The following is a 60,948-nucleotide window of genomic DNA, read 5'->3' on the forward strand; positions in this document are numbered from 1 at the left end:
GGAAAACATCAATATACAGTAGTCTGGGGGTAGTAATGTGGGGTGGTAATTAAATTGTGAATCCTTAGTGGCGGGGGCATGCAGGCGCACGCCATTACTGACGTTACCCTCGGCTTGCTGTTCAGAGTCTGGCTGGTGGTGTATAATCACGCAGATCTGAGGTCTGAATAAAAGATGACCTTGAAACGATAAGGTCGTTCTTTTCAGATGATTTTTTCTGAAAAATCTAGTCTTATAATGGTGCAAATACAGTAATCACACAACTGATAGCTGTTTCCGTGCTTGATTAAGTTATGGTTATCTTTTCAGCTATGACAATTACCTTTAATTGATTAATATTGGGAGCATGTTTTTCGTTAAACAGTCTCATGTTAACATGTATAATAATATCTTTTTATTTTTCTTTCAGCAATGCTGTGCTGGATGGGTATGTCCAGCAGTTCCTCTACACGTTCAGATATTTCAGCTCCCAAGATGATCTCCTGCAATTTTTCATCGATGCAATCAATAGCACTTTTCCCAGGTAACGAGCAAGCGGGCAAACAGCGCTGCCTTCGGACAAGTTATCCGTACAAAGTCCAAAAAAAAATTTACCATGCCAAGAAACATTAAATGAACTCATTGGAATTGCCTGGTTACCTGCATTAATTGTTCAGAAAATGTCTCCATTTCACCTACAAAACCTGATTGGACTCCAAGTTTACTAACTCCTGACTCCAATTAGCTTTTGTTGAAGTGGTTAGCCTAGGGCAGGGGTGTCCAACCTGTTGCCCTCTAGCTGCTGCAGGACTCCATTTCCCATAATCCTCAGCCTGACCCTTAGCTGAAAGAGCGTTATGGGAGATGTAGTTCTGCAGCAGCTGGAGGGCCACAGGTTGAACACCCCTGGCCTAGGGGGTTCACATACTTTTTCCAACCCACACTGAGAGTTTGATGTATTCAATATGGACAAGAACAATACAGTAATTGTGTGATTAGTTAAAGCAGGTTGTGTTTGTTCTTTATTGTACAATCAGACTAGTCAAATTTATACATAAATACTGATAATTGGTTTGGGTTTTTACTTCACCGTTTCCAATAATAATTTTTTTTTTTTTTTACTTCTAGGGAGAATACAAATTCCTCGCCTCTGGATGAGAAAGTCTATCATCGCTCCCTCGTTCTCCTACAGATGTGGCTTGAGGATTGTTACATAGACTTCCTTGTAAACCCCGATCTTCTAGACAAATTGGAAGAATTAAGCAATTCCCAGGTATTACGGTTTAATTTGAAACCATGGATTCATTATAAATTGTCCTAAATAAATCATTTCAGCTGGCTCCGATGGCACAGTGTCTCCGATGAGCTAATTAAAGACAAATTAATTTATGGTTTGTTATGAGACCTTTTAACGAAAAACCTCATTTAGATTGCGTCAGATTTCTGGCAGCAATGGATCTTTTGGGCCAAGTTCAGAATTTCGATCACAAAAACATAATTATTCAAAATGGAATTCTGAAGCTGGTCTTGATACATGATTGCCCTTATTGTATATTAATATAAAGCTCTAATGTGTAGCGTGCCATCATCATCGTCATCTATATCTAAATGTTTCAGGTAACTGGTCCTCTGCTGGAGTCAAGAATGTAGTTGGTGTCTTTTTCTGATTATTTGTCATTTTTGGCTTCTCTCACAAGCAGTGTAGTAATCATTAAGGATGTTTGAACATCTACATACTTAAATAAGGTTATTCTTATGTTATTTTGCCCCAAAAATGTATGCTTCCACCTTTCTCTGCGAATACCCCACATCTATAAGTTTCTGATATTGTTTTTCCCCCCAAGTTCTTTTAGTGTAGCAGTAGATGTAGCACTGGGTAATTCCTTACATCAATCTGCTTTCAGATTCTTCCAAAAGATGAGCGTGGAGACCACCTGTTATCGCTCCTGCAAGAAGTGTCCAGTAGGAAGTATACGATTTCTTCTCCAAGTGCCAGCGACAAGAAGGACGATACCAAATCTTTACACTCACTGTGCACAAGACTATCGGAAGACAACGTTTCCAGAAAGGTTTGGGGGTCTTTTTAATGTGCACATCTTGTAGACAAATAAGGCACCACTATTCACAGCTTATAAGAAAAGGGTTAATCACAAACACCTTGTGATAAATGGCTACAACCTGAACACAGCTGCATATTGCATACTTTTATGAATTAATTTTCATTATTAACCATCTGAGATATTAGTAGGAGATATTTTACCATGCTAAAGGGGTGTTAAATGGGTAGTTTTATGGTCCTATAGAGCCCCAGAAATTAATAATTCATAATAAGATACTTTAAGCACTTTATTAACTGTAAAAAAAAAAAATGAATAAACACTGGAGCTTCAGAGCTGCGCGCTTTAAAGTGCATATCATGGCTGTCCCTTTAGTGAAGCTATAGGATTTTGTGTTTGTTTAGCTTTCAAAATAGGCTGCAACAGGTTGAACTGTTCACCAAATTATCTTGTCATGATTATCTTTCACCACTAGGTGGAGCTGTTCCAGTGGACTAGACATAGTCCTGTAATCTGGCCAGCGCGCTCCATGCAGCAAGCTCTCCCCTGCCACATAGCGCATGCAAAACAGGACAAGAATATCATTATTATTATCTTTTATTTATAGAGCGCCAACAATTTAAGCAGCGCTTCTTACAATACATATATTCAAGGGGTATGACAAGACTAGAATTGACAGGCTAAGACAAACCAAACTAGGTGAAGAGGGGCCCTGCTTGCAATTTACAATCTTGAAGATATAGTGGGAGTGGAAATCTATATGCCATACAAAAAGTGCCTTGTTGCCCCAGACTGTAAGGACCATATGATCTATTAGGGGTCTGTTGTTGTAAACAGTTTTTTGAGTTGATAAGTCTGCTGTCAAAATATCATGCATGGTATTCTGGGCCCTTTAACTTCACAGAGCAAAGAGTTAAGAACGTGCATCTTAATTTAACATTTATATTTTTACAGAGTTTTAACTGGAAGCTGTCCAGAGTAAATGGGCCCAACGCCTTTCACCAGAAGGACAAGCAGTACAATATCTCCTTGGCTTTGCCTCGTCCGTGCTACCCTAATTTTGCTGAGGATTTCTCGCTGTCTTATATTAAAGGAGATGAGAGTGGGACGTATTCTATACTGGAGTGCAGCGTTCAGCACATTTCATCCCAGCTGACATTACTGCAGGAGGTGAGCGCGCTTTACTGGCGATATGTTGTTAGGGAGGGAGATGGCCACTCCTCGGTCCATTCATGGCAAAGTTGAAAAAATAATTGTGCTGGGGGGGGTGCGAGAATCCCTTATTCACAAGGCCCTTTTGTTTTATATTCCACTTAAATATTCAGGTAAAGTGTTCAGAATTTCTTACCCTGTTGTAATGGTTTGCATTCAGTCTATAGTGTCAAAGTTATTAATTTGTACCGTGTTTGCTCGATTTTAAGAGACCCTGATTATAAAACTACCCTACTACTACTAGTAAATATTAATTCACACGTAAACTCATTTTTCATATTTAATAAAAAATATGATTGAGAAAAATGCATTGTTTCTATTTCCTTTTATTTGGCAACCTGCCCCCAGTTATGCACATCTCTCCCATGGCTTGCTACTCCACCTCCCTGATATGCCTTATTCCCCCTATATGCACCCCCCAATTTACCGATGCATCCCTAGACTTGTCCCCCGTGCTTCAGACTCCCTGGTGTCAAGTGGGGGCAACTGGTGGATGTCTGTGTGATGCGCGCAGACAACCTCCGCTGCTACCCGGGACTTCTGTCGGGGCTTCTATGACTGAGTACCGGAAGGTCTCGTCATGCCGGCGCTCCATCATAGAAGCCCCAGCGGAAGTGTTTAATTTCCGCCACCAGAGGGAGACAAATGCTACAGATCAGCACAATCGACCCCAATTAATTAAGTTAGTCCCTTACACTGCCTCTAATGCCCCACCTCACAAAAAAATAACTATAGTTTTTTAGTTTCTTATCTTGGCCAAGGCATATTCCAAAATGATCTTTAACCAGAATGACTGCGCTTGGACAATATGTAACAATAAAAGTATTTTTGTGGGCATATGGAGTCAAGTTGATCAGTACTCCTCCTCCAAAATCTCCTCCTTCTAGACCATTTCACTTCATTAAATGCCGTTTTGACTTTGAAACCGTTGAATTATCCCCATCAATATCCTAAATGTTTGTGTTTCTTTCTAGGAGATGTTCCAGAAGTGCCATCCTGTCCACTTCCTTAATTCAAGAGCTCTGGGGGTTAAGGATAAATCAGCTAATGTATCAAAGTAAGTCGGCATTATGACCGTTAATCAAAGCTGGTGTAAGAAAAGACTATGGCGCCCCCGATACAAGAAAGAAATCCTGAATAAAGCAACAATCGCATCATAAGAATAAAGATAGCAATGTTTACTGCGCTTAAGACTATATACCATAAGCTAAAATAAGATGTAAAAACAAATTATCAATGCGTTATTTACCAAAATATTACATATATCTTTGCTCCTGTGTTACCTGGATCTGGTTTGTTTTGCTTTTGTATAGTTTTTTGGTAGTACCGCAGCCATTGCTGTTTTGGAGCCAGTACATCAAACCGGTCCAAAAATAATGTAATAAGACAAAGGTAAAAAAAATTCTCAAAGCGAAACCTGCACGGACCACTCATGGGGTTGGGACCCCTCCGTCGCTGTAGAGTATCATTGCTAACAGTGTTATTCTATTAAACAGCTTGATAGCTAACGGTGTTTCTTCCTGGGAGGTTTGGCTGCAAGATTTACTGCTCCGTCCTCTGAGACAGACAAGTGGCCTCCCGTGGTGGCCTAATTTGGGGCAATTACAGGAGTCTGACAGTGAGGTGGGGGTCCGGCCACGGGCCTGCTGCCCCAGCCTGTGATTGACCTGGACAGCTGTCTCAGACCATTGATCCAAAGAGGAACGGCTGAGGCTGTGTTTCGTGTAGCCTGATCGTGTTTGTTATATCACATTTATTTATTCGGTGCTTATTGTTACATAGGGGAGAGTGGAAATAAATAATATAATTGGAATTGAAAGTAACATTCACACACGTTGAGATGTATTGGTACGGAATGAGACGATGGCTGGGAGCTTCGGCGGTTGATGGGAATGACAAGGACTGCATGGCGAGGATGATGTGATTGTAGCGAAGGCGATGTGAATAAGCCAGTGCCCTGGTGGTCTTTAAAGTTGGGGACGACGGCTACTTGCAGTGTGTATGGATGGGGCTGCTTCATGTCTTCCGTTGGCTGATCCGAAAATGAGTCCATTGAAGACGGGGAGGTTTTGGGTTTGGGGGTAGCTGCTGGTTGCCGTACTGTAACTTTGCTGAGAAGTTTGTCAATTGGCTTCCAAGTTCACCGACATCTTCCTCAGATGCCTCTGACTATACCTAAGCTTTTGGACCCTGATGCAGATCCTAAAATAAGCCTGTCAATGTATTCTGCTTAGTCAATGTGTGTAAATTTGTGTCCAACAGGAATTCTTACGCTGAGACCGCTCCAGCGGACATCGGGAGTCTCTTTCTGCCAAACTGCGCTCAAGACAAGTATCTGTTACAGCTGCTGCGCTTTGCGGATAATGTCAGCTCTTGGGTTGCCGCTGAAATTGTGACGAGTGCAACTCCCAAGGTAGGTATCGAGTATTAACCCATTAAAAAAAACTGAACCCTACGCGCCTCTTCTGTGTTTCTTAGAACCATAGAATTTGCCGGCAGATAAGACCCATGCGGCCCATCTAGATTACCTAGATTACCCCAGCTGTAAAGCAAACCTTAATCAGTCGTTGGTCTTGTCTTATATTTAGGAGCCATTTGTGTATCCCGTGCATGTTTAATACCCTCTCTGTATTAACCTCTACCACTTCTGCTGGGAGGCTGCATTCCTTATCTACCACCCTCTCAGTGAAGCACAACTGCCTTCATTTTTTGTTACATTTTACTGTTTTCTCAAGCTGTTCCTGGTCGTTCCGCACTTTTTCCTGATGTGTTTCTCCTCTTTAGTTGCAGGCAAGCGTACTGACCAAATTTCTCCTGGTTGCGAAACTATGCTACGAGCAGCGAGACTTTGCCACTGCTGTTCAAATATTAGGAGGGCTAGAAAACCTGATTGTGCGCCAGCTTCCCGTGAGTATCAGCCCTTTGTTGATTAGACCGATTTTTGGGTTATAATAAGCACAATTTAAAAATAATAATTTTTTTTAATCGTTTCTAAAGGCCTGGAAAAGTTTACCAAATAAAGTGTGTGAAATCCTAGAAGAACTGAAAGCCGTGGAGGTAAAAACAATTCTCCTGAATTTTGTTTTGTTTTTTTCCTATAAAATCTGCCAAATTACCGCCCTCACCCCCCACGTTGCTTGTCACTTATCATAGAAACTAAGAATTTGATGGCAGATAACCATTTGGCCCATCTAATTTTCATGATGTAGAGACTCAGACTTTAATCAGTCATTGGTCTTATCTTGGATTCAGGGGCCATATTCCTGTCTCATGTGTGTTTAAAGTCCCTCTCTGGCCCTCATTACCCTCTACCAAAACTTTCTTACATTACATTTAAACCTCTGGCCCTCTAGTTTTAGAGTATGACCTCTTTGTATGTATTTAAATGTTTCTATCACATCTTTCCTCCAAGCTATATATTAAGATCCCTTTGTGTTTCCTGATAATTTAATTCACCATTTGAGTCGCCCTCCTCTGAACTCTCTCATATATGTCAGTGATGGGGTCTTCAGAATTAATACCCCAGGTGAAGTCGCACCAGAGACCACCCCTCCCTGCTACTAATGCCTTTCGCTATACAACCCAGCACCCTGCTCGCTTTATTCTGAGGCTTTATCACACTGTCTGCTTACTTTAAAGTCATCAGAAATAATTACTCCTAAGTCCCTCTCTTCCATTGTCGCTGACAGAATAATGCAATGAGATTTTTACATCCCAAGTGCATTATTTTACATTTATCAACGTGAAACTGCAGCTGCCCCACATGAATCCGTGTTGAAATAATGCTGTGCAGTATTAAGGTATGTGGGAATCTTGTGTTGAATTTTCCTTTTTTTTTGATCCCTTAGGTGTTTTTGAAGAGTGACAGCTTGTGTTTAATGAAAGGAGACAGATTCAGAACATTACCCACAATTCCTTCCGCTTACCTGCTGGCCATGCACGTCCAGCAGCTAGAGACCGGCGGGTTCACTATGGCCAATGGAGCCTATAAGTGGAATAAATTAAGGTGAGTTTAAAGGTTTTGGGCCAAGCCTTTAACCAAAAGCCCAAATCTATATATATTAAATTGTGTGTAGTGATCCTGTACAAACTATACCAAGATCCAACCTAATAAAGGTCTAGTCTAGTACTGGAATAACTGCACTTATTGCTGTTTAACAATTATCAAAATTTTAAAAGCAAAGCCAGAGCTTTGTTTTTTACATTTCATTTTGCATTTTTTTTTTAATATATATATATATATATATATATATATATATATATATATATATATATATATATATATATATATATATATATATATATATATATATAATTTAATTTAAACATGTAAAAAGACGAGGAATTACTCATGTGCTCTGAATGGAGAACACACGGCACATGGGCTGGACTTCGAAATGCTTAAACTTGTCATACTGATATCAATAACTGATAACTATTCATTTTTCTCATCTCTTTTTATCAATTGATTTATTTATTTATTTTTTTGTAAAATTGTTTAGAATTAAGCAGTGTATAGTAGAGATCTGTGTAAATTAAAAAAAAAATTGAAGTTTATTTTTTTTCTCTCTCTCTCTTTTAACACAGAAACATCGCAAAGGTTGTAAGCCAGGTCCATGCATTTCAAGAAATCCCCTACTCGTTTGGCCCTGACCCAGAACTTCAGTTTTACCTCCGACAGCGAATTGCGCATTTCAGCGACGCGGATATCTCTGCCCTGGCAGCGGCTAATAATACTAATTTCCATCACATGCCGTCGGAGAAACATTCTCGAAAGATACAAGACACCCTTCGTCGAATGAAGGCAACGTTTCAGTAATTACTAGCGATCTAGAAACCGCACTTTGCCGTAACCTGTTATCCTAAACAACCAAAGACCAGATGAAGTAAGACGAAGCGTTACGTATGCAAGCCAGGATTGTCACGTCTAATAGTATAATAATCAATTGACCCTTTTGACTGTTAATATCCAATGGATAGAGGCTGATGCTGCATTTAGATGGCATGCCTTTATAGTGCATCTACCACAGCCAGTCTTGATGTCCTCCAGTGCCATTTGTTGACCTTTCCACAAGAACGATCTGCAAGTCACAATAAGCAGTATTCACCAAGACGTCTTTGACCAGTAAAGAGACATTTACCTCCATCCCGCAGTTCATTTATTTCATTGGGCAACCAAGAGGGATGTTAAAACCCAAAGAACTGGCTATCTTCCCATAGAGGAGTACTAATGTTTACAAATGAAAGCGATTTAAAATCGTAGTGTCTCCTTTTTGTAACAGCGACCCGCTTTTTGAAGCGGAAGAGGCAGCTGTTATGAGATAACCAGCTCCTGATTAGGTCTGTTCCAGGCCAAAACCTGGACAGGGATCATCAAAGCTGTATTAGCCAAGAATGATTAACTGGATCCGGTATTATTTTAAAGTAAATGACCGGTTATTACGACTACTGATAACTTCAGTATTAAAAAGTATGCCCTGTGTTGTAGAGACACAGGAGACCAGGAGACATGACTACAGGATTAACTGAAAATATATGAAAATATATTATTATTAAATATTTAAAGGCCTGAAGGAAAGGATCTTGAAAAGACTGTTTTAGTCTTACATTTTTTATTTACTTCACTTTTCAGAACATTATGAAAATTTCATATTATTTGAGAACCCGAATAAACCCTAATGTATCGGAGCGCCGTCTTAATCACTTCGAGTATAAAGTGACTGCAGCAACCATCAGGGTAACCAGGATTGCCCAGCATGCCCACTGTTGCTCGGTTTACATACCAGTGTCTCAAGCGGTCTTTGATGATGATGAATAGTAAGCCACATGTTTTAGCTACGGAGTTAGCTAAAACCGCACAGATTTTCTATTTGTCGATGTCCCTGCCGAGCAGGAGCCTTGCTGACAAAGAAGACCTGAGGTTTCAGCTGAACACGCTGGAGATGTTCAGCTGAAACTACAGCTCTATGATGAACTTGGGAAAGTCCGTTCTATCGAGGAACCCTTCCATGTTCAGTTGCTAAGTGTAGGGGCTTTGAGGCTTAGTTTACTTTAAATTGAATACCTAAGTTGATGACTGCTGTAGGTTCAGTCGATGTCCAAGAGTAGCCATCAGACGTTACCGTCTTGATGAGACCCCGTATTCATTTAACGGCAGCCAAATCGCGGCCACAAATTGGGCAGATGTATCTTTTCTGATTGCCTAGCTTGGGTGTATTTTGGAAAACATGGATATTTTGAACATGTTAATGAATCAAAACCATATATCTGATAACCTTCGATGACTGTTATCCAAGGTACCGGCCAAAATGGCTATGGGTGTCTACTCTATGCATATAGTTAGCACCAGAATGGGATGTATAAATGTCACACAAGTTTGAAGTCTTTATGGTGCTAGGATTTTACACCCCAGACTCTAGTATTCATGAAAAGTCACAATTTTGGGTTCCTTGTCACCTAAAATTGCTTCTTTGTATTAACAAATTGAATGCCAAATCTGTACATATCTTAGCAAGTCCAGGGTCTCAAGAGGCTTATGTTGATCCTTTAAAAGCAGTTTATATGTTGATCTAGGTCCCCTTGTATTTGAGATTTCAATTTGTGAACTAAACTGTAAATTTGCACAACAGGAGAGACGGCCAGGCAGATGCAGGGGAATCATGGAGTCCGGTATCTGTTAGACTAAAGTTGGCAATGTAGCAAAACCAGAAATCCATACAGACACACGTGACTTACTCTAATCAGACCTCGTGACCTTTAGCAGCCCTGTAGGCTATAAGTGGTCCATTCTGTCCAAATTTTACCCAAGATTTGCGTTTGGACTGACTGAGGGGGACATTTGGTCGGTGTCTGTAAAAGATACATCTCATTATGGACGGTGTTCAGTAAACTAGGAGTTTGCAGGAAAATCAGACATTTAAACTCCCTAATGACCCCAGTGACGTGCTCCTAACATAGGACTAGAGTTGGTTCTGATGCATGGTTGATGTGAGATTGAGCTACGTCTTATTCTGGACCCACCTCAGCTCCTCGTTTACCCCTCGTTTACATCATAATGTATGGTGAGATTGGCGAGTTGTTCAACTCTCCATCGAACTTCAACTTTAGTGAACTTACCAGCGACCCCTGTATTATACTTTTTGTGTTGATCTTCCACACTTTGAGGTGTCCAAGAGGAATAACTATTGTGGAATCCATGTATTTTTCTTAAATACTATTATATGACAAACCTTTGCACTCGAGATCACTTATCTGATAGGCCATAGGAAATCACATGGTGCTTATAACCTCATATGCAATACAACTTACCGAATTAGTTCCGCTTGTAGCAATATTTTGTACCTACTCGCTTTCCGTTGCCATGTTGGCCGTGCAGATGGATACAGCGCTAACCTGACGAGCTGGTATCATCCATCGCGCTTCTGTATTAATATGAAATAAACTGGACGTCCGACGGTTGCATCTGTTTTAATATTTTTGCAGTCTGAGTGTTTGTCAAAAAAGTCTCCCCCGTTCATTTAAATTGTTTCTGGACAATGTCACGTGTTACGTACAAGTTATGTTTTATATGTGAGCGTTTTGTTGGAGAAATAACGGCTATGTATGACCAAGGCCAATTCTTGCAGCAAATCTGTGTTCTGGGGATGTTTTTGGTTTTATATGGTTGTTTCCTCTTGATATGCGTTTTCTCCTCTTCAATGATCCTCTGTAGGGTTCTGTATTCCCGTGGGGAAGCCTGCTTCATGCCACGTGGCACAATCACCAGGATGATAAGTCGCTGCTCAGGAGACCCTCGTTGGGTGAGATGGATTCATTGATGGATAGTTAGGGTCAGGAGAAGGAACGGTTCCACGACGTTTAAATGTCACTTCCAAGAACTGATTGCTAGAAACTTTATCCATAAAAAACAGCTTTAAGATAATTATGATGCAGCTCTTTCATGGAAAAGTCCTCAGTATCTCTTGAACAGGAATAACCAACGTCTAGCTCTCCGGATCCTCTGCTAGATCGTGTCCTGGCACTCGTTTGATAAGGAAGGCTCCGACTGTAGACATTAAGGTTCTCCCCCAGTATAGGTCCGTTCTTGTTGGTCACCAACACTCCATTTATTCCCGCTCTGTTGTGTTATACGAGTTGAAGCAGTGCGTGTGCCGCTGTACTTCTTTACTGACTAAAAACTGACATTGCCTGTTTATTTTTTTTTTAAATCATTCCTATATATATATAGATCTCTCGTGTATATATATACGAGAGATCTATAACAAAAAAAAAAAAACGAAAACGTTATGCCTGTGGCCCCCAAGACCTCAAATCTCCGGTCGCCTACACCAGCATGGCTCGAGATGTTTCCGAGTTCAGTCCTACTGCTTGATACTGGACGGCAGCATGGAGCAATGCCTGGCTTTCTCTCTGTCAGATCGTCTCCATTTAGATCACGCTGATTTGCACTGTACCTGGTAAGGTGGACATCTTTGCACAGAGACTGTTAAAGGGCACCTTATGAGAAATGCATCCTGCAGGGTTGCATTGATCCCCCCCCCTTTTACAGCTGTGCTGCTCCCCTTACGCCTGGCATCGCAGTTGAATGTCCCATGGCGAGCCCCATACGGAAGGCCATCGTTTACATGGCGATCGTGACTTTGTTCCACTTCTGGCTTATGCTCCTTTTTTGTATCGTTTGTACTTCATGTTCCATCCAATTTGTTGCGTTGTTTTGGAGTCTTTGTGCGATAGTCTGGTGGCGTGGAGCTTGCTAAATCTGTTATACCTGCAATTATGTGTTGCACAAAAAAAAGCCTATTTTGCTTAACCCTAATGGAATGCTTGTTTAATATAAATGCTAAATAAAATGGAATTTGTTATTTTCTGCATATGTGTTTGTAAAATAAACATATAAATAATATATGTAATGCATTTATTTCACAAGATCTGGTACTGTTAATGCACTACATACATGTTACATACATAAGCTACATGCTACGGTTTCTATAAGTTTACATCTGGGTGCAGGAATTTTTTGAAGGGGTTTAGCGAAGTCGCCCCTTCCTGCCCATCTGGCCCTGCTCTATTAACAGGTTAACCTGTCGTATGAACTCAAGTAAAACCAAGTGGCCTCTTTGGTTGAATTATAACCCCCACAATGCCCTACTGGCGAACACGGTGCATCATGGGAGTTGTAGTCCCACAAGAGCCAGGTGATTTACTTGTTGACTACACCTGAAATGATTTCCCTTTTTATTATAAAATATATATTATATAATTATAGGAAAAAGGTAGATTTTCTCAATTTCCATTGATTAATCAGTATTACTTATTTTTTTAAGTCTCTTGGACAGAGCAATATAACGACGATAATAAAATAAAAAGTTTTAAAAACCTGATTTCCTAAGCATCAGGAAAAAAAAAAGTGTCTTAGGCACTGTGAGAACAGTGTATATTTTGTGATTTAACAATTTTGTTTTTTATTTGTTGTTGTATAATATTTTTTTTTTACATTTTATTATTGGTGCAGAAATCAGTTGAGTTGCTGGGGTTAGAGGAAGCCCCAAAATTCTCATTTACAATTTTTTTTTTTTTTTTTTTTTCATACCAGGTAGGAAATGAATTAATAAAAATTATCCTTAAATCTGATGACCAAATAACATATTTTTATCCGGTCAACGTTTATTTTTGTGTATATTGAAAATCCATTTAGGTATATGCATATAATGCCTGGCTAGTTGGATAAAGCCCCCCTGGCTTCCTTGGTCTTCTGCCCCCTTTATTACATCCATCGTCTCCAAGTAATAGCAAATATTAGTGACGCACTCTTGACCTTTGTACAGGAGGAGCTCCCGGATTAAGGGCCCTGCTTTAATTAGGGTTATTGTTAAAGCGGAGCTGTTCAAAGAAAGGTTTAATGGAGACATTATCTTATCCTAATCACCCAAGATTGCTGGTTCTTCTCTCCTAAATATTGACCGGCCTTTGTTTCAAGCAGATATTTTTAACAGATTGTAGTGGGAGATGCACACCCTACGATCAGTGGTATATTCTGCCCTAGGCCACCAGGTCCATAGGGGTATTAGCCCCCCCCCGCCACAAATGCCACTGCTCAATGGGCCAGTTAATAGGGAGATCATTGATTTCCCCAACCGGCCCACTCGTCCTATGGTCCTCCGTTTCTTCCTTCGGAGCGCTGGAGTATGATGTCATATCCCGATGTCCAGGTATAAGAAAAGCAGCAACAAAGAAGTGGCAGGCGGCACCGCAGATAAACACGCCACTGCCTATGGTGCTCTATCATTTTAATTATGAGCGGAGTTATTTTTATTTCTTTATACTGTGCCTGCGATCTACCCAGCACTTTTTACATTCCATACGTTCTAAGGGTCTGACATCACTAGAATTGACGGATTAAGATAAACCCATACATTCGGTTACGAGGGTTCCGGGCTCACAGGCTTACGATCTAGAGTTGTACGTTCTCCTTTCTCCTCTGGCTCTGGAATAGGTAAACACGACGCCGCATGAGACTTTTTTTTTTAATGTGTGGCCGCCGGTTTCTTGCGCTGTACGCAAAGTTCTCTTTCTCTGAAAGTCGGGCTGGACCGAGGTTTCTAACACTTGTTTTGTTATGCGGAATATCTTTAGCGCGACCTTTGTCTTGCAAGATCGCTGTAATTGTGTGGGGAGCTGGTGCTAGTAGAATGTGCAATTATTTCTATGTGTTTGTTTAACTGTTTATCAACCCCCTTTAGCATTTGTTGTGGCTCTGATGTATTACAGTGTCACCAACACCTGGGTAGTAGATTCATTTGTCCCGTGCCCCGGTTCCTCTGCCTCCCATAACATGGTGAAACATAGACTGATGGCAGATAAGAGCCGTTCGGCCCCATCTCGTCTGCCTGTCTTCCCTCATGTAAAGACTCACACCTTAATCAGTCGTTGGTCTCGTCTTAGATTCAGGAGCCGTACGCCGATCCCATTCATTCCTTCACAGTATTAACTGCTACCACTTCTGCTGGCAGATTGTTCCCAATATCTACAAATTAAAAGTTAACATTGGCGTGCAATAAACATTAGTTTGGGTTGAAGTATTTCATCTCACAACATTAACTATTCTTTATGGAGCATCTTCTCTGGTGTTTTTGTATTTGTAATATTTTATATATATACATACATAATTCTATCCACAATCCAACAGAATGAAGAAGAAAATAAAATGAATTACTTGGTTGGTGGTGCCCCCAAAATGCTGCTCAGCATCCTCCTTACCTTCCTAATGTTGGTGGTCTATGGGTTATGCCATTGTAATCCAACACACTGAAGCAAAAGATTCATACTTAAGTAAATAAGGATAGTGGTAAAGATCTCTATTCCCTAGGGTGCATACTGTGGGACAATGGTATGTCCTAGCGAAAATGCCACATGTGGTCACCCCACACTCCCACTCTGGACCCCCAGGTAAAAAATGGCTATGGGGGGGACCCTTGTTATGACACCACTGGTGGTCAAGATCTTCAAGTTATGGTCATGGCCGTTGAGTGCATCCCAAAGGAGGATCATCGTTGGGTACATATATTTGGATAAATATTGATATTTAATGAAAATGTAGGGGCAAAACGTCATTCATACCTGCGACTTTTACATAAATTGATACAAAATATCGAACAGTGATGAAACGTATTATTGATTTATATGGGAAAACAGGAAGATGGAAGATTTTTTTGCTCTCTAATGTATAGACCCCGTGTATTTTTACCTTGTTCTACTCCAATGCAACAATGGTTATTTTTAAATTCATCAATTCATAATTAAATCATTCAAAACAAGAAAAAGGGAGAGAGAAAAATACCTATGTTAATACCTAACACTATTAGAATCACTAATGATGAACTGGTGATAACTACTACACCACAAACAAAACTGGTTTTAGGTCAGCAAAGTCTACACTTCCATTAACCCAACATTGGTTCCAAATGTATTTTATTGGGTAATGTATCTAGATTTTTAATTGTGTTAATTGGTATGACACCTGACCATTCATACATGCTGTTCTTATTCTGATTTCCTCTTAAAATATACATACAACCTTCATGTTTTGGGTTTCAGTAGACACCATGGAGATGTGTCTGCTCCTTTTATGTACTCAAGAGGAGATGCTTTGTCCAGACATCTCCAAGCTGGGAGTGTCCTCTTCAAAGCCACCCTAATTGAATACTAAACACAGATCAGAGATATCGGATTCACATCTCATCAAGATCCTGTTGAGATGTTAAATAACTCATTAACTACAGCAGATTATCCAGAACTGTAAAGCTCTGCTTTGTGTTGAAAGGGAGATGTCTGGAGAACCAAGTGTCAATTAGCAAGTCTATTTGTTTTCCAATGTAGCATGTTATCAAACGATTAGTAAAGAAATCTTTAGCTGAATGATCAATCCCACAGCAACTACACCACCACTTCACTTTTTTGGGGGGGGGAGGGTTGGGGTGCTGACTACACTTTGCAAGAAAACAATATTTTTCATAAAACAAAAAAAGTTAAAATAAAGCATCAAGCTGAATTTTATTTTTAATATATATATATATATATATATATATAACACAAACGTTATAGCAGATATAGCCTGATCTACTATCTTCTACAGGGCTAAATCTCAACGTGTCCTATTTGAGTTAAATATTGTAAAATTAGATCCAAATTTTAAGAAACAATTTGAACAAACTATCTTTTTAGGAAAACAGATAAATATTGTAAAATTCAATTTTAAACGTTCGTGTTATCAAGCATGATGATGACTGCCTTAGCTAAGAAAATCGTAAATGTTGAGGTTGGAAGGGTTAAAAATACATATTCTTAAAAATAATTACAAGTCCTATTTAGATGAACCATAGAATATTTAAATAAAAATTCACCCAGGGATTTGCTGAAAGCTCTGCACCCACCCCATGCGCGTCTCCCATGATGTTTGCACTGGAGAAGACTATAAAGCCACCTTCTGTTGATCTCAGCCCTCCTTTGATTTGCATTTTTTTGGATTATAGGTGCTAAACACTTTGGCAATTCTAATCTAATGTCTTTGATGTAAACGTTTAGAAAAGGAAGTGGTTTTGCCTCACCCTCTGCTCTGGTGAAATCCCTGGCGCCAGTGTCCTGGGGAGAAAGGCTGGTCCATCAAGGAGACATTTGCATTAAGAAGTAAGAAGGAGGTGATAAAAGCTGAATTGCTCTACAGTAAACACCTGTCACAAAGTAACAATGTACTTATTAAATATAATGGTCATCTAGGTGTTTCTGGGAAGACAGGGCAAGGGTGGATCTTCTGCTAGGTCCTGTAGACAACATCAACTGGAGATGCGTTGCATGGAGACATCCAAAGACCAAGTCTGGAGATGATTACTATTATTATGTAAGACTTCAAAAAGACTCCTTAGGAATGTCTGGTGCAAACAGAGGTCCTAATGAAGCCAATAGTTCAAATGCCATTTAAAGGGACACCTTCTGGGCAGGAGGGTCTGTGACGTCCTACTCTCAGGACCTTCTGAGATCCGAGGTTTAGGAGTTATGACATTGAAATGGTTACAGTATTAAAGGGTATCTGGTCTGATATGAGTTGAATTTGAATGAGTTACTATACAACCCAATTTACAGTATACAAAACATAGTGCTGGTAACATCACAATAAGGGATATTTCCATAAATGTGTTCACTATATCCAGCATTACAAAATAGATGTCCATTTGGAGATCCATATGGCTATGGTGTGGGGCACAATAAAGACAAACTGCTAGAGAATTTGGGCTAACAGATACTGTAAGATTCTCATTATAGTTTTGAAAGTCCTCCCAAAAACAATAGGGTATGAAAAAAATCATAAGATAACTAAATCTCACCAATAATATTGTGCTTTCAGCTTCTTTTGTGCGAATTGAAATTTGCATTCCCTTGTATTGTTTTCAAATTGAGTAGAAAGCAAAATAGTGTTTGACAACAACACTGTTCACACTCTTACCTATTAGTTGGAGAAAATAATTTAATGTGAATAAAGCACTTGGTGCAGATGACACTTTAACTTTATGATATATTTCTGTGATGTAATACATAGAATGACGTGAATCATACTGAGCCCTCATGAGTTTTCTGGCTAAAATAAACCTTTAAAACAGCTCTGTTTTATATTTGTGGATTTTTTCGATGAACAATTATATATATTTCTATGTATTATTATATATCATGTCCAGGGGGGCTACATATAATTAGATATAAATGTTTTAAAGGGTTTATTAATCTCCACCTTGCCCTGGGAGGGTTTATTTTCAGATCATTTTTAATTGTCTTTTTATAGATTTATTGTTGTAGCTATAAATCACTGATAAGCATGTATTATTACATCAATATAATTTCATTTTTACAAGGCTAAGACAATGGTAGCTACAATTTAGAAAATCCAATACATTTAAATAACCCATTGCGAGGGCAATGCTTCCCAAAAATACAATTATAGCTCCATTTTCCTGGATCCAGTAACAATAATGAAAAAAAATATTTAAAATAACAATTTTATGAATTCTAAAATAAATAACATTATTTAAAATGATTTGAGCTACACACAGATAAGACCTATATCAACCTATATTTATATATTTCTGCACTATATAGGAGAAATAGGATGGGGTGATAATAATTATTATTATGATACTGTATTGGTGCAGATACAATGTTACATGCTCACGATGTTCTTTGGAGCTAATAGTTTTAGTTTTTTAGACCTGCCATATGTGGGTTTCTGATTTATAGTGATATAGTAAAAATCCAAAGATTTGGGAACAAATTAAAGTATTTTGGGCTTGAATATTTCACTATTTTAGGAGTGTGAGAGTGTGGTTGGTCTGCTGCGATATACCTTATTCACCACTGTGTCCAAGTCATCAATATTCACACATATCTACGTTTTAAAATGTACATTTTTAATTTAATTTATTATATTTATTATACGTTGGGCATATTTTAGTGTTGTATGTTATGTTTGTGGGAAAAAAGACAGGACAAGTTGGATAACCTCAACAGCAGAGGATATGAGGTTCATGTAAATTAGGTGCAACTGGGTAAGCCAACTGAAGCCAGACATAGTGGAGCCATCACCCTGGGAGACTCCCGACCTGTGAATAGAGGGACACAATCCCTTTTCTTTGAGGTAATTGATAACAATTAGATGGCACTAATCTCTGTCTTTGATGTGTGTTTACACTAAGCAGTGCCTTTCTCCCAAGGAGCTGTATAAAAGGCAGACCCTGGCTCCTGCCTCTCATATCCCAAGACCTCCTCATCCTGACAACACCATGACCCCCACAGGAGAAACCCCCAAGACCTTTGCTTCAGTTGCATGGCTTTCACAAAGCAGTCGGATTCCCGACTCCGAAAGGCTGAGCAGGATGGACCCCAGGGTAGCCCAGCTCATCATGGACTCTCCTACCTTGGTAAATTCATGGAGCACAGTACCTTTCCATCAAGGGAATATCCAAATGCATCCTCATCAGGAAAACCCAGGGAATGAGCAGATGGCAAAATACCCAAGAAGTGCCGTTTTAGCCCCATTCCAAAGGAGTAAGCAGCCATCACCAGGTCCACAGAACATCCAGGCACATCAAAGGAGCAACTATATGGAAGTGTCTTATGCTACCGACAATGAAACATCTTCTATGGACAACTATAAATTGTCCATGCCTGTATATGAACCCATCAGCCCTGCCATGGATGATACAAACACCCCAAGATCTGCTCTATCTCCAGCTCTTCCCAGCAAAAGCCAAGAAGATCAGGCAGACACCCAGACTAACTCCAGCGAGGACATGGCTCATTCTGGTATGTGTAGCACTATATCATGTTTTTGTAGATATTTACTGTACTATCTTTATTTATAATATAGTATATTAAATGTGTAAGACAAGTAATGCCCAGTTCAACCCATGAAGTTGACATCCATTAAGTTGAGATTTAATTGAAGATGTTACAATGTTACTTTTTTGGAACGTTAGAACTAAGTTTCTTTTCTTGATACAGCTTGCAGCTCCAATGCTGACTCTGGGTATGAGAGTGAGACCAGTCGCTCCACATCTCCAGACCAAGACAGAGAGTCCATTGATGCCTCAGACGAAGAAGGAAAAGTGGGTCGCAGACTAAGGACAGCTTTTACCTGCGAACAGATCTCTACCCTGGAGAAGACCTTCAAGAAACACAGATACTTGGGCGCATCAGAGAGACGAAAACTGGCAACCAAACTCCAGCTGTCTGAAATTCAAGTAAGTTCTGCTCCTACACAAAATAAACATTATTTTGTAAGATTTAGAAATTGCCGGAATTAAAAAGGTGGGTTTTAATGGCTCGAAATGTGAATCCCACAAGGAACAGGCACTTCTAGATGTAATTGTGAATGGATTGACCAACAGATAAGTAACCAGATTCTTCTTATTTTCTTTCCTCAGATCAAAACCTGGTTTCAGAACCGCAGAATGAAATACAAACGTGAAATTCAAGACTCCAGACCCGATGCATTTCACTCAGCTCACATGTTTGGGGTATACGGATACCCACCTCAACATCAAAGCAATGCTTATCACTATACCCACCCAGTACAGTGTGGACCACAGCCCATGACATACTCCCACCCCACACTGGTGGACAACATGCCTGGCAGCTTGTCCTACTCCCTGCCTTCTCCTACCCTGAACCCAATTAACCCCTTCAAGACCCCATCTCTTCCCATGATGTACCTCCCTCAGCAATCTGTGATGCACACTACTGGATACCATGACGAGAGGCAGTTTGTTAGATACTAAACTCTGAGCATCCAAGAATAATTATTTTTGAGTCTGGACTATACTCAAAAAAAGACTTTCACTGAGAACCTACCAGTTCTTTTGCTGCTATGAAGAAATATATTTTTTTTTGCACTGTTGATTGATGGAGATTGATTTGAATTAATATGTGTGACATATTCCATAGTTTTACTTATTCACATTGAATAGATAAAGATTTTATATTTTGTCTTCTACAGATGGATTAAATTGTCATTTGCCTTGTGCTATTGTGAATATCTTTTTAAAATTTATTTAAAGAAGAATACTTTAAAAAATAAAAGTTGTTTTTTTAATGTTACCATGAGGTTTTGGTGTGTTGAATACAAGTATACATGTATATATATAATATATAAATATATAACACAGCAGTGCTATTATTTCACTGGGTAAAATGTTATGCAATTAAAATGCCAAGAGCCAACCATTATACAGAGAGAAACAGAATAAAATTTTTAATCTTTCAAAAAAAAAAAAAAAAAACATTACAAGTTTATTGTATGGTCACTTACTACATATACATATTTATATATATGGAAATAAATTGTGCTATACTCACAAAAAGACACATTATATGATTATATGACAAAATGGATGCAGCTATATAAACCCAAGAGAAAATTAAGTCAAAATTGATCCTCATCTGAGAAAGGCACCTCTGTGGCTGCATACGCTTACATGACATTATAGGAGTACAGTTTATTGGTGTTTGTAAATCTGATAAAGCCTACCATTCTACACTTGGCGCAATTGGCAAAAAATTCTATTTTGACTATTTTATCGGGATTTGCCTTGATACATTTGGCCCAGATAATTAATTATTGTATTTTTCCAGTACTATATGGCTGTGGTACACTCAATAAACAGTAACTGTTTATTATAAGTATTATTAGTATTATTATACTGCCTCCCTTGTCTAGTTTGCAATTTTGTATTGAGGGCTCTCACCGCTTAGGAGGTACGGCCAGTACCTGTGTATGGGGCCCAGCGAGCAAGGGGGCCAGTATCTGTCATTGGCCCCATTTAATGGCCCTTGTGGCCTGCTACCAATTTCTGGGTCCTGGCAGGTATTGCGGTCTAGTGGCCCCTTTCCAGTCTTTAAGGCCTGGCTGACCCATTGCAAGCTTTAGTGTCTTGGGGCCGGCGGGGAAAGGCGTATGGGAAGTTTCATGGTGTGGGATAGGGCAGCTGTTGGCCAGTCTTTACATATGTACCAGATCTCAAGATTTCTTATGGTGGCCCTGCTTGCAATATCTAAAATGGCATTTGGTCAGTGACTAATAGAGCATGCATGGTAGTGACTATATGGCTACTCTCTTGCTTTACCTGAATCATGGATTCAGGAATTGCAGCTGGTAACTGGCACCATAAAAGCCATTGAAGAGGATGGGCAGTTTTAACATTTTTACTTTTTTCAATAAATGATATATTTTTCATTATTAGTCACAATTGAAAGTGATTTTTTTAATTTCATACAATAAAAAAATGTAGAACATTTACAAGAAGAATAAATGGATGGTGAAAGATGGGTCACGTAAGGTCATATCATAACTCCAGTTTTTACCTTTTTTTTTAGTATCACCTGCTTCAAGATCTAGAAAAAAAAAGTAATATTTCAGAGTTTTCACTGGGACATTTTTAATTAGGTGCAAGTCACATAATGATAGCATGCTGTTCACTGCAAAAAAAATGTAATTATACATTTAAATATTTTATTTACAAAATATATAGATCACAGCATGAATCAATTAACCCCCCTTTGAGACATTCTCTTTTTATTTGTATACAATGTATCCAATGCATGATTGTTGGTGGATACTGGGATGGCCTGCATGGCTTTCATATCACTCCGGCTCCTGTACATTGTCTGTTCTTTCTCTAATTTATTTTTTATCCTTACCTCGGTAAGTGACGTATAAAGCTGTCTGAATGAGTTATTGTATTTTCAGATGGTAATTTTTTTGCCCACAAGACAGATAATGATTTTAATAAAGACAATTCTTGGGCAAAAAACAAAGCAATTTTAATAAAAAAGTATGAAATTCATCTGTGACATAATAAGAAATTATATAAATGGCATTAATAAATATGACCTGAACTAAAAAGTGAACTAAAAGTGAAAATGTATATATGTATATATATATATATATATATATATATATGGACCAAATGGTTCTTATCTCATGTATATATATCTATCTATATATATATATAGATAGATAGATATGTATATATATGTATATATATATATATATATATATATAAATATATATATTTATATATATATATATATATATATATATATATATATATATATATATACATGAGATAAGAACCATTTGGCCCATCTAGCCTGCCTGTTATATCTCATGTAAAGAGACCTTGGTTTCATCTTAGATTCAGGAGCCATATGTCTATCTCATTCATGTTTAAATTCCCTCACTGTATGGGCCTCTATTGCTTCTGCTGGGAGGCCTTTCCATTTTCATAAGTAAGAAAAAAAGCTAGCAGTTTGTTGTTTAAGGTAAGAGCCATTTATATGTATACACAAAGGAGTATATATATATATCTATATCTATATATATATATATATATATATATATATCTATATATAGATATTTATATATAGATATATATATATCTATATATATATCTATATATATATATATATATATAGATATATATATATATATATATATATATATAGATATATATATGGAGTTTGAGTTGGCCCTGTAAAAAGTACACTATATATATATATACACACACACAACTCCCTGTGCCCTCTATGAATCTTTTGATTTAGTTGGCATTCAAATTAGGATAATTTGCATTAGAATTGATGTTAATGATTTTAGTATTTATTTGTATTTATAGGTCATTATTATATTCAGAAATTTACAGCTAAAAAGGAGCAAGGTGGGAATAACAAAAAAGCTGGTTTACTATAAACATAGACAAGTTTTGGTCTATTATACAATATTCTTTTCTCATAAAAGCCCCAATAAGGCAGGTATTGGGGTAACCATGATCTCCAAGGGGCACTGGGCAGTGTATTTATTTTTTAATCTAAGGATGGTTTCATACAACATATAGATTTCTTATCTTAGCTTTCGAAACTATCTAGGTTTCTTCTCCTTCAGAAGAAGAAATCTGTTCTACATGAGTTGCCCAATAAATGTATTCTCTTTACTAAATCCCCAAGCTCTATAATATTCATTTTATGGCAAATGGAATTTCCAAATGTTAATTGCATACAATATTTTTTAGTGGCCCTTTAAATGATCACATATATCCCAATATTATACTCTTAACCCCTCAAATCATATAACATATATAAATCACCTACAAAGGGATATATGAATGCTATAAAATAGAAATGTCTGTAATATAGGATACAAATTAATCAGTAAGAACATCACATGTCCTAAGTATGTGTATATATATATATATATATATATATATATATATATATATATATATATCTATATATATATATATATATATATATATATATATATCTATACATATATATATCTCTCTCTCTATATATATATGTATATATATATTTCTTAGTATATATATATATATATATATATATATATATATACACACATATACATATATATATAGATCTTGTAGCACAGACTGTGATGGCTGGTACTGGAATATTCCCATCAGATTGCAGGAAACCCCTGGCAGACAGAATGGAGCCAGAAAGCCATAAATTTGCAAACCAAAGTGATTCATCCTAATCTGGTGAGATCTCACACATCTTAAACATTAGATCTTAAGGCATCTTTTCCTTTTGATGACCAATTAGATCACAAACAACAAATAAAATAAAAGAAAGCTTTGCATTTGCTGTTGGTTTGTTTGCTGCCAGGTACACAGCATGGGAGAGGAGACAGCCAGGAGATGTGTCCTTACTGGAAAGAATAGTCATGGGGGCTTGGGGTGTGACGAGCAGCAGAGGGGGCAATAAAATTTGGGTGTATCTGTGATGCGTGGCATCTCATCAAATCCCATTCAAAGACTCCGACATTAACAACTGTGAAACAAACACTCCTGCTGCCACTGTCTTAGTGACTAAAGTCCCATAGAGTTTGCATTATTATTATTATTATAATTATTATTATTATTATTAATAATAAATTTACCTTATGATACTAATATAGTATTAAAATGGATGTAGGTTTTATAACTATGTTTTGAATACAATTTAAATTTTACAGGGTGTATATTAGTGTTTTAAAAGCAAAAATACACAGATTATTGGAAGAATTTATCTGCTGCATTATGTTACTAAACAGGATTGTTTAGATTAAAACAAACCCCCCCAATCATCATTTATTGATTATTAGGCAACAAGGAATCAAGGTTATCAATAAGATAACATTAAAAAGATCAGTATTGTACTATGCCTTGGGTCATTGTGACAGCAACAATTGTATCACCATTCGGTTTATTGGATATTCTGCCCAATCTACAGTTTACAGAATCATCCCACAAAAGCTATTTAACAAGAACAAGCAATGGGGCAAAATATCATTGATTAACCCTTCTGCTGCTGGAAAGCGCAGCCTATTATTCACACCTGGGACACAAAGTCACCAATTTACTTAACAGAGGCTACCATTATTTTTTTTTTTGCATTTATTGGGTATTTTATTTATAGCATAATGCTTCTAAAAAGTGTGTGATGTATTAATATTAATTAAATTGTAACCTAACACCATCTACTAAGAAGATTAAGGACTTTGCAAAGAGCATTTAAATAAACCTGTTACCATTTCAAGGAGGTGGCTGAAGAACTACAAACAGCCATCAATTTCCTTATCAGTCATATTAAAAGGAGCCTCCCATTCAGGGCAGATAATTAGGTGCGACTCTAAGTACCCCAGCTAATGCCCCATTCCTTATTGTCTGCTCTTGGAGACAATAAAAGGCCAAACAGGATGAGGTGAGAGTTTCCCATTAAAGGCTCCTTTGATCCCCCTGCCTGTTTTCCAAACCTTTGACAGATAATAATGTGGACCCCATACATCCTTGAGTGGGTTTTTTTTTTCTTTCTTTCAACCAACTTGAACTTTCAATTAGCCATGGAGTTAAAACAGTCTCTGGACTGGGCTGATAAGTTTAAAAACAAACAAACAAAAAAAAAAAAACAATGCTAAAATGTATATTTTATAAATCAATTTTTTTCTTAATAGAATTAATAAAATACAAATATTTAGCATGATTTACATTTTTTAAATACAACATAATGTAATGCTGAACTACTTGTTTGAAGGGAAGTTGCAACATTTCAGGAACTGTTGGCCACACATGAATTAGAATTTTTCATTAGTTATTTATAACCCCAGCAATGTATATGATATAAAAATAGAATATGTATGAATGCAATGCAGTGATTGCTTGCAAGTGTAGTTTATGTATGTTATATATTTTTGTACTAAATTCACTTATATGTATATATTTTTTTAAAAAAACTGTGGCCACCAAGCTACCAAGAAGACTTATAAGCTGTAGCTGCTTGATGTCAGGTGAGATACTCAAGCAGAGATCAAGCTGCACAATCTGTTTTTATGGTATGATTCCACGATTTAAATCTAAAAGAAAAAAAAACCAAATGATAATAAAAAATGAATATATGTTCATGATCTAGGGTGCTCTTGTAAATACATTTATTAAATTTATTTACAATTGCACTCACTTTGTTGATACAGAACAAGAAGGTCCTGTTCTTGGGAGCTTGCAATCTATTCTATGCACAAAGTGTAGATATTTTTTTCTCTTGTTGTCATATATTATTACTTAAAGATGTTATTTGTTTTACAATGTTGGTTTTCTCCAGAATGAGGTTGGCTCAGGGGAACTGAACCCCTCAGGTGCCTGTAGACTGCATCAAAGTCTACAGGCACCACACATCATTAGAGCTTAACTGGTGCATTTACATATTGTATAGGGATGTATCATATAGGTGGGCAATCTGAATGGAGCCAGCCCTACTGTAAATAGTAGCTCATTGAATTAAAGGGCCAGACCCCCCTTTCATTAGTGTTTTCCCATTTCTCCTACGCATTGATTTTATTTCTGTAATTCAAGGTGTTTCTCACCTGTAAGCTCTTGTAAACATAACCAAATATCCCACAATTACTTGCAAAGGATCTCACATCTAGAGATGTTTTCTTTATCATATAATAAGCATTTGCTCAGTGATTTCCATGGGGGTACCAAGGAGTAAAAGGGCAACACAATTCTTAACCCTCTCAGTCCTGGTGTAAATAAATCCTTTACTGTATTTTGTATATATATATTGGAAGACAGTATACAGTTACATTTCCCTGAATATTAGGGGCTAAAATAATATATATATATATATATATATATATATATATATATATATATATATATATATATATACAAAATACAGTAAATAATTTATTTACACCAGGACTGAGAGGGTTAAGAATTGTGTTGCCCTATTGGAAAAAAAGTATACATATATATGTATATATATATGTACTGTGTGTACCACTCAAAGGAACAGCAGCTTAATGTTGTAGCTGTTTATATTTATTCCGCCTGCACTTAAAGGGTTAAAGGGCATTGTCTTGTTTTCTATTTTTGTGACATGAGTGTAGTACAGACTTTGAACCCTTAAAATAGTGTTTATAATGTAAAGGTTATATAGGGATTCTGTACTCATCTCTCAGAAGGACTCTCCCTGAAAACTGTACTGTCACTATTATTAAGAGTATACTATCAGGATGCTACTTACTTAAGCCATGAATGAGTCAAGATATGACTCCAGACAGAGGCATATCTTAGCACCTTGATAAGGATTCAAATCCTGATGGGTAATTTGCTGGCTGACATTGCCCCAGACTCACCCGATCTGCCATTACAGCAGCGGGTGGGGTGCAGCAGTGTGGGGCTGCTGGCTGGATATGCCCCGTCGCATGCTACATGGGCATAAAAACCATAACGTGCGGCTTCTCCCATCCAGCCATCACCTGCAATGATGTCATCAGGTGGCTTTAAAGTGCTGGGACTGCCTCGTCGTCACCAGTCCGGCCCTGCCTTCTAGAAGAACAATAAGCATATCAACAGTTATAATCAGCAAGATGAATCATGATTCCTTCTTGACATGGAGGGGGTTCGTAAGGGAGGCAGGGGGGCAATTGCCCCTTGGGCTGCTCTGATTTTGGGCCACTGCTTGAAGCTTTATTGGGTTTTACTTGCAATCTCAAATATAGCCACTAGGGGGTCTAGATTAAAAGAGCAAGATAAACCTATTCGCTGTCTGAATCTTGTGTTTTGACTATTTCTTGTTAAACTCCTATGGACGATACTGGGTTTGTATACAATGGGCATGCTGCTTCCAAATGTGCTTTAGGCTGCTGGGCCACTTGGATGATTTTACCCCGGGGCTATAGGTTGCCAGTCCTCCCTTCCTTCTTGAATTATAGCCCACCAGCAATAGGGGAAATGTGTTTTTTTTTGTGATGCAAACAATTTAATAAATCCAGGTGTTACGCATCTGTGTGTTGGTGGAAATACTAACAAAAAATGGGTCTATATTAACCTATGTTAATCAAGAGTGTTACGCAGGGATCCCTGAAATATATAACCTAATCCATGTCTAGAAAAAAGCACATGGGAAATCCTTAAATGTTATATATGAGAAGGATTACATGTCAGCCCATAAACTTCTCAACTGGTTTCTAAAACAAATTCAAAGTGAATGCCACTGGATTCAAATGTTAAGAACACAAGCAGGGAATGGCATTAAACATTTGGTTGGAAACTGATCCCATGGGAGGCCGGGGAAAAAATTGTAGTTTTACTAGAGTTATAGTTTGATCACTATCTTATAAACAGCTTATGCTTTGCCAAGGAAAACATATACTTTTTTTCCTCCAGTATAAGTTCATTATAAGCTATTATAAGCTATTTGAAGATGCCCAGTTTAGGCCAAACCATGCATCATATAACAAGATAGAATAGGTACACCATCCACTGAAAAACCAAAATGTTATTTCTCACTATTACCCCCCCCAAATGTAAATAGTTAAAATGATGGAAATTACATTTATCCAGCATATGTGGTCATACATTTATGTAGATCATTACACACACAGCCTGGGTACGTGACCGTATACAAGTTATCTCCTACATAGCTCTGTAGTTTTTGGAGTTCTTCTGCCTCACTTAAGTCCTTCCCTAGCTGTCTCTACTGAACACAGGGAGCATACCAAAGTATGCTACTTGCACATGCTCAGTAGTAACAGTAATAGCAGTAGTAGCAGCAGCCAAACAGACATAAGCTTACATACTAATGCTTCCTGGTTTCAGTAGAGGCGGTGGGATGTATAAAAATCCATCATTGTATAGGCCAAGCAGATTTTTCGTAAATCATTATTTTGGTACAATTAGATGTCCTAGGCCAGGGGTGGCCAACAGGTAGACCAACTCCCATGCTGCTCTTACTAGTTCATAGGCTAGTTAAACATAATTTGAGAGGTAATCTAGCCAAGAATATCTGAAGCCCTGTCTGTCCCTGTCTGTTGCATTACCCAGCCCTGGCATTACCTGTCCATTTCTCACCCCTCTCTATGTGCCACCAATAATCATTTAAATCGGTTTTTATGACATGTAGTAGGATTAGCAGACCCTGCCCTTAACTATAGAGTCACCCAACATAGTTATGAGAAATTATACTATTTTTAAAATCATTGCTGTCCTGCATGGTAGGAAGGTTTTTCAACCTTATGTACTATGTAACTATGGTAACTCCACTCAACATAAAGAACTATCTGGTCACCCTACCACCGAAGCAGCTGCTCATATTTTACTTACAAATGAAACCAAACAAATATAAAGTTCTCAATTAAAAAAAAAATCAAAATACTAATGAAATATATAAATATATATATATATAGATATATACTGGACCCATTTTTATATAATAATGCAATAATACAACGTATACACTTAGAGTAACAGTATAGAATATATTATTCTCTCATTTGACAAACACTGTTAAGGCAATGTAATTATTACAAATGTTATGTTATGTAGACATATGAGGTCTACCAGAAAGTCCTGCAGGAAACCTACAATTCTCAAATATGTCAGTGATGAATATGAAATACCCCAGTCCTCAACTCCCTGACAGATTCTGGTTAAAGTGGAAATCTGCTCACTCCTATTTATTATACTTAATTATTAATTATAATTATTATTATTATTATTATTATTGTGTTCCCAATTATGTCAGTGATAATTATTAATTGCCCCAGAACTCAACTCCATGACAGACCCTGGTTAAAGTGGTTGTTAATTATTTTTTATTATTTATTAAAGTACCGTAATACATATCATAACTACAAACTAAAGTTATTATTTTAAGTACACTGCAATTCTAGAAGTATCAATTTAATATAACATTAAACACTCGAGTATTACTTATGGTTATACAGTATCCATTGAATGAAGCTCTAATCAGAATTTAGCTGCCTTCCAAAACCCAATTCCCACCCCTTGATGATTGCACACAGTGTTTATTCCTTCCTCTTCTTTAAAGTCCTTATTATTGTCCTCTCCTGGGCTACTTTTCCTAGAAGTTACCTGGGATGAAGGCACCCCTCCCCACCAGGTTGCTCATTTGTATCAAAATGGTTAAATGTGTGTGTATGCCCCAGTCTTATCAGTGCCCTCATTAACATCATCAAGATATCACAATAAAATAAGGCAACATTCTGTGAAGTCAGTGCTATACAATCCTGTCTGGTCTGTTTTGGGGCAGGAGTAATGCAATTGATGGAGACATCAGCCTTACAAAATCACAAGGTGACATCAGTAATCCTACAGACTCACTGGAGCCAAGGCAGATACATTTGTCGGAAGTGGAGACCTGGAATGGTTACGTTAATTAGTCATTATCCAACTTTTCTATGTCTCCTTTGATGTCCTTCACACCTGTTGATCCAAAGCCCTATAAAACTCCAGTCTCCAGCTATCTCTGGAGGTTTGAACGTCCTCCACCCCACCCAGCTTGTTCCAGTTAAGGCTTCAAGCATGGTCAGGCAGGGTTTCTCCATTGCTGTACTTCTAGGTAACAACCAGGAGCAGGGCCACCAAAAGAATGATGAAGATGCCTGCCCAACGACACAGACATCTTGTTTTCCACAACTTCAAGTCAACCATCCCCTTCCAGAGAAGACCAAGCGAAAGAGGGAAGACGAGGCTGAGATACCAGCGTTCACTGGTGACTTGCAGTCCTCTTCTGCGGGACAAACTGAGACTTCCATCCAGTATCTCCTCTCTGCCACAGCTGGTGAGCACTTGTACTTATTTTAAGTCTTAATGATTTGCATAATATTGTTAAATAACGTTAATAATGTTAGATCAGTAGTTATACAGACCAATGCCACCAGGGGGCGCATGGGAGTAAACGCCTTTATTGCCCCCAAATGTCGAGTTTGTGGCCTCAGTTTGGGTCTTGGTGGGACTCCGACGAGTTTGGACTGTGGCCATGTTTCCTATCATGCATGGTGTGTTGTGATGGGCTTTTTAGTATGTTAACAGGCACACAACAGGGAAATAAATACTTCCATTGATCTCATTACCAATCTGAAAGGGTTAATGGAGCATAATTTTTCAAGAGGGTTTGAGAAGCCGTTAACAGGATTTGTAGCCCTAGCTTAGCTCAAAAGTCAGTTTGTCAGCGGAATTTGCTGAAAGTGACACAATGTTACAAAGTGTTTTGTTGCAGTAACAATGGGCTTTCTGTGAAATACTGTAGATAAAGTTCTGGTGATGGGGCTACTGGGCTGAAGGCTTCTTATCTTTCAAAAGGTTGCTCTTATGGAATGTTTAGGTAGGGAGATAAATTACAAAGAGGCCCAGCATAGTGCCCTGGGCCTTTCTCTACCCACAGCAGGCTATACACACCTATATTCTCTAGGTGTCTAAGCGTGGGGGTCTTAAATTGGCTTTTGCAGAGTAATTTTAAATGTCAAGTTTCTCTTTGCCAAAAATATTAACGGCAACAGTTTGTTTAGCCTTAGAACAGCCCTTCGTATTTTTTTCATCTGAAACTTTGATGAAACAAAACCTAAAATATGGTGCTATGGCAATAACCAATCAGTGCCTGCTGAAAGTTGAAGACCAGACTTTAAGTAAGAAATCGTTTCTGGAAATGCATAAGATGTTCAATATAACCAAGGGTGTTAGGAACAGCATATTATAAAACTCCTTATTCTACAAATGTCTGACTGGGCAGTTATGGGCCATGAATGAAAGTCTGGAAATTGCTAATAATGTTTTTGATGTTGCTCCTGTTGGCTATCACAGCTCCACAGACGCTTTGGGAGAATGCTGAGGAATCGCTGTCCAATTGCTCGGAAGATGAAAGCGAAGTAGGACGAAATCACCTGGGAAAAGATGGACCTGTTGAGGATAGTCCGAAGACTGAACGCCGGATGAGGACGGCCTTCAGCGTAGAGCAGCTTGACAAACTGGAACGCACCTTCAAGAAACAACGATATCTTGGAGCATGTGAAAGGCGGAAGCTGGCAAGCACGCTGCAGCTGTCTGAAGTCCAGGTAACTGCATTCATATTCTGCTATCAGTATTGTTAGTATTAGTATTGTAGAATACCCCAAGAAATGGGGTCTCCATAATGTCCCCGGATGTATATACTGTCCTGATAACAGGTGGACTATGGACCATAATAAACATTTATGACATTGGCATAATATCCTTTATTAGCCCAAACCCCAATGAAACTTTGGGGTGAGGGCTTGCAAAATTCCTACAGACCACTGGTGGTTTGCATTTTAAGGTCAACTTTGCTACACGTCTATTGAGTCTCTTCTCCAAATTTACATTACAAAAAGTCCTGATGCCAGGGCGTTCACTTTTAATTTAGATGAAACTCCCCAGAAGCATAATATTTTAGCAATTGCTGAAAATACTTGAGTATAACGTGGACAAATTTTGCCTCTACAGATTAAAACCTGGTTTCAAAATCGGAGAATGAAACTAAAGAAGCAGATACAAGATCAGCAGCCGTATGTGATTCCACCGGCTCTATATCCTCCTCTCTTCGCCTACGGCCACAACCTTCCAAGATCTTTCAGCAGCCCTCCGTTCTACCAACCCCAACCGCATCCGTACCAGATGCCAGGACTTCACTATCATCAGAACGCTCCATTCCTTCCTCTGCCCATCACAAACCAGTTGGTGAACAGTAACCCTTACCAGGAGCAATACCACCCGCTAAAGGGTAACTTGTATCTGTAATATTAATGTCTCTTGGAGAGACACCACCCTACTTATTTTATTTGGTGCTTAGTATAAATTATAGAACATTTATCTGTAAATAAATGATTTATATTAAATCATAAGGACATCTTTTACAAACTTTTGTACAGACTTTTAACCCATCTACCTTTTTCCATGGATGCCGTTGAGGTTCCCTTTTTCAGAAGCTAGATCACTTGTAATGACCGGAGGAGATGCCGCTCAGTAATGTATTGTGTGGGTATTGATGTCAGCGACTGTGATACATTGCCTTAGAATCAAAGACCAGTGTGTGAGTTGAGCTTGCCTGGGAGCCTGGGGCAGGTGAACCTCTAGGTGCCCTTTTTGGTTTTAGGTGGTCGCAGGCATACTTGCTACTCGTAGAAACTCCATCCTCCCCAGGCTGGGGCAAAACAAGTGACAGATAATCAAATATTATACAGCAGTCTTCGTGGTCTCTGCATTTGGCCAGGTGAGATCCCAGTGGTGACTCTTATGGAAAATACGGCTTACAGAACGTGTCAATGGCAAGTCCAGAAACGGTAACCTCGTACAGAAACATTTCTAGGTTTATTGCTTCTGAGCATTGCGTTTGGGTTTATTCTATATAGGCAGAGTTTTGAATTCCGCTCCCCAGTGCATTATAAAGGTCTGACGTGGGAAGGGCTGAGCTGGCCCTACATGATGGAAATCGATGAGAATCTGAATGATTTAATTGTTACAGAGGGCCAGCCAAGCTCTTCCTGCATCTGAATCTCAATTGGATTGGAACTTTCTTTACCGAATAAATCTGATTTGCTTGCACAATGTTAATGAGGACACCAAGATTATATTTTAATGTTAAATTCAACCCCCCCCCAGTCTTTAACCACCTATGGTCAAAGTAGCCCCCCCGTAGGCTCAAAATCCTATTGGTTGGGATGAACAAAGCAGCCATTAGGAACTATGAAATTTATTGGAAGAAGGGTGCTTATTTTTACTGTTCTCTAAAGTTTTGACATTGTAGTTGATATTGTATATGCAACAGACACCCTATTAAGTCTTATTTGTGAATGTTTTTTTTTTTTCAATAGCTGGGGGAACACATTTTGAGCTGCACCATGTACTTCCTGTTGTCTCTCCAGCACTTCCCCAGCAGGTGGCTGCTGTGAGGCCCATGAGTATGTGATGCACTGAAATCGTTCCCCCTAGCCTGACCGTTCTTGCACTGTTTAAAATTGCACATTTTAGGATCTAAATGCTTGCATGTGTTCAACTTGTTTAAATGCTGCTTTATCAATGTCTGTCTCATTACGCTGTGTGGATTTAACACATCAGCCATGTGCCCGAGTGAATTTCATCTGATGACATAACCGATACTTTCTAAAGGAAGAGTAGCCTGATGAGATGCCATCGGTCTTGGATTTCTGTATTAAAGCCCATGGTTATGTATAGTGAACATCAGTTCTGTCAGCCTTTGGGGTTTAAGTCACATTCTTGGGACTTCCCAAAACACTGTTTCCGGTTTAGTGATACTGGAAATAAAAGATTTTCTAGAAGAATTTTTTTAAAAAACATTTTTTTAGGAGTATTGTGTTAGTTTCTTTTTAACCCCTTAAGGACAATGGGCGGTCCCTAAACCCATTGAGGACAATGCATTTTGAGCCCGTACATGTACGGGCTTTGTCATTAAGGGGTTAAAATGATTCTAGTATTTGCATAATGTTTTCAGGCAGCTGCATATTAGCCATTTATGAGTTGTTTCTCTGTTAATTGAGCCCAATCTTGAAAACAAACACCCTGGCTCTTTATCACGGTGCCTGTGGTACGCAATAGAATTGCTCAGTCATAATCACCCAGCTGGACACCATGACTCATGAAAGTCTAAAGTTTATCAAATAAATGTATTGGAGGAAATTGATATAAAACAAAGTAATTGATAATGCCGAACTACATTACCGTATACAATGTTTCAGATGTGCAGATCTCCACTACCTATTATCACTTAAATACATTTTATTTTTCTAATTTGATTTTAGCTGATTTGGCTTCTTCTGTCTGTATTCTGTAAATATGTTAAAATGAGCAATATTTGTAAGGCTGCTATTAAATATTCTTCAACCAACTCACTGTCTTGTTGATTGCAGACGTGTTTCTGGAACAAATTCCTGCACTGATAACATGTTTCCGATTCGTAATGCTGCTGTTGGGATCTAAGTGTCGTTTTATACGCTTTTATAGGTTTAAGCCACTGTGGTCTGTTTACTATAAGGAAGCGTGGCAGGAGAGTTGTAGTTTTAGCTAACGTCACTATACTTAATGAAGAGCTTCTGCTGAGCCACTAGCGAAATTTTGCAAGTATCCTTTCCTCACGGAGCTTTTACTCAATAAACACTCTTGACTTCAAAAAGTAAATGATAAAACTACAGGGGCAAATTGTTATCTAGAAGTTTATTCACTAAACCAGTTGAGGTGGGGCCATGGGCAAGCCTAGGGTTAGTGGTGCCTGGGTATTTCTTCCCCCTCCCCAATAATCACGCGCACTCTGAAACGGCTCAAGCACGTCTCATCGATATCAAGGCGTCTGGATGCTGTGTAACCTGGTGCAATGCAGGGGGCAGATGGTCCCAAACCCCCCCCTTGGGCAACCAGCCACCCCCCCTCCCCCACCATTGCGGCTGCTCAATGGTCCGTTTACAGGGGAGCCCTCTGATCTCCTCAGCTGGCCCAGAGACCTGTGCAGAGGTGGCACAGGACTCCATAAACTACAATTAAAGGAGCTGTGTGTCTGGATACGATGACATATGCCAGAAAAGAGACGACTTGCGCATGCTCAGTAGTGTTCCAATAGAAGCTGAGGGTCCTATGTAAGCAGGAATTGCAGCAACTTTGTCATGAATGCTGGTGAAACATCATTGCGTGACTAAGACTTCTTTTGAGTATTGTGCCAAACCAAATGAGCTCCTAGACTAGGCTGACCACCAGATAACCGGTCAACGCGGTGTATTATGTTGTGCATGAGCGGCCTTTTTCAGTAATGGCTAGAAAAAGCAATAAATGCAGAAGAGGCCAAAACATATTTAATATTTTAATTAACATAATTTAAAGCGCTGACAGTCCATAGTGCTGCACAGTGTGTACAAACCAAACGAGGCAATAAAATAAATTATAAATACAACAAATAATAATTGCACAGAAACTAAACATGGCAGACAAGGCCTAAAAAAACGATCCCATTCATTTCCACTGGTGTTCCAAGTGGCTCCATAGCCCGTTGACTCCCATAATCAGTCCGTATCAGTATGGGCTGTATCTCTGTCCAATGGATTCATTAAACATTGGGCGAAGAAGCATGGGTGATGAGGAGTATGAGCCGAAATTAGCAGAAGAGACAATGGGTGCCGCCGGAGCCAGTCCAGGAATCCTAACAGCCGGATGGATTGGGTTGAAAGGCAAGGCTGCAGGTGAAGGGGTCACTGGCCCTCCGGAGCCCTGATAGTCTGGATAGCTGTAATAAGGCAGGTAAAGCCTCGAAAACAGAGCATCAACTCGTGCATCTTGGGTTTGTCTTTTGTACTTCATCCTCCTGTTCTGAAACCATGTTTTAATCTTAAAAGACAAAGAAAAAAAATGTTAGGATTCATTTCCAGTACAGATTAATCAAGTAAAATAAACCCCACCATGGATCGTTACGTATGTCGTTGAGCAATTTGTTGGCACTTAATAAATAAAAGGTAATATTAAAAATACTAAAACTAGTATACATAACACCACCTTGCCTCTATGGAGGACTCTACTCTTAAAACGGGATGTCCTTAGAAATTGCAAGATCCTCTGTGACTGCAATGGAACCCAACGTTATATGTGATGTTAAAACACTTGTGTTCCATTGGAGTCTATAGAAGTTACTGATACCTCAGTGGACAAAGACATTCATAGAATAAAATGTAAAGTCACAAAAGCCTTTCAGTCCCTTCTAATGCTAACCTTCATGTACATGACCCAAAAACCCATCTCTACAGCCAGGAATAATAAGGTACTAATTCATTTTAACATAGGTAGCAAAACCCATTTTTGTCTTAAATATTATTGTCCTTTAAGGAAGGTGCTTAATATCCAGTGACATACACTTAAGATATACAACTCTCCAGTACTGACAATGACAATGTTAGCTATATCTCCATATACTGTGTGAAGCTGTGTTGTCTGCCTACCTGTGTCTCTGATAGATTCAGGACCCTGGACAACCTCTTCTTCTCGCTGGATCCAATGTATCTGTTATCCTTAAAGCTCTTCTCCAGCTCCTTTAGCTGCTCGGCTGAGAACTTGGTGCGAGGTCTAGACGATGAACTGTCTTCTTCTGAGATGGACCCTGGGCTCCTCGTGCTCTCAGACTCACAGCTGCCAAGATCATCCTTTGAAGGACTGGGTCTGCAAGCAGACATTTCCTTTAACACTTCGTGCTCTGCAAAACAATTCCAACAAAAAAAGGTTAATTACCATTGTTAAAGGGCCACAGGATTTCTACAGTCATCTAGCCCAAAAATAGGAATCTTATCCTATATATATATACGCAAATACTTTCTCAAGGCTCTGGCAATTAAAGGGTTAAATCAGCCTACTGCTCCTTCAGTATGGCTGCAATCTATTTCTTCTTGACAACAGGTGAATTGATACCAGGACAGAGAAAAAAAAGAGACCTTTCCATATAGACTAAATGGCACAGGGATGGGTAACAAAATATGCATTTGAGGGATTTATAAAATCTGTGCATTCAAAGCGGTAACTGTATGTATAAAAAAAGCATATCTAGTGCAAAAATGAAGAGAAGTGAAGCTAGGGGAATATTTTATTGTTGCTATGGAGATTGCACGACAAAACTGCTCTTTGCATATAATCATAAAAAATGTAAATCCAAAAAAATGTGCAGCGTTTATTATTATTATTATTATTATTATTATTATTATTATTATTATTATTATTACCTAGTTTGTATGGTATCTCAACAGGACAATATAACATACTAAATAGCATCGTTTGTATAAGAAACAAACACGAATAATTTTAATAAATAATATTATGAAAGGTTTATGTGCAAACATATTCTGTAAAACACTTAGGACAGGGGCGTCTAATTTGGCCCTTACAGTCAGTATTCTTCAAGGATCCCCCCAAAAAAAATATGTCTACATTTTGAGGTCCACTGAGAACCCCTATCTTACCTTGTGACTTGTGCTGAAGCTTCCGTGATGTTGCCACCTTGTCTTCAGGAAGGAGGTCCACTCTAGGATAGTTTTCCTTGTCACTGTAGACATTGGCTGGTGTGGAAAGACATGAAGAGTAGGGTCCATGGTGTATCTTCTGAACTTGGAAAGCTGGATGTCCAACCCTGTGCTTTAGTAAATCCATATCCATGTGAAGTTGAGCAGGGTTCTTCTGACTGCTTTCTGAAAGCCACTCCACTGAGTATGTCCTCTTCTCCATCCTCTCGCTCTCTGAGTGTCTCTCTTTCCCTTGACCAGAGCCAACTGACCTTCTCAGTGGGGACCCAGGCATATTTAAAGCCTGAATACCTGTCGGCTTTTAATGACCCACCACTTGTGATTATGCCCCTAACAATAGTTTTATTGGGTGTTACTATAATCTGCATTGTTAGGTGACTGTCACATCCGTCTAATCCCTCTCTACAGTAGTTAGAGGCACTTGGATTTCAAATATGTCTCCAAGTTCACTGTCCTTCAACGTCTTACATGCTAATTAAATCAAAACTATAGGGATTAGATAGATCTATATCATCAGATTAACCCCTTTATCATTTCATTGTTTCAATAGATTAGAGTTTATTTTTGTTTCTTGCAGGTTACTACATTGTATCAAAAATCTTGATAATATTAAGGATACAATGTAACATATTCTATCTTCCCTAATGTTCCATTGGTTTTAAGATGATTCTATTAAATAATAATGCCTATTATATCTTATATATAAAGCTAAATATTTAAGAGGCAGATATAATAGGCATTATTATTTATATTAGATTCTAAGCTTTTGCTTAAAAATTCCTTGTGTACGAATTTTCATTTTGACTGAAATGCAAAAAATTTCCTTAAACCTGTGCATAGTAAACGAATTTTTGTAAGAAATGCAAAATAATAATAAATGTCAAACACCCTATATAAATATTTTGGGTAATAGGACTGAGATAGGTGTCTGGGAATGAATAGGGATATTGTATCTTTAAAAAAAAACCAAAAAACCCGAATTTAAATCAAAGACATCGTTGGCAAAAAAAAACGAAGAGACAGGTTTATCTGATCTCTTGTAAGATTTCGGTTTGGGGGAAAAACATGTTAATTTGTTTTATGAAGGAAAAGGAACTTGGGAAATGAGTATGTAATAGCAAATGTGTTTTGGGTGCATTTCAAAGCCAATGACCTGATGTTTTTATGAACTACATCAAAAGCTTAATTGTAAATTTGGTTGTGTGTGGGGGGGGGTGGGTAGTCTATGACTCAGGTGATTTCTAGATACCGGTAAGGGCCATTCATTAACCCTTTCGCTTCCAAGCCCCCCTTCCTCCAGCCCACTCATTTGCATTGGACCCTGCAAGCAAACCCCTGGGAAGAAGGGGTTAATAAAGCCCAAAACAAGGGGCTTTACCCATGCAAACACCTCATTTAACAGGATAGCAAGTTGTCTAGATTAACAGGCGCCAGTTAAATCATAGAGAGGAGCTCATGATAAAGAACAAACTGACTTTCTTCATTTGGCTGCATGTAAACAAATTCAACAAACACTCCATTGTCTTCAAAGAGAGATTTCCCAGTCTGTGTTTAGGAGTCTCCACCAGCTAAATACATTGTATTATCCCAATTACCCACTTAATAATTAAACCCTTTAAAGGCAATCCCAGGGATTGCTCTGTAAAGGAATGTTACATGTATGTGTATGTCAATATTTTAATAATATGTGTATGTGCTGACAACACATATTATTGATCACCTTCTAAAACATGTTATAAGCAGAAAAAACTACCATTTTATTTAAATTGTATTATTATTTATATTTTTCTTTGGAGATCAATCTCAAAAATATAGACTATATGAATATATGTGTAACCTAAACGAATATTATACTAAAATCGGTTTTATGTCCTGAAAATGTAATGAAAAAAAAGATAATTTTTAATAAGCAGGACATGTTCATTAATAAAGCATGGGAAATGAATGAATTAATTCTGAAACACTGGGTCACGTTTACTTAGTGTGTGTGTGAAAATCTACAGTCTATGTGCTTGTGAATCAGAATGGGAGAATGGGAAAAGTAGGATAGAATAAAAATATAAATAAAAATATTTACTTTTTTGGGGTAATGTTCATCACTTTACCCAGCTAAGTATGTTTTCTTTTTTACCTACAGATAATAGATTGATGGGATTGCCGGGAGATTGGGGTGAAAATACATTAATCTCTTTATCACCTTCTACTGGACAATCAATGTCCCGTAGACAAAAAAATAGCAGCTAAAGGATTAAATATAATATATAAATGTGTGTGTGTGTGTTTATGAATTCTTGTATATTCTGCTTTGCTCTCTCTCTCTCTCTCTCTCTCTCTCTCTCTCTCTCTCTCTCTCTCTCTCTCTCTCCCTCCCCCCTCTCTTTCTCTCTTCTCTCTCTCCCTCCCTCTCTCTCTTCAGATTGATATTTAATAATATTCAGAATAAATGTGTGTTTTTATGAATTCTTGTATATTCTGCTCTCTCTCTCTCTCTCTCTCTCTCCCTCTTCAGAATGATTTTCAATAATATTCAGAATAAATGTGTGTTTTTATGATTTCTTGTATATTCTGCTCTCTCTCTCCCCCTCTCTTTCTCTCCCTCCCTCCCTCTCTCTCTTCAGAATGATTTTCAATAATATTCATAATAAATGTGTGTTTTTATGATTTCTTGTATATTCTGCTCTCTCTCTCTCGTTCTCTCTCCTAAAACGTTACAAAAATGTTAAGGGAATTCGACAGTACTCTATTATTATTTGTATTACTAGTTACAAGTAGTAATATTTTATCATAATCGAAAACTATGCTTATAATACTTGCTAAAACGATATATTTCTTACATATTGCAAGTAGGATATATATATATATATATGTAGGATATATATATGCAGGATATATATATATAGGATATATATATATATATATATATATATATATTTATATGTGTGTGTGTGTGTGTGTGTGTGTGTTGGATATGAAAAGATTGTAAGTGGTTCTGTGATTCAGACTCTTATGGAAGGAACTACATCTCAGATTATGCTTCTTGATACATCTGAGAGGCAGAGATGACTTAAAAATTTCATTCACAGTATAAATTTCCATAAGCATGTGTAAATTCACACTATACAACACTGTTTAGGTGACAGATCCCATTTAACACTTTCAGACCTGGAAGCTGGTGTAAGAAATCACAGGAAGTGATGGGTGCCAAAGAAAATGGTTTTAGCCAACCTGCTAGACAATCTGGTGACATGACAGATTTTACAGGAGCCATGACATCATATATTCCCTGAAATTCTCCTTTCAGAACCCAAACTGATGTTATTCTTCATTAGAAGTAACACCCGCCAAATATTTATCATCCAAGACAATAGACTGAAAAATTGCCGAAAATCCCGTTTGCCTAAATAGTTTTTTACTCTGAAAAGAAAACATATCATGATTTTTACTGATAATATTTTTCTTCTATTTATATAGCGCCAACATATTATGTAGCGCTGTAGAATGGGAGTTACTGTGCCGTAATAATTTCATGTTAAAATGTGCAGAAATTAGAAAATTAGAGACCTAGAAGCGAATGCAACGATCAAGAGAAAATAATATTTTATTTGGTAAATGTCATTGATTTATGACATCATTATGTCTAAAATAATACGTTTACATCCCATATTTCCTTGGATCTATATACGTTACTTAGGAGCAGACTGGGTTTTAAAATTGCCCAAAAAAGTCCAACAGCCTGTTAATGACGTTTATTTAGCATGATCACGTGTATACAGCAGGCAACCACCCGGTAACGTTACCGTACATGGGAGGCACCATCGGGCGCTGGGCTACCATGCTTCTTTCCGATGGCCCGTTGGGTCTGATGTTAGTACTATGGATCGATACGAAAATGAACAAACAAAATCAACTACAAACTTTATCCGCTGCAGTATTTTAATGGAGACAATTTAATGTATGAAGAAGAGACTTCTGAGGTCCTGACTGCTTATAGAACTATATTATTATTATTATTATTATTATAACTTTTATTTATATAGCGCCAACAATTTACGCAGCGCTTAATATACAGTTCATTGTTGGTCCAATAAAGGGTATTACATTTATTTATATAGCGCCAGCAGGTTCTGTAGCGCTTTTACTGTAGAAGACAATTTAAGATTGACAATAACATGAACACATCACGACATATCGGTGCAGACGTAGGAGAGGACCCAGGTCTTCCGAACTTCGACTAAGGACTCGACGTGCTGCATTCAGTCCTGATTCTTGTGATCCCATGTGAATGCATGAAGAATATGGCCCTCTAAGAGAAGGGCGTGCCGACAGAAGACAATGGGGCCGATTCACTAAGCAGCGAGTTTTTGGCGGGGCGAAGTATTGTATCTATGCAGATGAAACTCAGGTCTTTGTGTGGGAAACAATTGATCATTTGTGAAGTATGGAAACGCCAGCCCGGTGAAATGATTTGTCTCGTCTTATCTCAATAAAAGTGAACGGGACATTTAATTAACCCCCTCCCGACCAGATTTCAAGAAAATAAATGTTAATAAATACTGACAGTAACAAAAACTTGGTGTTGGCTGAATTTACTGTAGAGGTTATGGGCCCAGCCCGTATATATATCAATACTGTATAAATTATATATATATCTTATGAGGTTGATTGTGAACTCAAAGTGTATTATTATTGCTATTGTTTTTTATTATTATTTTTATTATTATTATTATTATTATTATTATTATTATTATCATTATTATATTCCACAGCGCTGCACAATTTTTAGCTTTAAAGTCTCATCTAAACGATTTCTTTTTATTTTATTATTAAGGCAATCCACCCCCTTCCTACCGATCTCTTATGCACCCAACTGTCAAAGGCTCCTTCGTTCAGGAAAATGTTTGACCGCAGAGCTCACTCTCATTCAGCCCCATCTAGACTCAACGACTCAAACCTTAATCAGTCCTTGGATTCAGGAGCCGTATGCCCATCCCATGCATGCCTACATTCCTCATTGCATTAGCCCCTACCACTTCTGCTGAGAGGCTGTTCCATTTATTCAAGGAGTGGCTATGCTGGGTATCTTAAGCGTCTGGAAAGAAAGGTAATGAACCCATGTTCGCTCTAAGGCGGGTTATCCTTGGAAAAGTAGAAGGCCAATAAAACTAAGACCTGTATCAGATTTGTTTAACTGGAATTCAGTTTTGGTATTTACAGTCTGGAGCTGGACTTGGTAACAGATTTATCGTTCCGGCTGAGGGTTCTGGGACTTGTAACCCACAAACAAGGGTGTAGAAAAAGATGGCTCATGAACATAATGCAGCCAACACAACTTTTCAGGGATAAATATATTGCCCTGTATAATGTCTAGCCAATGAATCTCTTTATTCCCTCTACCACTTCTGCTGGAAGGCATATCCACTTATCTACCACCCTCTCAGTAATAAAAAAAACATAATTACATAACACTTTCTTCCTCCTTGGTTAAATCCCTTTATGTATTTAAATCTTTCCATCACATCTCCCGTCTCTCTTCTCTCCTCTAAGCCAAACAGATGACGCTAGTGATGTCATCGTATGACGCTGAATTAATTATCAGCGCTTATTAAAGAGTCATTTAGGTCATTTTCATTTTAGTGAATGTTATCAACCACAAATCATATTGATCTCTTTTTTTTTTTTTTTTTAGAAAAATGGTAAATACGATTAAACTTTCACTCTGATTGGATCCATTATGAGTCTAATCTGCTAACGAACTTAATCTTTATTAACTTAATCTTAGGTTTAAAACAAAAGGACCCCTATCTTCCGATTTCTACTGAGTTATTTAAGTCTAAACTGTTCAAAATCCAATCGTTTGGTCAAGGACACAGCCGGACGTGTCTTGGCATGCCCGTTGTACAGCGCCACGGCATACGATGGCGCCATATAAAACAAGACACAATATTAACCCTTTAGCATCTGGAGGAGCCGCCGCGTTAATTAGTGGTACTTAGCACTGTAAGAAAATAGTGCCCAACAATAGATCTACTACACAGAAAGTGACAATTAATTACCCGAGACCCTCGCAGTCTGCCCACCCCCACCTGCTATAGAATTATTTTTCATGGAATAATACATCATTACAATAAAATAACAACTTCTTTCATTAGGACAATTCATGGACACCCAATAGTGATTTATTCCAGGAATTATGTGATAGAAATAATTGTAATAAATAATATTTTAATATTAGTTTTTTTTATATGAAAAAAAATAAAAATATATATATGTATTTTGCTTTGAATTTCATTTTATGTCGCAATATGCATTCTAAATACAAATAGCCTTCGGTCGTAAGGTTCTTTAGAGCGGGGGTATAGCGTGAAATTCCTAATGAGTCCTTAAGGTGTGATTCGTGATCTCTGGTGGGAGGGCATTTCCAAGAAATAGGTAACAGAAACCTAGGTGAGAAACCCCCCATTAGTACGTGTTTCATATTATTATTACTATTATTAGTAGTAGAAGTAGAGCACAATGTCATAATATAACAGTCAGACGCTGAGATGTCATGTAATGAAGTTTTATTTTGCTGCAAAGGGGTTGGGTAAGTGGAACAGCCCCCCAGCAGAAGTGGTAGAGCCTAATACAATGAGGGAATTTAAACATGTATGGGATAGACATCCGGCTCCTGAATCTAAGACAAGACTGATGAGGGTTTTTTTTAAGTCTTTAAAGCAGGAAAAACAGGCCGATTTATATTCCCTTTCCAGTGAGATCATTCCATAGGTGTGTTTATATACTGGGAACAATTTCCATTGGAATTTTAATTAAAATGGGATTATCATTTTTATAGACTGATTATTTTAGTGCATAGAAAATACAGTATTCTGCTACATTAAACTTTCTTTAATTTGCTGATATTGCTGGAAAAATCCTAATAAATTGATGACACGGAAACGCGGGTGGGAAGGAACCGCTGGGGTTACGCTGTGGGGTCCATTCAGTGGATGACAGTAGAGCGATAGACAGGGACTACTATGGTAACTGCTTCATTTTATCACTTTATACCCCAAACTGATCCTCCAGCATGTCTTTTTTTTTTAGCTCCTCTGGAAATAATTGAAATGAAGAATTATTTCATATAAAGGAGAGACTTTTGAGGTCTTGTTTGACTTTACATCTGTGTTGGCCCAATATGCGAAATACACGGGTCATAGAAATCGCCAAACTGATCACCCCGTTTCCAGCTTTTTTTGGAACTACAACTCGTAGGCTAAGCCAGCCAGTGACGCACCCCTATAATTTTTTAGGATGTTTGATATGTATTGTGGGAATTTTAGCTGCAAAATGACCAATGCATGAACCATAATAAACCACGTTTCAAGAAAGTCCTTTTTTAAGAATATGCGGGTAAGTCTACTGACTGACCCACCTGTGCCCAAGCAGGGTATCCTCTCCTGGCTACTAAGCTTAGATAGGGAGGTGCATGATACCCTCCCTGCCCATCGGTGCTGAAAAGGTTAATAATACGTGGATTTTGCAAAAGGGCTAAGCAACTTCCCAAAGGTTTTGTACAACAACAGCTATTACCCTCAGCCGTCAGAGAGACTGCAGCTTAGGAGGGGCAGGTTATAGAAGAATGCCTAGAAGATAATCTGGGGGGGGGGCAGGTCTGACACTTGTTAAATTAAGTTACCCTATTTCTTTAAAATATGACAAAGGGCAATTCACGTTGGGGCTTATTAACCCCTTAAGGACAACAAACCCGTTAATCCCATTAAATGACAATGCATTGTGAGCCCGTACATGTAGGGGATTTGTTGTGAAGGGGTTAAAAAAAAGTATGGGGAAAATGGCTGATGTGGTGCCCCCCCCAATTGAGTTTTACTATTAAAATGCTGCGGAATATGATGGCGCTATATAAAACAATAAATAATAGTGATAATAATAATAATAATTATTAATGATGATAATAATAATCTTCTTTTAAGGCAGCATCCTACTGGATAGTGTATAGGATAAGGGTTAGCCAACATGTCTCGAGCATTTGTGGAACTACAACTCCCATGATGCTAAGCCAGCATATAGCATGGGAGCTGTAGTTGCTCAAAAGCAAGAGAGTTGTCTCTGGCTACCCCCAGATCCTTTATAACCTTTTAATGTTTTTAATAATATAATGTAAGTATCCATGACCTGGACAAATAATATATCGCTGTCATTCCAGGATAATTTTCAATATTTATCATTATTGCGTGTAAGAAAACACATCCAACCGTCCGAAACATCAATATTTATTTTATTTCAATGTCAAGAGTTAACATGGATTCATTTCAAAATAAATAAAGACCACGAGCACATACAAGCGATTCGATATATTCTATGCTTTGATGACATATTAAATAAATTACAAATAAATGAAATTAATAAAATGAAAAAAATAAAAATAGGGGTTTTTTTTTGTTCTTTTAATAAAAAAAAAAAAGAATAATGGAATTTGATTGCAGATAAAACCCAGTTGATCCATCTTTCCTTAATCAGTCGTTGGTCTCATCTTAGATTCAGGAGAGATATGCCTATCCTGTGCATTTTTAAATCCCCTCACTGTAATAGCCTCTACCACGTCTGCTGGGAGGCTGTTCCACTTATCTACCGACCACTTAGTAAAGTAAAACTTCCTTACATTACATCTATAGAATGAGGGTATGCTTGGCTTGGTTCTGCATTCGCAGTGGGCGCTGGTACCGAAGGGAACCTCATGGCTCCTTTTTCCCATGCCCTATGCCTCTTTAGACCGAATTCTCAAAGAGGTATATGCATAGGAAAAAGGAACAACGAGTATTTTCTCCAGCCGAGTTTAAGATGACCTGAACAGAACAAACAGAGAACAGAAAGAACATTTAAAATAGGTCCAACTTTTAAAATTATCAAAAAAAATGGAAAAACAGCAAAAAAATATTAAAAAAAATCAACAAAAATATATTCCATATATATAATATATTATATAAACAGATTAAAAAATAATAAATTACAGATAAAGTATTGAAATGATTCACTTTTATTAGTTAATAAATATGCTAAAGTAAAATTCGATATGAGAACATATTTTTGTGCTAAAACAGTTTCAATTAGAATGCTCAGATTTCATCATGCTGTGTTCAGGAAGGTAGAAAAAGTATTGATAATACAAAAAAAACATAATTACAAACAAATAGGATGTTAAATTGTACCTATAATTGTTTTTAGTCAATTAAATCTAAAATGGAATAAAACATTTGAATAAAAAAGATACAGCGATGAAGCTTGGGTTGCTGGTGGACTCACCTGATGGGAAGCGTTCCACCAAGACATTCTGGGGAGAATGGTGGCTCCATGACAATTTAAGGAGTGTTCAGGACCTTGAAGGGGCATTCAAAATACAATGTAACTGTTTTCTCAAGTTTTAATCAGCTTTTTCTCAGCCAAGGTCCTTCCTGCACCTGCTCCATGGGCATCTCCGAGAGATTCCTTAACAATGTGAAGGGTTACTTTGTTGAGAAGATGGAAGTTGGGTCAATTAGAAGAAAGTTGGCCAATTCCAGCTCTGGTTGGACGATGTGGGCAGAACATTATCTTTTGTTTTCTTTCTGTTGTTTTTCTTGCAGTCAGTGTGCCAGGACACTGGAGGGAGGATTTTTTTTACAAAGTTACTTAACATTTTTTATTTTTTTTTGAAACATTTTTTTCCTACCAATGTCCTTCAATTATAAACATGATTTCACGCAGACACCAAGGTCTTCTTGCAAGGTTCTTCCTCCTTATCTGGGCACCAGTGTGAGACTCATTACTGCTGGGCGCCAAGGCTGAATCTAAACTTAATTTATGACAGAGACCGGTATGAAATTCACATTATGTGTTAAAATGCACCATCATTTTTTTTAAATTTTACTTTGATTACAGCAATTTTATTTTTTTAAAAAAACCTTTGCGCTGAGGGTTGGGAAGCAGCCTTTGGGGGACCAGGTTACACTTTAACTAGGGACATGTATATGTTGGGTTTTTTTTTTTTGAGGATAAGTTAAGGTATTTATATAGATACCTGGTATAGGACAGATCATACAACACTTAACAATATAGAACAAAAAAATAAAAAAATAAAAAAAATATATATTTTTTTCTATTATTTTCCACAAGGAAAACCTTAGCAAAAGGGTTCTTGGCAGCTTCCCACATCCCAAATGTTATGCTAGGCAATGCTAAGAGGGTAGGCTAGGAGTTAAAGGGTTAATTCTGATGACAATGTTTTTGTCATGTGAAATTACAGGTCGTGAAATGAATGGAGACCCCCCATCGCAGCTCCCACGTGGTCATGTCACAACGCTCCGCAGCCGAGCGCTGCAAGGGGGTTCTGCGGGAAAGGAGCCCCAGCGCACCCCCCAATACAGGTTTAATGAATTGGAGACCTGAAATGTTGGGGGGGGGTGAAATAGTGATTAGTCTCTATGCCAAAAAATTGGGACCCCTCACTTCAATCTTCATTGAGGGCTCCCATTCTGTGTATGCCGCCTAATGTGTTTTGGATCTGAACGGCTGTTTTATTGCGCATGCATGAAATCACTTCTAGTTTATGCAGTGGAGCAAATCAACTCAAGATGCCAGTTTTGCACAAAAATAAGTCCCTGTATAATCACAAGGATCTGGGAGCAGCAGATGCCATTAGTGATAGCTTGTAAAAGACAATACTTATCCAGTAAGAATGCATGGAGAAAGGGTGTCACTCGGTGTAACTATGACATCATATTGTTACAATCCCGCCTGTTCTCTAATTCCCAAAATGAAGGGACAGGTCTTTATAATTCAGTAGCAGGACTGGAGTCGGCCGCCTCTGTTTAGATAAAACACCCCCCCTGTGCGAAGCTGAATGATCCGTCATGTACTGGAGACGGGGTGTGAAGTAAATGAGTCTCTCGTCCTTTGAAAAGGAGATCTCCGTGCCACCCCCTGCTGAAACACCTCGGTGTCTGGCTGAATATGCAAGTGTCTTCCGAATGACTAGAACATGCATGAATGATAACGTGTTTATACTCGTCTAATGCATATTAAGTCCTCCGTATGCCCATTTGGAATGCTGCCGTTGAAAGGTGTGAAGCTGTTGCGATACTCTTGGATGAGACACGTCGCCATACATTATATTCAAATGAGTAGGATCCACTTTCTATGTATGCTTTAGAATGTTTGAATATGTCCGAAGTGGAAACCAAGGGGGGGTTAATGACCGTTCACATATGAGACAAGTCAGATATTATATCATTAATAATATTAAAGTATTATCCTTATTTTTAAGTATTAGCCGCCATTATTAAATCTGGGGGAAAAGGGAAATTTTCTTCATTGGAAAAATAAAAAATACAAACAACGCAAAGCAAAATAACTGTGGACAACCACTGGGCAGATGTCTCTGCAAATGTTTTTAAAGGGTTCAAAGTGAAATTTTTGTCTATATTTAACAATAAGTTAAAGTTTTCCCCATTTCTCCATTGAATCTAGGTGTTTTAATTTATCTTAATAGGTTGCAGGGTAAGGAGGGTCTTTGTGTCCAAAGTGAAACCAAAAAAAAACCTTGCCCTTTCAGAAAAAACTCAAAGAGAAGACGGCTTCTGTAGTTGAAATGAATCCCATTTATTGTGCCTACAAATATGTAACGGTACATAAAGGTTTGGGACTCCAGACATCGCTTCTTCAGACACAATAATAGGTAGAGATTCCAGCTAGAGAATATTTGGGGATCATTCTGAGATTAAAATATTAAGAAAAAATATATATATGATTTTTTAATAAGCTTACGAGATAAAATGTCGCCTATCACCAATCTGGAGTCAAATTAAAAAATATGTCCATGAAAATACAAACTATTTACCCAGAAGTAGCAGTAGCTTGATGAAAGTAAAAAAAAAAGTATCGGGACCTCAATCGCTAACATTTGACTCAATATCTTAATGCAATACATGAACTCCATACAATGTACAGCGCTATGGAATACAATGAATAACAATATATAACACAATAAATAATAATATAAAATAATAATGCTAATAATAATAATAGTAATAACAATAATAATAATAATAATAATAATAATAATAATATGGGTTGTATGTAGTCTCCAGTACTTTGGGTGAACCCCTCAAAAATGGTTATTTTCATCGCTCCCTCTTTAGTGCATCCTTTATAAGGTCAATTTGTTTAGAAATTCATAGATGCATTGGATCACCAGATAGAAAAGGATGACCTCATAGATATATACAGTCCGTTCGCACCCCTGGCCATACAATGGTTAATTTATTTATATATATATATTTATATACGTTCTCTCTATTAAAGAGCCGAACACCTCTGTGTTTATATGTTCCGGAGCCATGGTCTAAGTAACAAAAGAAATATCATTCTGAATGAAAGCAGATTTCCAAAAACATAACAACAGGCATTGTGATGAAAAAAAGGGGTTAAAATCCAATAGAGGAGGATCATACGTGTCACTAAGAGAAATATGTGATATATGTACAAAAATTATCTCTGAAGAAAAAAAAAGCCTTTTCCAAGATAGAATAGTGATCAAATTATTTAATTCCATTAAATTCCATTAAATTCCAATAAATAATAACTAGGAAAGTGTGCAGACTTGTGACATAAAGTTTCTGTTATTTTCGGTTACCATGTTATCCGAACAGTGTATAAAAAATGAAAATTCTTAAACTTTTGGTCATATTAGTAAAACCCTGTATATATTTTTTATGCAATACTGGCTAAAAGAGAAAATATGTATTTATATTTCCCCCCAACGTGAAATGTATGTACACATATGCGTCCTGATCATAGATTTGTCAGTCACTTACCATTTCGATCACTAGGCCTTTGTAATGAGGACAATGGGTTCTCCTTAAACCCATTAAGAACAATGCATTGTGAGCCTGTACATGTACGGGCCTTGTCATGAAGGGGTTAATGTGAGTATATATAATGAATTGTAATAATAAAATCTATTCCTTGTGTTCACCCTATAACCTTTTTCCATAAAATATTAGATAGGACTCGCCAGCCTTGGGGTACTTTGACATAGTAAGGAATATATGGTCATACAATGTGGTCTTAGGTGGTTTTTGAATGGTATTCGCTGGGTGGATTCTCCATCTTTACCACCCTCATAGCTGGCTAAACAGCATAAGCAATCCAGTAGTCCAGAGTAACTATTGTGTATTTTGGTTAGCTAGCCATCATTTTCTATATTCTAACATATCCTAATTATCCAACTGATTGTCATTGCTTAGAATATCTATCTGTCTGTTTGTCTGGCTATCCCTGTCCGTGCGCGTAAACGTGCTATATATTATGAGCTCTGCAGGGACTCTGTAGACTGGACCCATTTGGCCCCTGGGCACCAGAGCCTTTGTTCTAATTGTCGTCGTGTTTAAATAACTTCTTTAATTTACATGTTAATATAACTTGGATTGACCGTTACAATTCTTATACGTTTTGGCTTTCGGTCTCTTCTTTCCGAGGGCCCGGCTGGGAAAACACAGAGGGAAAGAATCTGTCTTTTTGGCTCATCTGGTCTAATCGCTATATTCTGCAAACCATTGTCATCGCGCTCCTCTAATGTGTGCATTATAGGGGTTTATTCAGGATCTAAGAGCTCAACTTGGAAAATTGGAAAAACCACTTAGAATTGGAAAAGGTCTCCAATAAGTCTACTCCTAATTGACAAAAGCAGACTAAACATTAGTACCTAATTCAGGAGAAACCGGGAGAAACAAAACAAAATAGTTAATGTCTAAGTTAAGTACTTAAGGGAGCCGATGTTGAGTGAAAAAGAATTATTTAAAAAATGAACACACTTTGTGTTAAATTGCAGAGCGGCGGCGACATATAATGGACTGGTCTCTTCTCCTTGGGTGGCCATTGCTACCTGCGTGGAATACTGGAGCACCCAGCACATGATTTATTATAATTTAGCCCGGTTTGCAGATTCTAAGACACGTCGTTTTGATAGTAGCCTTACATTCTAACAGTCGCACCCCCACCGCTGCACCTAACCAGGGGTGGATCGCCCTATTGGATGATCGGGACCCCCAAACCCTACTGCAAAATGGATCTACAAAGAAGATCTCTGAGCTCCTCAACCAACCCATTGACGTTATGGAGGACAGTGCCCAACCTGCCTTTGCGTTTGTGATGCCGTGTACCGCTCAGCTCACAAAACATAAGTCTATGCCATGATGTCACACCACGCTTATGGACGCCTGTGCGCATGTTGACTGATAATGGAACAAGCGCCCGGGCAGCCAATCCCTATGACATAAGCCAGACATAAATTTGGGCCAGCTATACTATGTTGCTTTATTTTATGTGACACGCACACCTTTATCCCCAACTATCTAGTCCAATATTGTAAGGGGCGATCCGCTATTTAATCTGGATCAGGAAAATTAGAGCCAGTGGCCTATTCACCTAAAAATGCACATATTTATTACATTCTATCGTGGCTACACGCCTACTTTACATAATACGCTTACTTTAAAATCCAACAAACATTATTTATCTCACGTAAAATATATTTCCGCTATCAGAGTGCAAGTTACGCCGATATCATTGTAGCTAAATCTTCCTGCCTTATTCAGAAATGGTTAAAATTCTTAGTGCCAAAAATGTAGACAATAATATTATTTTCTCCCCTTTTTGTCTTATAATTTCAATTCTCATCTCTGGTCATTTATGAAACATTTTCCGTCGACCTACCGAAGTTCTTTCTACTAAGGGGTTAACGTTCCTTTGCTCAGGATTAATGCAGCTTCTCAAGGACAGAATCCCAGCCAGTCAGATGGTCCTAGGCTGGTGCATTTTGACATCTTTGAGTCTGACTTTGGTTATCGTTGAGAAATATGTTCCCGAAGGACACCTGCATTATCTTCCTCAGCGTTATCAGTGAATTATTTCCTTTTGGCCAGCTAGTACACATACACAGAACAATTACAGCTTTGCGAGACTTCGGGATACATTTCTGTTCCTGGCATGCTTTATGTTCTTAGTTAATTATCTGAAAGAAGTTCAGAGTCAGGAAAACATTTCATTAGCAAATCCCTTCTTGGGCCTTTGAAAACAATGCATTAATATATATATATACATGTACTTGAAGAGTACTCTTCCACTTAGATAATTCCAAGGCGCCATCTTGTACGATATATTGTACAGCTTTTTCATACCTGGGAACTACTCGGTGGGCTCTCCCACCGACGACCGTGGGCATTCTGGCTAACATCGCAGGACACACCTTAATTCAAGGAGGAAATGGGCGGGGAAAGGTGCGTGTCAGGACCCCATTCTCGCGACTCGGAGGATTCGGGTGCCGACCCGGAGAGGCAGCGCTTCTCCTAGAGTCTCCGGGTGAAACCCAGAGAGTTCCCAGGTATGAGCGTCATGGGGACATAGTCGGCAACATATTCCTGCCCAGGCCGACTAGGCAGTAGGTCCGGGGTGCAGCAGCACTTTTGCCCCCAAATAGCATTTGCTCGATTATAAGATGACCCGGATTATAACACGACCCCCCCAAAATTTTAATATATACATGAAAAAAAAGAAAAAGCCTGAAGATAAGATGACCCTATAGGAAAAACAATAATTCACATGCAAACTATTTTTTCATATTTAATAAAAACTATGCATTTTTGTTTTTATTTCCTTTTATTTGCCAACCTGCCCATAGTTATGCACATCTGCCCCAAGGCTTGCCCCCCAGATATGCCCTTCACCCTCTATATGTCACTCTGCCTCCCTGATATGCCACTCTACCCCAAGATATGCTTATACCCCCCATATGCCACTCTGCCCCTGATATGCCTTACACCCCCTATATGCCACGCTGCCCCCCTGATATGCCTTATACTCCCCTATATGCCACCGAGAATTGTCCCTCTGCGTTTCAGACTCCCTGGTGTCTATTGAGGGCAGTCGGTGGAGGTCTGCGCATTGCGCGTAGACAACCTCTGCTGTTACCCACTGGGGCTTCTATAACCAAGCACTGGAAGGTCATGTCATGACGGCACTCCATCATAGAACCCCCAGCAGAAGTGCCGGACGGAAGCGGAGGTTGTCTGCGAAGCGGGGAATCCTCCTCTCTGGCAGCCGGTGAACGTCTACGCAATGTGCTCAGACAACCTTCGCTGCTGCCAGCATTTCCGCTGGGGCTTCTATGATGGAGCATCGGAAGATCATGTCACGCCGAGGTTCGGTCATAGAAGTACCAGAGGAAGTGGTAGCAGTAACGGAGGTTGTCTGCATCACACAGATGTCCACCGGCTGCCGAAGAGGAGGATCCAGGTCCCCTGCAGTGCTGCGGGGATCTTGATCTTAGACTTATCATCAGACCTCTAGGGGTACTTTTCAGAGTATTTGCTCTGAAAAAACCTTGTCTTCTATTTGTGCAAATACGGTATATGCCCCTGAGGCTACAAGGTCATTCTTACAAAGCCTCTGAGAACCAAAACCAGGAAACTCTCTATGGCCTGTATTTAAAAACATGACTTTATAGTCAGGTTAATGACAGGTTATTCACCAAACTGCATGTGGATTGTGTCTGGTTAACTACCTAACAGACTAAGAAAAGTTGGAGTTATATGCAATGCTCATATGTCAATGTTGCCATTCAACCACAACCAAAGCATACGGCTCCCGAATCTAAGACGAGACCAACGACTGATTAAGGTCTGAGTCTTTACAGCAGGAAAAAACGGGCAGACTAGTTGGGGCCGAATGGCTTTCTTCTGGGGTTCCAAAAGCTTATTTAACATCACATTCTAAGTTGGTCCAATAAAAGCTTCAGCTTCAACTGTCCTCTTCAAAGCCTTTTGTAATGAAAAGGTCACATAAACCTAGTATTAAGTTATTGTGTTGCATTGTTAACCCAGAAAGACAAATATCTCGGAAAGATTTCCTAACAATGTATTCTGACCTTGGTGTTCCAAAATACTGATATACAAGACTTCCTTTCCAGACAACTATTTACCGCCGAAGAGAAACACTTTGAATAAAGGAAACATTATTGGCCCTGACGGGAAATATTAAAATGTGTTATTGTCGCTTATAGGACGCCCTCCAAAAAAAATAAAATATTTCAATGATGTGTCTGGAGAATTGTCTTTTCAATGACTATAACTTCTTGAAACCCATGGCTAGAAGCCTTCTTTTTGGTGAAGAGTTAGTAAGGCGTCCAAAGACATTTCCTTCAAAACCGTCAGAATGGCTGATAATGTACAGGGGGCAATGTCTTTGTCGCAGGCGATGTAGATGAGAGATCCAAGAAACGAGGTTTCCTAACTCTACTTAAATTCCTAGATAAACACAATCTACCTCATTGTGTTATCTGTAATGTATACAAAAAGCTGCAATAAACCTACAATTGGAATATAATCAAACATCTAACGGGGATACAACTACAGAAACTGAACTCGAGGAACCAACAAAGCAGTAACTCACCACGGCTTGTTGCCAGAGACAGGGTCAGAGATCTTATCTTTAGTTATTATTATTATTATCTTTTATTTATGTAGCGCCAACAGTTAATACAATACATATATTCAAGGGGTCTGACAAGACAAGAAATGACAGACTAAGACAGACTGATACATTAGGTGGAGAGGCTTGGCTCACAAGCTTACAATTTTGAGATGGAAGCAGACAGCGGTGGACGGGCAATGCCGCCAGTCTCATGCTTCTTACCTCGTGGGGCTTTGGGGCAGATGCCCTTCTTATCTCATGGAAGTTATGGCTCCCCGGGAACCAACCTGATTCATATAGGAATCAGACAATATGTGACTCGGTTGGAGTGGGGTATATCAGTGGTGTTTTTTTTTTAGGATATGAGTGCTAAGTTTGCAATAATGTGGCCTGTGGGGAAAAGTTGCGGCTTCAGGTGCAAGGATGAAGAAGTCAACCGATCGAGAAGCCCAGGTGTGCATTCACACAGTCAGGGCCGGTGATGATAGAGCACATGGTCCCCCAGGCAATTGTCTCGATATTCCCCCTATTTTAGTTAGCAGTATGTTTCTCCACAATTATTCTATTTTTCATTATTAACACATTTCTTGCTTTGTCTGGCTGTTTTATGTAAAAATTGGTATAACTATAAGGGCTGCAGGACACCGTGATCAGGGCCAGACTGGCGATAACGGGACATTGTGTTACTTCAAGGCCCACAGTGAATTATGCCACTAGCCGCAACAAGCATGCCAAGATCTTAGAAAAGAGGGACATCAAGGAAAGAAAGAGGGCCACTGGGATTCGGGGCCCAATAGGGTAATCTATCCTAGTAAAGTGGACCATGGGCTACCACCACTTAGGACCCGTCTGATTAAGGAGTGCCAGGTCGTTGCCTGGGAAACGGGGGCCAAGACCAGCCATTCACACAGAGCGATATAAACAGCACCTGTGCATCCGCAGAACTACCATTTGGTGCATATTTCTGTGATATCTAAGAGACATGGGACAACAAAAACACGCTATATAAATACAAGATTATAATAATAATAATAAATTAATAATAATAATTAATATTACGGCTCCCAAACTGAGTCATGCTGCACCTAGATTAAGCATAGATTATTAAAAGTCTTTCTCTAAGGGGTGACTGGATGGGACAATTGGTTCGTTTCTGCTAAACAATCCTGAAAATCAGCATTTTCTATTCCCTCAACCAGAATAACTTTAAAATGGAATTTTATCCATGTAATGGAAATAGAAGATGGGCGTTTGTATCGTTTAAAGCTATGTAAAATCTTGCTTTAAGATCAAGACAAATACATCTCACCTATGCAGTTGAGGAACCATAGTTAACAGGTGGTTTATTGGAACAAATTGAGATAAAACAGGTCTTTAGTCTTTATGGATGCTGTATACAGCACTGAGGTTTATGCCCAAGGAGAATTTTAAAATAAATAAACTTTATGAGCTTTTTTGTATTTTTTTTTTTGTTCTAGAATTGATTTTCAGCCAAATACTCCTAGTGCTTGATTTTCCCCAACTAAAATAAATAATAATAAATTAGAAAGTACAGCCAAGGTCTCGCCTCTCATAGCTACTCGTACCACACAATAAGAAACTATGATGAAAATAATGGGTTTCTCGTTTTCATACCAGGCACATTTTATTTCAATTATTTTAATATTATTTTAATATTTCAATGGGTTGTCCTTAAAACCATTAAAAACAATGCATTGTGAACACGTACATGAATGGCCTTTGTCATGAAGGGGTTAAAGAAGACAAATCTCAGAAAAGAGCCTGTAATTCTTAGAGGCTGTAAAAAAATCTACGGGTAGTTAAACTGTTTCTTACTGTTTCTGATACATTAGTGGTGGTTTTTTTAGAAGTATATGAGAAGTTGAGAAAACTCTTGTGGGAAAAACCTTTTTTTTTATTGTCTTTGAAAGTAAAGCAAAGAAACTTTTTAACCAGTTCTTTTTTTAGTGACCCTGGGATAATAACAGATTTTGTGAAAGGGAGCAGAGAGCAGGGAAATCACCATCTGGGTTCTTTAGATGTGAAAATTTGGGATTCAAGTTATTCTTTCTCTTTTTGTGTGATTTACATGAAAACCCACCTAGAAATTCAATACAGACATTTAAATATCTATCATTTCCAGAGACAGTCTGAGACGCAGACACCAAGTGATATTCAGATTAATGTGCGTTTTACGTATTGCGCAATGGTGGCAAATGGGGATTTCTGAGCCGAGGGAACATAAATAGCTTCATTTGCATTCACAACATGAGGGTTTTTAGGAAAAATACATGCTCCATGTCACTAGAAAGGGGTACTCGCTGGGGGGGGGCAGACATGATACCGGCAAATTTAAATTTTCTGTTCAAAAAAAGTAATGCCCTGTCCACACCAAAGGATACAATCTCCGAGGGGTAAGACACTGGCTGGACCACACACATAGGAAGTATCCATGTGCTAATATGTTAATACTACACAATGAACACAGGAGGCTTCATCCCACAATGGCGGTACTTTAGGTTCATGGAAACGGCTGGCGGTACAAGCAGATCTCAGCCCTACTTTCCGGTAAACCTTAAATATAATTCCCCCCATTCTCACTGAGAACTGAGTTAACTCAGAGCATGCCAATATATACAAGCGTTTTAGATCTGATGTGGTCGGGGGTCCAGGAGTGGGCTGCCATGTCTCAGAAGGCACTAGGCATGGGGGACTGCTGAAATTCCCACTCAACCAAAGAACATTTTTGCCCATGGATGGGGTTACCAGGCATGTAGGTTTTTTGTGCTCTTCCCCATTTTTGGTAATTTGTTTTTGCTCCAGAGGAAGGTGAGACACAATAATTTTCTTAAATGCATAAGCTATCCCGTTAGTTATCAATATGAATGATATCACCGAAGGGACACATTTGAATCCTTTGCCCAAGCCCAACAAGCATCAATGACTACACACACCCGCCATCATGGGACTCGGTAGAGCCACGAAGGGGAAAGATGCATAAAATAATGAATAGATAGATATTATTAAGGATCTTTTTAAAAACAATGATATCATTTAAGCAATTTTTGAGGCAATATAAATAAAAATATACAAATACATAAAGGATATATTGTGGCTTTTGTGTCCTTAGGCACATGGGAACCTTTAGTAACCCTTCTCCCAAAATCTTATCCTTTAGGTAGACTTTGTTTATACTTTATTTTCCAGCATACTGTCATATTTGACCTCTGAATATGTAATAAAACCTTCATTTCATTGATTTATGTTACAAAAACAAAGACGTTTATCAAGAAAGCACTAGAAGAGTTAACACGTCATGCAATGTCTACGAAGACACCCAGATGTCTGGAGGAGTCTTCAAGGTCAGGCTTCGAAATACTCATACAAACACCTACCCACATGCGCGAACCACCTGCCACTGGCAAGCCCCATTAATGGGGAGATCCGGAACATATTGGCAAAGCAATCGGTCCTATGTACTAAATCTTCACTCATGTATACAGTCATTAGAATGTATTTATTATTAATATTATTATTATTATTATTCTACATTAGAATGTAGCCATTTCCGTCATAGGATTTTTGTTTTTTGCAATATAAATCTGATGGTTTTTTTAAACATTTCTGGCATTTCTGTTATTCACCAAGGACTTTTATCTATAAAACGAGTTCTATGAGATATCATACAGCACTTTTTGATGAATATTTGATAATTAAAGAAATGCAATATGATCGACGGATTGTAGGGACTGTGTCTATAGAACCTTACACCCTAGAAAGTTATGGGGTTCTTTTATTTTTTTATTTTATTTTTTTTTTTACAAAAATTACCAAAATACCAAAAAATTATTTTAATTTATTTTAAAATTTCCTGTTTTTTATTTATTTATTTATTTTTTATTCCAATTATTTGGGGTTCACATATAATACAACCATGATATTATTGGGCTACTTTTTTTAATTTTTTTTATTTATTTTAATAATTACCACCATGTCCCTAAATTCATTGCATTCCTCTAAAAATCCCTCTTTCCTCAATAAAGGCAGGACAGATAAGAATTGCAAAAAAACAACCAAAAAAATGTTGCTACAGCGGTTAAATATATTGTTGTTTAGAAGGAAACAGGCGCTTATGGCATTCATCATCACAATGCTCGCTGGGCCCAGGGCTACGTCAGTATTCCGTTTGTCTGTCGTCAGGGCTCGGCTCCTACTCCATTATCATCCAGGAACAATAAAGCCGTTTACAGTTGGTTTCAGTAATGCTAGCAAATGTAATGAACATCCTCCCATAAACACTCGCAGAAACGACGGTCTAGAATATACACTAACCCAACTTGATTGACAAAGCTTAGAATTGGTAAGCAGGGCTTATTCTGTACGGGGATAATGAGATTTTTTAAGCTTTTCTATGAATCTATCATCTATCTCTCCATCGCAGTGTGATTATATGGTATTTTTAACCAGACAGCGTTCAACCTACCCTCCTAATACCCGCAACCTGCATGCTAAAGACGGTCGTCTGCCATGTCCGCCTGCAAGATCAACCCTGGGTTCTCCATATCGCCCTCTCAACTCATCCTCAACGAGCCCTCTCCTACTCATTTCCCCCTCAACCACCCAATAGAGTGTAAGCTCCCAAGAGCAAGGCTCTCTTCTTCTTCTCTACCAATATGTCTTAACGTATTTATTTCAAAATTTAAATTGTAAAATATGTTTAAAATAATATATATATATATAAAAATATTGTTAAAAATGTTGTTAACCCCTTAAGGACAATGGGCGGTCCCTAAACCCATTGAAAACAATGCATTTTGAGCCTGTACATGTACGGGCTTTGTCATTAAGGGGTTAAAAATGGTAAACTATTTTCCCTGTTCCCTATTGTAACTAAAGGGCGACTAAAACGGTGAATGGTTTGCTGGATAAAAAGTATCAGGAAAAACTGAGGGATCTCAGTATGAATAGCTTAGAGGAGATAGAAACATTTAAATACATAAAGGGGTTAAACAAAGTATCGGACGGAAGTTTATTTCATGGAAGGAGAAATGTTAGAAGGAGAGGCCGTGATATAAAACGAGAGGGTCAGAGAGTTAGATATAATGTAAGCAAGCGTTACTTTGCTTAGTGGGTAGTAGATAAGTGGAACAGCCTCACAGTAGAAGTGGTAGTGGCTAATAGAATGAGGGAATTTAAACATGCATGAGATAGGCATATGGCTCCTGAATCTCAGACGAGACTGATTAAGGTTTGAGTCTTTACAGCAGTAAAAACGGCAAAGGGTGAAGTTATAGCGTGGTTCTCCTTCAGCATATTTCTCTCATGGTTACGCTGGTTTCGGTGCCAATGTCACTTTGTTCAAGGCCTCTGCTGACGCTGCTACAAATTATGTGTCTCTTGGGACTTTCTTGAGAACAAGATAATTTACTGTGTAACCAAAAACGTTTGGGGATCTGTGCATTATTTCCTTTAAAGTTGCAGAACATTCTATAACCCTTCCAGCGCCAGAGAAGAATGCAATGCACCGAATGTATAGAAAACCACAAAAGCTGATTTTGTTGCTTGTGAGAAAGTCTTGAGCTGTATTAATTCCAACAGTAGTTGTAATGCTGCTGCACCGGTGTATGTAAATATATAGATTTATTATGACCAGAAGTACGCGGACACCTCCCCTAATTACTGAGTTTAGGTATTTCAGCCGCGCTCATTGCTAACAGGTATAACACCGAGCACACAGGCAGCCATCTGCCCCTGAAAGCAACATCAGCGGAAGTCAGGGGCTTC

At 38.3% G+C, this 60,948-nt stretch overlaps 4 protein-coding genes across 4 annotated transcripts in view; 3 read left to right on the top strand and 1 right to left on the bottom strand.

Moving 5' to 3' along the window:
* Positions 1 to 8,067, top strand: part of KNDC1 (kinase non-catalytic C-lobe domain containing 1) — a 32,255-nt gene extending 24,188 nt beyond the window's left edge. Inside the window, exons 21-30 of the mRNA XM_053450607.1 lie at positions 410 to 523; positions 1,108 to 1,252; positions 1,884 to 2,048; positions 2,991 to 3,206; positions 4,223 to 4,305; positions 5,511 to 5,661; positions 6,033 to 6,155; positions 6,246 to 6,305; positions 7,097 to 7,254; positions 7,836 to 8,067. Coding sequence (XP_053306582.1) covers positions 410 to 523; positions 1,108 to 1,252; positions 1,884 to 2,048; positions 2,991 to 3,206; positions 4,223 to 4,305; positions 5,511 to 5,661; positions 6,033 to 6,155; positions 6,246 to 6,305; positions 7,097 to 7,254; positions 7,836 to 8,067 — 1,447 coding nt within the window. The remainder of the gene's footprint in view (positions 1 to 409; positions 524 to 1,107; positions 1,253 to 1,883; positions 2,049 to 2,990; positions 3,207 to 4,222; positions 4,306 to 5,510; positions 5,662 to 6,032; positions 6,156 to 6,245; positions 6,306 to 7,096; positions 7,255 to 7,835) is intronic.
* A 10,399-nt stretch (positions 8,068 to 18,466) lies between these two features.
* On the top strand, positions 18,467 to 20,068 carry LOC128468257 (homeobox protein XHOX-3-like). Its single transcript, XM_053449945.1, has 3 exons — positions 18,467 to 19,094; positions 19,275 to 19,531; positions 19,715 to 20,068. The coding sequence occupies exons 1-3, from the start codon at positions 18,467 to 18,469 to the stop codon at positions 20,066 to 20,068; spliced, it is 1,239 nt and encodes a 412-aa protein (XP_053305920.1).
* Positions 20,069 to 30,172: 10,104 nt separating this feature from the next.
* LOC128468258 (homeobox protein vent1B-like) lies at positions 30,173 to 32,401 on the top strand. The gene is made up of 3 exons (XM_053449947.1): positions 30,173 to 30,431; positions 31,451 to 31,701; positions 32,108 to 32,401. Exons 1-3 carry the CDS (start codon positions 30,173 to 30,175, stop codon positions 32,399 to 32,401), a joined length of 804 nt encoding a protein of 267 aa, XP_053305922.1.
* Positions 32,402 to 35,677: 3,276 nt separating this feature from the next.
* Positions 35,678 to 37,864, bottom strand: LOC128468259 (homeobox protein vex1-like). Its single transcript, XM_053449948.1, has 3 exons — positions 37,603 to 37,864; positions 36,595 to 36,845; positions 35,678 to 35,989 (listed from the first exon to the last, which is right to left on the bottom strand). The coding sequence occupies exons 1-3, from the start codon at positions 37,862 to 37,864 to the stop codon at positions 35,678 to 35,680; spliced, it is 825 nt and encodes a 274-aa protein (XP_053305923.1).
* Between the last annotated feature and the right edge of the window lie 23,084 nt (positions 37,865 to 60,948).

This window comes from Spea bombifrons, chromosome 11, assembly GCF_027358695.1.
Source record: "Spea bombifrons isolate aSpeBom1 chromosome 11, aSpeBom1.2.pri, whole genome shotgun sequence".
Lineage (NCBI taxonomy): Eukaryota > Metazoa > Chordata > Amphibia > Anura > Pelobatidae > Spea > Spea bombifrons.

Coding starts and splice junctions, on each gene's coding strand:
- LOC128468257 (XM_053449945.1), top strand. CDS start 18,467: ATGTGTGTTTACACTAAGCAGTGCCTTTCTCCCAAGGAGCTGTATAAA. Junction 19,095..19,274: donor CGAGGACATGGCTCATTCTG/GTATGTGTAGCA, acceptor GTTAGAACTAAG/TTTCTTTTCTTGATACAGCT. Junction 19,532..19,714: donor TCCAGCTGTCTGAAATTCAA/GTAAGTTCTGCT, acceptor TTCTTTCCTCAG/ATCAAAACCTGGTTTCAGAA.
- LOC128468258 (XM_053449947.1), top strand. CDS start 30,173: ATGGTCAGGCAGGGTTTCTCCATTGCTGTACTTCTAGGTAACAACCAG. Junction 30,432..31,450: donor TCTCCTCTCTGCCACAGCTG/GTGAGCACTTGT, acceptor TGGCTATCACAG/CTCCACAGACGCTTTGGGAG. Junction 31,702..32,107: donor TGCAGCTGTCTGAAGTCCAG/GTAACTGCATTC, acceptor TTGCCTCTACAG/ATTAAAACCTGGTTTCAAAA.
- LOC128468259 (XM_053449948.1), bottom strand. CDS start 37,864: ATGGAGAAGAGGACATACTCAGTGGAGTGGCTTTCAGAAAGCAGTCAG. Junction 36,846..37,602: donor GCTTCAGCACAAGTCACAAG/GTAAGATAGGGG, acceptor ATTGTTTTGCAG/AGCACGAAGTGTTAAAGGAA. Junction 35,990..36,594: donor TGAATCTATCAGAGACACAG/GTAGGCAGACAA, acceptor TTGTCTTTTAAG/ATTAAAACATGGTTTCAGAA.